This window comes from Dendropsophus ebraccatus, chromosome 3 (assembly GCF_027789765.1).
Source record: "Dendropsophus ebraccatus isolate aDenEbr1 chromosome 3, aDenEbr1.pat, whole genome shotgun sequence".
Classification (NCBI taxonomy): domain Eukaryota; kingdom Metazoa; phylum Chordata; class Amphibia; order Anura; family Hylidae; genus Dendropsophus; species Dendropsophus ebraccatus.
In genome coordinates this window covers 44422879-44494967 of record NC_091456.1, presented here as the reverse complement: position 1 = coordinate 44494967, position 72089 = coordinate 44422879, and the positions used below count along the sequence as shown (strand labels likewise).

The window sequence follows — 72089 nt, the reverse complement described above, 5'->3', positions numbered from 1 at the left end:
ATCCAGCTCCCAGAGTGAAACAGTTGTTATGCAGATAAATCTCTTTAACCCCTTAAGGACAGAGCCTGAAATGGCCTTAATGACAGAGACAAATTTTATGAATATGACCAGTGTCACTTTATTCATTAATAACTTCGGGATGCTTTTACCTATCCGGCTGATTCTGAGATTGTTTTCTCGTGACATATTGTACTTTACATTTCTGGTAAATTGGAGTCGATAATCATAACAAATCTTTATGAAAAAAACCCAAATAATGTGAAAAAATGTGAAAAACTGCATTTTTCCAACTTTGAAACTTTTTTGCGTATACAGAAAGTGGTTATACCACATAAATTATATATTAAATAGCATTAGCAACATGTCTACTTTATGTTGGCGGCATTTATTAAACGATCTTTAACTTTTTTTAGACAATAGGAAGCTTAAAACATTAGCAGCAAATTTCCAAATTTTCAGTAAAATTTCAAAATCAGATATTTTTAGGGACCTGTTCAGGTTCAAAGTGTATTTGAGGGGCCTGTATGTTAGAAAGCCCCACAAAGCACCCCATTTCAGAAACTGCACCCCCCACACTCTGCAAAAGCATATCCAGAAAGTGTTTTAACCCTTTAGGGGAGTCACAGAAATAAAAGCTAAGTGTGTAAGAAATTTGAAAATTTTAATTTTCTGTGCAGAGATTTTATTGTAATCCAATATTTTTCATAATTATAAACCTATTACCAGAGAAATGCACCCCAATAATTATTGCCCCGTTTCTGCAGTTTATAGAAATACCCCATATGTGGCCCTATTGCGCTATTTGACGCAACCACAAGCCTCAGATACAAAGGAGCGCCTAGTGAATTTCAACGCCTCCGTTATATTTGGTCATTTCTGACTGTACCACTTCAGGTTGGCAGAGGCTCTGGGGTGCCAAAACCTAAAAAACACCCCTAAAGGGACACCATTTAGAAAACTACACCCCTCAAGGAATGTAACAAGGGGTGCGGTGAGCATCTGGACCCCACAGGTGCTTCACAGATTTTCCGAACAATATGGCGTGAAAAAAGAAAAATGTATTTTTTACACTAAAACGTTGTTCTAGCCTTCAATTTTTCATTTTCTGAAAGGGATAAGAGGAAAAAAAAGACACAAAATGTGTAGCGCAGTTTCTCCCGAGTACGGAAATACCCCACATGTGGCGATAAAGTGCCAAGGGGGCACAGGACGAGCCTCCAAAGGGAAGGAGCGCCAATTGGCTTTTGGAAGCTGAATTTCACTGGAAAGGATTTCAAGGGCCATGTCACATTTACAGAGCCCTCGTGCTGCCAAGACACTGGAAACCCCCCACAAGTGACCCCATTCTGGAAACTACACCCCTCAAGGAATCTAACAAGGGGCACAGTGAGCATATGGACCCCACTGGTGACGGGCACAAATGTGGAACAATGTGACGTAAAAGTAAAAAATTTCATTTTTTCACTTTCATGGCACAAATGTGCCCGTCATCAAGGGGTCCATATCCTCACTGCACCCCTTGTTAGATTCCTTGAGGGGTGCAGTTTCCAGAATGGGGTCACTTGTGGGGGGTTTCCAGTGTTTTGGCAGCACGAGGGCTCTGTAAATGCGACATGGCGTTCATCATCCATTCTAGCCAAATCCAACCTCCAAAATCCAAATGGCGCTCCTTCCCTTCGGAGGCTTGCCCTGCGCCCACATGGCGCTTTATGTCCACATGTGGGGTATTTACGGACTCGGGGGAAATTGCTCTACACATATTGTGTGTTTTTTTCCCTTTTAACCCCTTGTGAAAATGATAAATTCAAGGCTAAACCAACATTATAGTGTAAAAAATGTAATATTTCATTTTCACGCCACATTGTTCCACATTTGTGCCCGTCACCAGTGGGGTCCATATGCTCACTACACCCCTTGTTACATTCCTTGAGGGGTGTAGTTTCCATAATGGGGTCATTTGTGGGGGGGTTCAACTGTCTTGGCAACACAGAGGCCTTTTGAATGCAACATGGCCCCTTAATATCCATTCCATCCAAATCCAGCCTTCAAAAACGAAATGGCGCTCCTTCCCTTCGGAGGCTTGCCCTGCACCCGCATGGCGCTTTATGTCCACATGTGGGGTATTTCCGTACTCAGGGGAAATTGCTCTACACATTTAGTGGTTTTTTTTATCTTTTAGCCCCTTGTGAAAATGAAAAAATCATGACAAGATTAATGATTTAGAGTAAAAATTTTACAAAAATTACACTAAATGTTGGTCTAGCCTTGATTTTTTCCATTTCCACAAGGGGTTAAAAAAGAAAATTAACACAAAACGTGTAGGGTACTTTCCCCTGATTACGAAAATACCCCATATGTGGGCATAATGTGCCATATGGGCACAGGGCAAGCCACCAAAGGGACAGAGCGCCATTTAGAGGCTGGAATGGAGGATGGAGGCCATGTCGCAATTACAAAGCTCCTGTGCTGCCAGGTCAGTAGATACCCCCGACAAGTGACCCCATTCTGGAAACTACACCCCATAAGGAATCTAACAAGGGGTGCAGTGAGCATATGGACCCCACTGGTGACAGGCACTTACGTAGAACATGTGCCGAGAAAATGAAAAATACAATTTTTTTCATTTTCACGTCCCAAATGTGGCCGTCACCAGGGGGCCATATCCCCGCTGCCCCCCTTGTTAGATTCCTTATGGGGTGTAGTTTCCAGAATGGGGTCACTTGTGGGGGGTTTCTACTGTCCTGGCCGCACAGAGGCTTTGTAATTGCATCATGGCATCCTCTAATGGGAATGGCGGCCATACCTATTTAGCTGGGGAAAAGGGACAATTCTAATTTATTTGGGGGTATTAGGCCAATTATTAGTTTATAAGGTTGAAAATGACAGGTGTCCATCAAACTCAACCTGTGTTGATCCAGAGGAAGGCAAAAAACACTCGTGAGGCAGACGACAGTAGCCTCATCACAGGGGAAAAATTCCTTCCCGACTCCATAATGGCGATCAGAATAATCCCTGGACTAACGTGACCCCTGAAATAGGAATAAGGGACAGAATTTAGATAATGTAGAACCCCAGTGACGTGTGGTGCGCCTTGGAGCGATTCAGTATGCAGAGGCCGGGGTGATCAGGACAGGTGTCACACTGGAAAATGGTGTCCTTCCTGATCCCCCTGTTACGCCACACTCTGCACTTCTTCTGGGGTCTCCCATTCTCCAGTGTGGGGGACGTCACCTGGAAAATGTTGTCCTGGTGCGATACGGGGTCCTTCATATCCAGAAGCGCTGGGTCCACTCCATGGCTGCTAAATATTAGGGCTTTATTAGGGCTCGGGCAGCGAGGGACTGGAAGAGGGGGGTGCTGGTATAAAAGTTATCCCCGTACAGGTGGTGGTAACCTTTATCCAGCAGTGGGAAGATCAGTTCCCAGACGATCTTTCCACTTGTTCCGAGGATGGGGGGGGGGAGGGGGCATCTGGGGGCTGCATTCGGGTGTCCCTTCCTTCATACACTCTAAGGGTACGTGCACACTGCGGAATCGCAACAGATAACCCTTCGTGCATTCCACAGTTGGCACCTGCCGGCGGAGTGATGCAGGCGCACGTCTCCGTCCGTGTCATAGACTCCATTCTATGCACGGGCGGATTCCGCTCTCCGTCCAACGTGTTCATTCTTTGGATGGACGACGGAATCCACCCGTGCATAGAATGGAGTCTATGACACGGATGGAGACATGCGCCCGCATCAGTCCGCCGGCGGGTGCCAGCTGTGGAATGCACAAAGGGTTATCCTTCGCCATTCCGCAGTGTGCACGTACCCTAAATCTGTAAGTGTACCCAGAGGTACGCTCACACAGTTTGTAGAATTTCACGCTATACCGTCATCTCTTATTGGGACGGTACTGGCGGAAAAGACGTGTCTGGGGGGCAGCGTACGCTACGCTACCCCCAGACACGTCACTGGATGATGAGGATGAATGGAGGAAAGAAGGATCCCCCCATTCATCCTTACTGGCTGTTTCGGTGTCAGAGGCAATAATAACGTATGCGTCCGACCCCGAAAACACCCTGGGGGCCATCTTTATATGGGGATTGGTATATGGGGTATGTAGTGGTGTAGTGTCAAACTTTATTCAATGTAGTGTGGTGTAATGTAGTGTTTTTTACGTGTTTTTTTTACAGTAAGTATAAAAAAAAACCTACGCCAACAAAGGAGTTGCTGATAAATGCCGCACTTATGTTCGGCACTTATAAGCAGACCGTGGCAGTAGAATATAGAAAAAAAACACCCTACGCCAAAAAGGAGGAGTTGCTGATTAGCAGCGCACTTTCGTGCGATGCTGATCAACACTCAGCGGCGATAGGGTGCGGAAAATAGAAAAAAAAAAATTTGGAAAAAAAAAAAAACTTTTTGTATATTCTGAATATCCCTGTAGCTGCTGATAAGTGTATTACACATATCAGCCGCTAGGGGGCAGCAGAGCGCAAAATCCGGAAAATGACGAGGCTGGAGCCGAAAATAGCCGAAAGAAGACGACGAGGACCGCCGGAAAGACCCGAAGACCGAACGGAATGACGGAGGACGCCGCGAACCCGGAAGACGCCGATCAGGAGCCCGGGACAGGTGAGTAATGTACAAATACCTGCTCTGGACCCCTCGGCTCTCTAGCTGAGGGGTCCAGGGCAGGTATTTACTATTTTGTGGGACTCTGATCGCCGTGCCACCGGCCCGATCGCCGTGAACGGCCAGCCGGCCGTTCACGGCGATCGGGCCGGTGGCACGGCGATCAACATTACTTTTTACAGTAATGGCGGTCGGTGCCGTCCTCGGACAGCACCGACCGCCATTTTTTTCCGTGTCATCGGGTCACCGATGACCCGGAAAGGTTCCGATCGCCGCTATTGGCTGATCTGAATTGATCAGCCTATAGCGGCGATCGTAAGCACGGGGGGTGTTAACCACCCCCCGTGCCGAGAAGCTATGATGGCCTGCTATGATTTATAGCAGGCCATCTTCCCCGACCGCTGTGTGTGAACACGCAGCGATCGGGGAAACATCGGGCGTAAATTTACGCCCTGATGCGCTAAGTACCAGGGCGCGAGGGCGTAAGTTTACGCCCGATGTCGTTAAGGGGTTAAGGGTACAAACCCACTTGACGTATTTGCTGCGTGAATCAGTCTTAAAAATAAGCAGGCAAAACGCAGGTTGGCTTTATACTATTGTTCTGCGTTAAAATACGCAATTGCGTATTTTTGAGGCATGAAGCTTGTTGTTAGCAAAGCATTAGTTGTTAACAACCTGTGCGAAAAACTCATGTAGCTTCACGCTTCAAAAATACGCAATTGCGTATTTTAACGCAGAACAATTGTATAAAGCCAACCTGCGTTTTGCCTGCTTATTTTTAAGACTGATTCACGCAGCAAATACGTCAAGTGGGTTTGTACCCTCAGGGTATAAACCCACACACCGTATACGCAGCAAATACGCAGCAGATGTGATGGTGAAGATTTGATGCTGTGTTCAGCTATTTAGATCTAATCTGCTGCGTATTTGCTGCGTATCGCAGTAGTAAAAACGCTGCATATACGGTGTGTGGGTTTATACCCTTATGATGAGGTGTCAGTCTCTATATCAGCACTGTGTGATGTACTTGGATGCAGCACAGATTTACTCACAAGTCCTTGGGGTCTTTCTTTCTTTCAGAATCCCCTCTTTCTGAACCTCAGGGGAAACATTACTTATTTCTGTCTTTTTTTTCCCCAATGGCAGCCTTAACATCAGCTCCAGGATTTCTTCCTCTCTCATCCACAGCATAGGCACCAACTGACTGGAGGCATCTCTATGACAACCACAGCCACTTCCTGCTAAAGTGATGATGCAATAACTTATCTTTCATATAAGATATCAAAACGGCAATTTCAGTATACTGATAGGCTTGTAGGAGTCCAAAACATCCCAGAAATTACATATATTCATACTTTGCAACTGAAAACAATATTTACATTCACATGCAGTACTACGTATATACAGTGTATGGGCAGTTTACTAGTTCGCTGCCACCTACTGACCAAAGTATTTACTGCAGAATGTATGACACATAGCAAATAACTGCACAATCTTACACATTGAACAAAACACGTTACCTTAGGGTGACAACAAGCCTCTGCTCAGGTGGAATACTTTTCTTCCATGTGGTGTCCTTGTAGGTGAGACGGTCCCTCATTAGCTGCAGCAGTTCATCAAATGTCCCAATCTTCATTCTAGTATAGTTCTGGAACTTCTGTGGAACTCTTTGCAATTCCCTGTATAAATGCTTGAAGACTCCACGGTCCTTCCGAGCATAATTAATGGGGTGAACCCAATAACGTCGCCTTCTACTGCCAAAGGACGTTTGCCTGGTTGGCTGTGAGTTTTGCAGACCCCACATTGCAAGATTAAAGTGCAGGGAGGGATTCATCTTCCCTGATGAAAGCATATGTGAAGTGATACTGCTTTTATAATGGATCAGATTTGATATAGGTCTAATCTCATTTGATATGTAAATTACAGTAGGTTGGCATTAGATTTTTCAAGACTATGATTTTTCCATCTGCCTAGTAACCAAGAAACACACACATTATTTTCGCACAAAACGGATGACAAACGGATGTTTGACTTCCATCCGTTTTTCAGGAGATAATAAAAAACCTATATGTTTTTCTAAATACATTTTGGCATCCGTTTTGTTTGAAAAACGCATACGTTTTTACGCTTAAAAACGTATCCGTTTAACGCACGCAAAAAATGCAGTGTGAACCTAGCCTAACTAACATACAGGCCCCACAAATCCACTTCAGAACTGAACTGGGACTAATAAAATCAGACTTTGAAATTTTTATGAAAATTTGAAAAATCGTTTCAAAATATTGAAGCCCTCTAACATCCTAACAAGTAAAAGGACGTTTACCCAAATGACGTCACGATAAAGTAAACATGTAGTAGATAATGCAGTAATAATTAGTTCATGTGGCATGACTATTTGTCTTGGAACAAGAGAATTTTGAATATAAGAATATAAGAAATGTTCCAGTTTTTGTGCGAATGTTGTGTTTTTTTTTTTTTTTACAAGATTTGAAAAATAGGCCCCGGGCACTAAGGCCAAAACATGCTGAAGAGGCAAGGGGTTAAAGACGTACTGTACAAACAATAAATAAGAAAACTGACACCATACTTAGTGTAGAAGTTATGAGGCCCATGTAGAGATCTCTATAATGTCTGGGCTCTTGCCATGGGATTTTAACCCCTTGCCACAAAATGATGTTACTGGAACGTTGTTCACTCTCCTGAAGTTAGCAGCATGTGCCGTTATGCCGCTAAACAGCCGGCATGGGCCCCACACCACCAAGAGCTACCTTAACCCTGTCCTGAAGATCAAGGTTAAAAATGTCCAAACCCACCTCAGACAAGTGTACCCAATCAGAAAAATAAAGGCCGGGCAGCCCCCCTCCAAGTCATGGTGTCAAAAAGATCCCCCCCTCCCCCACCTGAGGCATAAACTGCGCCAACACCCTATTAGCCCGGATACAGTCCATAAATTTAAGATGGCGAGAAGACAGCTAAATTAAAAGAGGGACCATCTCTGAAAAAAACAGACGAGTCACCAAAGTTTTTTTCATAAGAAAAATAAGCTCAATTGTGCCCACCTTACCAACATCGTTACCCCCGCAATGAAAAACGATCACAAACAAAAAATTGTTCCTAGGAAAAACTTCAATCCGGAAAGCATTAAAGATAATACAGCTAAAAGCCGCTGCAAACAGCAGCGCCTTATAATCAGTCAGACAAACAGAATAAGCAGCATCACACAACAAAGCAGGGGAGATAGGACAATGACCATCAGGCAAATGATTACCCTTCTTATACCCCTTCAACATTTGACGGATAAAGAAATAAGAGGAAAAAGGAACACAATTCAACAATTTAAGGAAAAAAGAAACACCCGCGAGAATCCTCATGACCGAGGCATATGCCAGGCGCTCAGAGAAAGTACAGAAGGCCACAGCGTGAAACTCCTCCATAGTGAAAAGGGATCAACAAAAAGCAGACTGAATATCCGCTTTGGACAAAACACAACCATAACCGAAACCTTTGACCAAACACACAGCATCATCAAACGAAGAATAAGAAACAGAACACAGGGACTTGTCAATCTCATCATTCAGTGAGAAGCCAACTGGATGCGACAAATGATGGATCAAACGATAGGAGTTAAGCTCCTTTTTGGGGACTACTCCCAACGGGGACAAACGAAAATCAGAAAAACGAGGAGCAGGAAAAGGCCAGAGATGTGGCCCAGGGACAATTCCTTCAACGGTTTATCAAAAACAACCTCAAGAAACTGAGAAACAGAATCCAAATTCTTAACCATCAGACAAGCAGAACCTTGGAAGACAGGAAGAGGAAAGCCATCCTTGAAAACACTAGTGAGCAGATCCGCTAGGCACTGATTGGGGAACCTGCTTAGCTAGGGAAGCATTGCCTCTAAATGTAGCGGCGTCAACACTTTTTAAAAGAAAGTCAGCTGAGGACGGCTGGCCCTTTTGAAACAGCGAGACAAAGGGTGAGCACCAGAACACAAAGAACTCGTGACAATATTTGCACAAAGCAGTCCACTTGCACTGCGACTCATTATATGCAAAACAGGGACCCTTCTTTAACATAGAGGACAAAGGGGACTGCGGGCAAGGCTGCGCTGACTTAACAGAATGTAGAGGTGGGCTCTGCGGCAGCAAAAGGTTCAACCACAAGCCCACGTCCTTACTGCCCCAACGCAAAGAAGGGAAGACAGACATTTTTGGACGGAAATTTTTGTTGTATTAAAAACAGCCTATCCCACCAAAGTATCCAACGCCTCCAGCATGATATCCACGTGTTGAAAAAGACCAGAGCATTTTAGCGGATATCGCAGGCTCCACTGAAAATGAAGGCCTCGGTCCACCAGAAGTCCCGGACCTGACCCCAGAAGTGTCCTCATCATGCCAACCGGATTGGGCGGAGTCCAACAACGGGCTGTATCGCTGCCACAGACGTTGACTCTGTTCTGAGACTCGCCGCTCGGGACGATCTGCAGATATGGGGGGGGGGGGGGGCAGGAAACTTCCAAATCGGCATCCGGGCCAGCCACAACAGGGAAGCAGCCCCATCAGCAGCAGTCATGCCCAGGTCCCGCAGGCAATATTCCAGACAACCAGTTGCAGCACCAGGAACAGCGCTCCTCTGCAGCTCAGCCACCAGCTTGTCCATCGCAGCAGCAGACATGATACAGAAGGCACAGCAGCAAACAGCCAGGAGCCAGCAAGGAATCAGGCGCTGAGGAGAAGAGAGTCAAGATCAACAGCACAGATGTGCGAACTCCAGATGTTGAGGTAAGAATGCACCTCACACCTGGCACCAGATGTTAAATTAACTTTAACCAGGAGGATCATGGAAAGAAACTTACCAATGATCCTCCTGTCACTGGGGCTCTGACCTACTCTGACACCCCAGCAATGACCTCCCATAGACCAAACAACTGACCTATGAGAAGCCGCCGCCTTACAGCTGTGACACATACACCACAACTGTAAAATCACCTCAGAAATTCCTGCCCTCTACCCTCATAGCTATACAGATGTCCCCAAATCCCATGTAGAGCCCTCCGGAATGTCTGGGCTATAGGTATACAGGTATACAGCTTCTACTGCAGCAGCGACCGGAGCTTTATACAACACTGCAGGGAACCATATCATCCCAATGGGGCTGATTGGTTTTCTTTAAATTTTTTCACATTGTGCAGGACTTGTCAAAAGTTTTGACCAGTCAGGGTCTCAATGCTGAGTACTCCTCCACTCATTAGTTATAGCCCGGTGAAGCGCTCAGTAGTGCCCTTCACTCCCCACCTAATTTCCCGCTGTCACGTGCTTTCTCAAGGCAACATGGGTAGTGGGGCGTTCTCTCCTTTACATATACACGTAATCACATACATTTGCATAATGAAAAACATCAAAACAGAAAACCTTTAGAGAAATACGCTTTAGTCATTCCTGTGGTTTAGACCGAGACTGCCCAATGCTTCCGTCTCAATTATGATGCGAGCCTCCGCTTGCAAAAGTCTTTTGTGAGTATTCACATTACCATCTGGTTTAATTTTTTTTCAAACCTGCGAATTTTAAAACATTTTTATCAGAGTTATGAAAATCTTTCATGTGGGCAATTAGTCTGGGACAGCCCTTACCCGTGGAGAATGAACGCATGTGTTCCTTAACCCGTATTTGTAATTTTCTAATTGTCTTTCCAATATAATAAAAATGACAGGGGCAAAATAAAACATAAACCACATTTTTGGTTTGACAAGTTATTAAATCAGTTATCATAAATTCCTTACCCCCCACCCGTATACAAGCCGCATCTATCATCTGGTCGAAAATATTGCAATTCCTGCCTTTATGATTACCTTGCGGTATCGCATCATCTAACCAGGTGCCTACAGAGTTTTTTTCTTTTATTACACCTTGTACCAGTTCATCTCTAAGATTACGGGACCTACGAAAAGATATTAAGGGGGGGTAGGTGTGTTCTTTCTTTTAATTGTTCATCTTCCCTCAATATGTACCAGTTTTGATGTATAATGTTTTTCATTTGTTCTGACATGGGATTCAACTCGAAGGAAAAAGCAAACCTATTTTGTTCTTTTTTATTTTTGTTCCGAAAAATTTGTTCATCTCTATCCATTCTGACTGCTTTTTCAAATGCACCTGCGATTACTTCTTCGGGATAGCACCTTTCCCTTATCTCTCTATTAATTCTTGGGATTGTAACAGGAAATCATTATAATTACTATTTATCCTACAAAGACAAATAAATTGACCATAGGGGACTGAATTTCTGACATAATGGGGGTGAAAACTCTCATAATGTAGCAGGGAATTTGTTGCTGTTTTTTTCCTGTAACCTTTTGTATGAATTTCATTATTTTTAATATATACTGTAACATCTAGGAAATTAATTGATTCACCTCCATATTCCACAGTAAATTGCATGTTCAGGGGGTTCTTATTCAAGTACTCAGTGAATTCCAAAAATTGTTGTTTAGAGCCCTCCCCCACTATCAGTGTGTCATCTAGGAATCTGCCCCAGTATTTAATGTGTTTAATAAACGGGTTATTAACCCATAGCTGCACCAGGACGTTATTGAACGTCCTCGTGCCGCTATGGGAGTTCAACTGCCGGGAGTTCAACTGTGAACTGCCGCGATCCCGGGTGCCGCATGTAGCCCGGGATCGCGGCTATTAGCGGGCACGGTCCGATCGCCGTGCCCGCTAATTAAGTACTTAGAAGCAGCTGTCAAAGTTGACAGCTGCTTCTAAATACTTGCTGATATGCATCCCTGGTGGTCTAGTGGGGGGATCGCCCCCCTGCGGCGCGACTGCGGGGGGGCGATCCCCGCATCCATCCCGGGCCGGGGTCTGCGCCGTAATGGCGCTGATCCCGGCTCGGCATTCTATTGCTTTTGGCTGCAGCAGCCAAAAGTAATAGAACACCGATCTCATGGATTCATGCAGTATAACTATACTGCATGGATCTCTATGAGAGATCAGAGTGCATATACTAGAAGTCCCCCAGGGGGGCTTCTAGTATATGTGTAAAGTAAAAGAAAAAAGTATTTTTAATAACACAAAATCCCCTCCCCTAATAAAAGTCTGAATCACCCCCCTTTCCCCATTTTATAAATAAAAATAAATAAATAAATTAATAAACAAACATGTTTGCTATCGCCGCGTGCGTAATCGCCCGAACTATTAATTAATCACATTACTGATCTCACACAGTAAACGGCGTCAGCGCAAAAAAATCCCAAAGTGCAAAATTGCGCATTTTTGGTCGCATCAAATCCAGAATAATTGTAATAAAAAGCGATCAAAAAGTCATATATGCGCAATCAAGGTACCGATAGAAAGATCACATCATGGCGCAAAAAATGACACCTCACACAGACCCATAGACCAAAGGATAAAAGCGCTATAAGCCTGGGAATGGAGCGATTTTAAGGAACATATATTTTCTTTAAAAGGTTTTAATTTTTTACAAGCCATCAAATCAAATAAAAGTTATACATGTTACATATCGTTGTAAACGTAACAACTTAAGGAACATATATAACGAGTCAGTTTTACCCCAGGGCGAACATAGTAAAAACAACCCCAAAAACAACATTTTTTTTTTCAATTTCACCACACATATAATTTTTTTCTGGTTTCCCGGCACATTTTAGGCAAAAATTACATCTGCCATAGCAAAGTACAATTAGTTGCGCAAAAAATAAGGGCTCATTTGGGTCTCTAGGTGGAAAAATGCAGGCGCTATGGCCTTATATACACGAGGAGGGAAAAACAAAAACGCAAAAATGAAAACTGGCTGTGTCCCCTAAGGGTTAATGGAGTATACATATTCTTCTTTCCATAGGGCTAGAAATAGGTAAGCTAAAGTTGGGGCTACAGGAGTCCCCATAGCCACTCCTGTACATTGTGCAAACCATTTATTGTTAAACATAAAAGCGTTGTTCTTCAAAATAAATTCAATGGCTTCACAAATGAAATCAGCACAATCTCTGTCCCTATCTGTACGGGCCATTATTTTCCTCATTGCGACAATGGCATCCTCATGTCTAATACGGGAGTACAAGTTGACCACATCGATAGATGCTAAAGTTACATTCTCATTAATATGGTGGGATCTTAACTCTTGAAGTAACATCTTAGTGTCCAGTAAATATGATGGGACACTGGATAGAAGGGGGCGCAAAAACCAATCTGTGAACTGGGGCAAATATTCCGATACTGATCCCCTGCCCGCCACAATGGGGCGTCCAGGGGGGTCCACTAAGGTCTTATGGACCTTTGGTAAAAAATACCAGTATGGTTTACTCGGATTTTCAGGTATCAACTTCTCAGCATCCTTTTTACCAATAGTACCCCTCTCCACAGCTCCCCTTAACATTGTTCTTAATTTATTTTTATATCCCTCTGTAGGATCACTTACTAGTGGTCTGTATGTCTCCCGATCTCTCAATTGGCGCATGGATTCTTTCAGGTAATATCCTTTGGACATTGCCACTATGTTCCCCCCCTTGTCGGCTGGCTTCACAATTAATTGTTTATTATTTTTTAACCATTTTATAGCTCTGCGCCCACGTTCAGAGAAATTCATCTCCATCATTGGATATTGCAGAGCCTTAATTTGTTTCTTAACATTCATAGAAAAATTATACAGTGAAGAGCCTGCCGACAAGGGGGGGAAAAAACCCGGATTTATTACCTCCTGTGAATGTGCTGTTGCATTGTGGTATTTTGCCTCCCAAATCTCCACCCATTAACCCCTTAACGACATCGGGCGTAAACTTACGCCCTGGCGCCCTGGTACTTAGCGCATCAGGGCGTAAATTTACGCCCGATGTTTCCCCGATCGCTGCGTGTTCACACACAGCGGTCGGGGAAGATGGCCTGCTATAAATCATAGCAGGCCATCATAGCTTCTCGGCACGGGGGGTGGTTAACACCCCCCGTGCTTACGATCGCTGCTATAGGCTGATCAATTCAGATCAGCCAATAGCGGCGATCGGAACCTTTCCGGGTCATCGGTGACCCGATGACCCGGAAAAAAATGGCGGTCGGTGCTGTCCGAGGACGGCACCGACCGCCATTACTGTAAAAAGTAATGTTGATCGCCGTGCCACCGGCCCGATCGCCGTGAACGGCCGGCCGTTCACGGCGATCGGGCCGGTGGCACGGCGATCAGAGTCCCACAAAATAGTAAATACCTGCCCTGGACCCCTCAGCTAGGTAGCGGAGGGGTCCAGAGCAGGTATTTGTACATTACTCACCTGTCCCGGGCTCCTGATCGGCGGCTTCCGGGTTCGCGGCGTCCTCCGTCATTCCGTTCGGTCTTCGGGTCTTTCCGGCGGTCCTCGTCGTCTTCTTTCGGCTATTTTCGGCTCCAGCCTCGTCATTTTCCGGATTTTGCGCTCTGCTGCCCCCTAGCGGCTGATAAGTGTAATACACTTATCAGCAGCTACAGGGATATTCAGAATATAAAAAAATCTTTTTTTTTTTTCCCAAATTTTTTTTTTTCTATTTTCCGCACCCTATCGCCGCTGAGTGTTGATCAGCATCGCACGAAAGTGCGCTGCTAATCAGCAACTCCTCCTTTTTGGCGTAGGGTGTTTTTTTTCTATATTCTACTGCCACGGTCTGCTTATAAGTGCCGCACATAAGTGCGGCATTTATCAGCAACTCCTTTGTTGGCGTAGGTTTTTTTTATACTTACTGTAAAAAAAACACGTAAAAAACACTACATTACACCACACTACATTGAATAAAGTTTGACACTACACCACTACATACCCCATATACTAGTCCCCATATAAAGATGGCCCCCAGGGTGTTTTCGGTGTCAGAGGGATACGTTATTATTGCCTCCGACACCGAAACAGCCAGTGAGGATGAATGGGGGGGATCGTTCTTTCCTCCATTCATCCTCATCATCCAGTGACGTGTCTGGGGGTAGCGTAGCGTACAATGCCCCCCAGACACGTCTTTTCCGCCAGTACCGTCCCAATAAGAGATGACGGTATGGTGTGAAATTCTACAAACTCTGTGAGCGTACCTCAGGGTTCACTTACAGATTTAGGGTACATGCACACTGCGGAATGGCGAAGGATAACCCTTTGTGCATTCCGCAGCTGGCACCCGCCGGCGGACTGATGAAGGCGCGCGTCTCCACCCGTGTCATAGACTCCATGTTATGCACGGGCGGATTCCGTCGTCCATCCAAAGAATGAACACGTTGGACGGAGAGCGGAATCCGCCTGTGCATAGAATGGAGTCTATGACACGGACGGAGACGTGCGCCTGCATCAGTCCGCCGGCGGGTGCCAACTGCGGAATGCACGAAGGGTTATCTGTCGCGATTCCGCAGTGTGCACGTACCCTTAGAGTGTATGTAGGAAGGAACACCCGAATCCAGCCCCCAGATGCCCCCTCCCCTCCCATCCTCGGAACAAGTGGGGACTTCGTCCGGGAACTGATCTTCCCACTGCTGGATAAAGGTCACCACCTGTACGGGGATAACTTTTATACCAGCACCCCCTCTTCCAGTCCCTCGCTGCCCTGTAGCTTGCGGCACGATCCGAACATATCAGAAGTAGTAATAGAGCCCTAATATTTAGCAGCCATGGAGCGGACCCAGCGCTTCTGGATATGAAGGACCCCGTATCGCACCAGGACAACATTTTCCAGGTGACGTCCCCCACACTGGAGAACGGGAGACCCCAGAAGAAGTGCAGAGTGTGGCGTAACAGGGGGATCAGGAAGGACACCATTTCCAGTGTGACGCCTGTCCTGATCACCCTGGCCTCTGCATACTGGATCGCTCCAAGGCGCACTACACGTCACTGGGGTTCTACATTATCTAAATTCTGTCCCTTATTCCTATTTCAGGGGTCACGTTGATCCGGGGATTATTCTGATCGCCATTATGGAGTCGGGAAGGAATTTTCCCCTGTGATGAGGCTACTGTCGTCTGCCTCACGAGGGTTTTTTGCCTTCCTCTGGATCAACACAGGTTGAATTTGATGGACACCTGTCATTTCCAACCTTATAAACTAATAATTGGCCTAATACCCCCAAATAAATTAGAATTGTCCCTTTTTCCCAGCTAAATAGGTATGGCCGCCATTCCCATTAGAGGATGCCATGATGCAATTACAAAGCCTCTGTGCGGCCAGGACAGTAGAAACCCCCCACAAGTGACCCCATTCTGGAAACTACACCCCATAAGGAATCTAACAAGGGGGGCAGCGGGGATATGGCCCCCTGGTGACGGCCACATTTGGGACGTGAAAATGAAAAAAATTGTATTTTTTATTTTCTCGGCACATGTTCTACGTAAGTGCCTGTCACCAGTGGGGTCCATATGCTCACTGCACCCCTTGTTAGATTCCTTATGGGGTGTAGTTTCCAGAATGGGGTCACTTGTCGGGGGTTTCTACTGACCTGGCAGCACAGGAGCTTTGTAATTGCGACATGGCCTCCATCCTCCATTCCAGCCTCTAAATGGCGCTCTATCCCTTTGGTGGCTTGCCCTGTGCCCATATGGCACATTATGCCCACATATGGGGTATTTTCGTAATCAGGGGAAACTACCCTACACGTTTTGTGTTAATTTTCTTTTTTAACCCCTTGTGGAAATGGAAAAAATCAAGGCTAGACCAACATTTAGTGTAATTTTTGTAAAATTTTTACTCTAAATCATTAATCTTGTCATGATTTTTTCATTTTCACAAGGGGCTAAAAGATAAAAAAAACCACTAAAAAAAACCACTAAATGTGTAGAGCAATTTCCCCTGAGTACGGAAATACCCCACTTGTGTACATAAAGCGCCATTCGGGTGCAGGGTAAGCCTTCGAAGGGAAGGAGCGCCATTTCGTTTTTGAAGGCTGGATTTGGATGGAATGGATTTTAAGGGGCCATGTTGCATTCAAAAGGCCTCTGTGTTGCCAAGACAGTTGAACCCCCCCACAAGTGACCCCATTATGGAAACTACACCCCTCAAGGAATGTAACAAGGGGTGTAGTGAGCATATGGACCCCACTGGTGACGGGCACAAATGTGGAACAATGTGGCGTGAAAATGAAATATTACATTTTTTACACTATAATGTTGGTTTAGCCTTGAATTTATCATTTTCACAAGGGGTTAAAAGAGAAAAAAACACACAATATGTGTAGAGCAATTTCCCCCGAGTCCGTAAATACCCCACATGTGGACATAAAGCGCCGTGCGGGTGCAGGGCAAGCCTCCAAAGGGAAGGAGCGCCATTTGGATTTTGGAGGTTGGATTTGGCTAGAATGGATGATGAACGCCATGTCGCATTTACAGAGCCCTCGTGCTGCCAAAACACTGGAAACCCCCCACAAGTGACCCCATTCTGGAAACTGCACCCCTCAAGGAATCTAACAAGGGGTGCAGTGAGGATATGGACCCCTTGATGACGGGCACATTTGTGCCATGAAAGTGAAAAAATGAAATTTTTTACTTTTACGTCACATTGTTCCACATTTGTGCCCGTCACCAGTGGGGTCCATATGCTCACTGTGCCCCTTGTTAGATTCCTTGAGGGGTTGTAGTTTCCAGAATGGGGTCACTTGTGGGGGGTTTCCAGTGTCTTGGCAGCACGAGGGCTCTGTAAATGCGACATGGCCCTTGAAATCCTTTCCAGTGAAATTCAGCTTCCAAAAGCCAATTGGCGCTCCTTCCCTTTGGAGGCTCGTCCTGCGCCCCCTTGGCACTTTATCGCCACATGTGGGGTATTTCCGTACTCGGGAGAAACTGCGCTACACATTTTGTGTCTTTTTTTTCCTCTTATCCCTTTAAGAAAATGAAAAATTGAAGGCTAGAACAACGTTTTAGTGTAAAAAATACATTTTTCTTTTTTCACGCCATATTGTTCGGAAAATCTGTGAAGCACCTGTGGGGTCCAAATGCTCACCGCACCCCTTGTTACATTCCTTGAGGGGTGTAGTTTTCTAAATGGTGTCCCTTTAGGGGTGTTTTTTAGGTTTTGGCACCCCAGAGCCTCTGCCAACCTGAAGTGGTACAGTCAGAAATGACCAAATATAACAGAGGCGTTGAAATTCACTAGGCGCTCCTTTGTATCTGAGGCTTGTGGTTGCGTCAAATAGCGCAATAGGGCCACATATGGGGTATTTCTATAAACTGCAGAAACGGGGCAATAATTATTGGGGTGCATTTCTCTGGTAATAGGTTTATAATTATGAAAAATATTGGATTACAATAAAATCTCTGCACAGAAAATTAAAATTTTCAAATTTCTTACACACTTAGCTTTTATTTCTGTGACTCCCCTAAAGGGTTAAAACACTTTATGGATATGCTTTTGCAGAGTGTGGGGGGTGCAGTTTCTGAAATGGGGTGCTTTGTGGGGCTTTCTAACATACAGGCCCCTCAAATACACTTTAAACCTGAACAGGTCCCTAAAAATATCTGATTTTGAAATTTTACTGAAAATTTGGAAATTTGCTGCTAATGTTTTAAGCTTCCTATTGTCTAAAAAAAATTAAAGATCGTTTAATAAATGCCGCCAACATAAAGTAGACATGTTGCTAATGCTATTTAATATATAATTTATGTGGTATAACCACTTTCTGTATACGCAAAAAAGTTTCAAAGTTGGAAAAATGCAGTTTTTCAAATTTTTTCATATTATTTGGGTTTTTTTCATAAAGATTTGTTATGATTATCGACTCCAATTTACCAGAAATGTAAAGTACAATATGTCACGAGAAAACCATCTCAGAATCAGCCGGATAGGTAAAAGCATCCCGAAGTTATTAATGAATAAAGTGACACAGGTCATATTCATAAAATTTGTCTCTGTCATTAAGGCCATTTCAGGCTCTGTCCTTAAGGGGTTAATTCACATAAATCTTTCAAAACATTTTGTTCTTTCATAGAAAACTGGTCATAAGTAGAAAAACCTAAGGGGCCTATGCACACTGGATTTTGGGTAGGTATTTCCTGAGAAGGTATCTTTTTTGGTTGGTCACTAAACACTTTATATAAGTTAATTTTACGCATGGCTTTTTCCAAATCAATATCAAATTGAGTTTCATTAAATCTATTAACCATACAGTAATTTAAACCCCTAGAGAGAACACTTATACAATCTTCAGACAATGGCGTGTCAGATAAATTAATTACCCAGTTACCTGTGGGATTCACGGAAGCCGCATCTGTTAGGCCTGCCAGGATACTTGCTTCCGCTTTATCCCACCCCTGATACTTGTGGGGTTTCTTTTTCCTTCCCCTCCGCGTCTTTGCTCTAAAGGGGGTAAGTGCTGGGAAGACCGCTCACCTCCCACACCATCCTCTCCAGAGAGTCCTTTTTTGTTTTTTTCTCTATCGTCCATGGTGCTAGAATCCAATCCCGAATCCGTTGTCCAATAATCCACATTTTTTTTTTGTCTTTGTTGTTTTCCTCCGATTCACTTAGGTTTCCCTTTTCCTGCAGAATTCAAATTCCAAGTAAACACACGATCTGTATCATAGTCTTGTTTATCTCATAAAAATGTATCACGTTTTCTGGCTTTTATGTCATTTTGTATAGGGATCAATTTTTTTCATTAATTGTCCATATTGTTCTCCATTTAGTCTTTGTTTCAGTTCATCTTTTACTCCATCTAGACTTTCCACAATCTCCTCATATTCTTTAATAGATTTTTTCAATACAATTCGCATTAAATTCATGGCATGTGTATTATGGGCTTTTCTCCATTCCAGCAGGAATTCCATATCTCCCAAATACTGTGATGGCTCTTTATAATGGCGTAAGCCACGAGGTCAGCCATTATTAACCAACGTGTGTTCTGGTGTATTAGCAAGGTGCAATCCAAATAGTTCACATAGAAAGACTCACTGGCACTACAGGTCACAGGCTAATCTGCACTAATAAATGTATTTCTGATACAGACCTCCAACCCCTGAATCAATAGTTGAAACCTAAAATGCTGGTTACCCACATCCTCCACTAGAGGGCATTCAGACGCTGCGTATTGTTATTCATTGAACATAAGGCAGTATATAGTAAGCTTATATGTTGCCTGACCCCTAGTGGTGGCTGCAGGCAGTGCATGGGTGCACTAATTTTTTCTTCTTCTTCTTCTTCTTCTTCTTCTTCTTCTTCTTCTTCTTCTTCTTATTATTATTATTATTATTATTATTATTATATATTTTGACAGCGCTGTACAAATGATTAACATATAGAATTGGCACAAAACATAAAATCAAGAAAAACAACATGAATAAAGTAAATGACAGACTGTTTTATGAGGAGAGAGGACCCTGCCTGTGAGGACTTACAGTCTACATGTCAATGGGACATTCACTTTAAGGCTATGTTCACATTACGTGAACACCCGGCCGTTCCGTGACCCCAGGCGCGTCACGGAGCAGCCGGTCTTAGCCCGGATCATCCCGGCCGGTACTTAAGTACCAGCCGGGTGACCTTTCCGGCCACAGAGCTCTGAGGCGGGCGCATCAGCGTGCGTCCGCATCAGAGCTTCCCATGTCAGTTTTATCCGGCGCTGCATGGGATCCCGGCCGGAGCGCATACGATGTGTGTACGCTCCGGCTGGGATGCCATTGAAAATGAGTCTATGTTACACACCGCAAAACTATGGCCGTAGTTCTGCGGCGACAACTACGGCCGTAGTTTTACGTAGTGTGAACATAGCCTAAGGGGTTATTCAGACTCTATAAATTGTTGGCCCTTTAAGGTTATAGTGATCCCTTCTGTCCGCAGGACCAGTACAGCTTCATATGGTGCACCTTTGGTATTTCTGCACAACTTGGATATCCTACTCTGAGCTGGAAAGTGTTCAGCTGTTGCTTGTGTGTATGACTCTGTTTTCTGGATTTAATTTTTTTGTTGTTATATCTGTCTTATGGGTATTATTGCGACAATTCTTTTACAGCAAAAAAAAAAAAAAAAGTACTGAAAACATGAATATTCTAAGAATATATTACCATTTTGCTTTTGTAATGCAACATTACAGTTTAATTAGGTGTTTCAAAAAAATACAGATGAGATTTGTAGGATTTGTTGAATATGGAGTTATTTAGTTTAGCAGGATATAGTCCATGGGGGAGATTTATCCAACATGGTGTAAAGTGAAACTGGCCCAGTTGCCCCTAGCAACCTATCAGATTCCACCTTTCATTCCTCACAGACTCTTTGGACAATGAAAGGTGGGACTATGTTTGATAACTCTCCCCCCATGTGTCTATTGTTCTGGGTCTAGAAAGGAATTTTATAGGTATTAATGCTAACTGTCATTTCCCATCCCCCACTCACTGCTTATATATACTAATTTGTCACTAGAGGGCAGCAAAACCTAAGCAATGAGATTTTATTTGCGAGCAAACCAGTGCCATCTAATGGTTTTATTGTGAACTGCAACACCATATAATAAATCCTTGTAAATTCTCCAGTTAAACTTTCAAGTGCTTTCTACTGTTATATAGAAAATAACTAGATTCAGGGTTTGTTTTATAGAACATAACACTTTGGTCATTTAGTCATTTCTATACATCCTAGTTGTCAAAAAAAAAAGTACGTCACCATTGGATGAGGTTAGGCACTTAGGGGTAAATTTATCAAGGATTTTACGCCTATTTTAGGTGAATAATTGGATTTCTCACCCATTTTTGGTCTAAGTTCTATTTATCAACCAGTATTTGACAGGCCAATATTTTTTAGATGCAATTTTTATTTATCTGCATGTTTTAAATATTCACCAAAAGGTTTGCATAATCCAAGATTAGCGCCCAATTTATCGTTTGTGCCTTTTTAAAAAGTCGCACAAACAGGTGCAGGCCTGTGTTTGGTCAGTACCAGGTAAATATGCTTGTGCAATTTTTTATTTGCAGCTTTTTCTATGACTTTTTACTTAGATACATTCACTATGGCAGTGCTACATGTTAATAAATCAGTCATAAGATATTGGAACAAAATATCCACCAATCCTCATTAGAAGAGTCACACACATTAGACTCCTTAGTGTGACCTTGTTACTGTTTGTGCCAATATTAATATTTATGGTAGCATAATCAAAGTACATTTACCATGAACATTATAATATATGTATATGTGCATGCATATGCACACATCAGGCTATAGCTATGTCAACAATCAAAAAAGGATGCTGTTTTTCCAGTTGTCCCATTGACTTAAAGGAGAATTTTTTAATATGTTATTACTTATGGAAAGTTAGACAAATTTCTAATGTACATTAATTATGGGAAATGCACATATAGGGCTTTTTCCCTTAATTTAGTAGATCAGGGAGACTTCAGATTCTCTAAAAAAACGTGACGTCACGAACCGGGGGTGTAATTCCAATGGAGTGTCCAGCAGGGGGCGCACTATATATAGAAGTCAATGAGTACCATCATCGCCGCCGCTCACCGCCGCTGCTCTTTGCGCCCACATACCGCTTCCAGGTCCGCACTGCATGCCGGCCAGGGACAGAAATCACCGTGAGCGCCGTGCTCCCTGCGGGGTTGGGGTGCTTCCTGTCCCCGGCCGGCATGCAGTGTGGACCGGAAAGTGGTATGTGGGCGCAGAGAGCAGCGGAGAGAGGCGGTAAGTGGTGGCGATGATCGGTGCGATAGTAAGAACTTGTTAGCTGGGAGGAGGGGGCATCCCGAAGCCCTTGGGACAAGCAACTGTGTTTGTTATGGGGATAGCACAGGTACTACTCCCCCATTATCTGCTCATAATATGAGCAGACAATGGGAGTAGTAGTACTGTGTATTTGTGGCAGCAGCAGCACCGAGCAGGGAGGGGGGAGGTAGATGCTCCCTCCCTGCTCAGTGCCCCCCAAATGTACTGATTGATTACATTTATGGAATACTTTGGGGAGCAAAATTGCAGCTCCGTGCCCTACAGGCGTATCTGTGCCCTAACTTTGCACCACCCCTCCGTCCCTCCTTCCCGTCCTCCTCATCATTAGGAATGCTCTAGGCAGATTGTCTCCTATTCACTACCTGTGTTACCACAACACATGGGCTGGATCATGAAAACACCTGTGCAATGTTCAAACAGGAGTAAATGTTCCAGTGGCATTCCTAATGATGAAGAGAGTGGGGAGGAGGGATGGAGGGGGTGGTGCAAAGTTAGGGCACAGGGCTGCAATTTTAAAATAATTTTTTTATGACAATAACTGCATCACCTGCCAAACAGACCCCAGTACAGATCTTGGATTACAAGCAGCTATCTGAAGGTACAAGTGGTTTGTGGGGGGTCAGATTGTGGGTACAGAGTCACTTTAAGCCCATCTTACACATAGGGTGAATCTGTGAAAGACTGTTTACATATAGCAATCTGGGAATTTATAGCAAAAGACGAACAACGATTTAAGAAAACGTTGAAAGAGCAAAATGAACGATTTCTCGCTCGTTGCTTGATCGTTTGCTGTATTTAGTGAGTGCTAAAACTTTCTTTTTTCCACCTGTTGGTTATCCTGCCAAGAACACTTTGGCCTATATGTAAGTGTCTCTATGTGGCAGGTTGCTGCGTATAGCTCGATCTGATGTGAATACAAAACCTCATTACTGGGTGGCATTCCCCACAGCTCATAAAGTGAAGGTTTATTAATACCATAACCATAAAGCTGTATTCACAAAAAAAAAAAAAAAACACCATATTCACCAGTATTTTGTATTCTATGTCTTATTTTGTTATTTATTTTGGTCAGTGTTTTTACCTATGGCAGAAAAATCCATCAATATATCTGAATAGGACTCTACAGCTTGTACATGTAAGCCCCACACAGATAAATCTGCCACATGCCTTACATGATCCTTCATTTTCTGGTTTTTAGTAAATAATACATGTTATGCAGTTGTTATTACGTGGCAGATTTTGTTTCATTCATTCCTACAAGAATATCTGTCACATTTATATCCGAAGTTTACACGGAACGATAATTCGCCCAAGCGAACGATTAATGATTCCGAAGTAACAATGTGTTTTTTATAACTATCAGCGTTTAGAGGGAACAATATATATTGTTTTAAAAAATTGTTTAAAGATCGCTCAAGGCCATCTCACACAGGGTGAATCGGTGAAAGACTGTTTAGACTAAGCTATCTGCGAACTTTTAGCGAACGACCAATGACGATTTGAGAACATGTTGAAAGATCCCAATGAACGATTTCTCGCTCGTCGCTTGATCGCTCGCTGTGTTTACACGAGCTGCTTATCACTCAAATGCGATCGTTGTTGTGAAAAATCGAACGATAATCATTCCATGTAAACGCACCATTATTGTTCTTTATTTTGGGGAATTAAAGGGAACCAATCAGCTCAATTGTACTGATATGGCTCCCAGCTGCAGCCTATAGATCTTTATTGCTGCTTCTCTACCATACAAGCCGTGTCTGCGGGTTATTTTTACATCGGAGGCCGGAAGAAGGGCGACAACTAGTCATCTGGGAGGAGATCCGCCCGTGACTAGTCACAGCTCTCTGCCTGTCAGCGTATAGTGTGGGAATAATTGACAAGCAGAGAGACCACTAACAGGCCTTTCTGCCTAACGCGTCTCTTTGCTTGTCTGTCATGTCCACAGAGCGTGCTGACAGGCAGAGAGCTGTCATGGTCAGTTCTCCTCCCAAATGACTAGTTGCCACCCTTCCCCCAGGCCTCGCCTGCTGCTTGTCCCCGATGTAAAGATAACCCAGCAGACGCGGCTCCTATAGTAAGGGAGCTGCAATAAAGATCTACAGGGTGCAGCTGGGAGCCATATCAGCACTAACTTGCTGATTGGTTCCCTTTAACAACAATGACATATGGATGATGAAATACCATTATAGAAAAAACATGCCTATTGGGATACATTGATTTGATAAAAATATGTGTTTGTTACTGAGCAGACAACTTATAAGAAGTATTATGGTCGTTTAGTTTTTTGTTTACTCTCATCACCTCTATCTGAAAAGAGATGAAATACTAATAAATCTACATATATAAAAATAAAAAAAAAATTACATGGAGTGTCCTTTTTCTGAATATATATATATATATATATATATATATATATATATATCTATATCATAAAAATCAAAGTCTGTCTGTCTGTCTGTCCTTCTGTCTGTCTGTCTGTCTGTCCTCTATAGACTTCCAAACGCCTGAATCGTTTGACCCCAAATTTGGCACACAGATACATTGGGTGCCCGGGAAGGTTATTGCGAAGGTCCCGTCCCCGCCAGATGTACAGGAGGGGAGGGGGAGGGGAAAGAGAGGCGCCCCATAGAGATGAATGGGAAAATCTCCTCACTGCAAACACAGGTGATATAATTAGCTGCAGCAGACACGGCAGTTGGAGCCTTAGCAACCAATAGGATTACTGCTTTCATTTTCACAGGGAGCAATGGTTGCTAGGGAAGCTGCCTCACAACATCCACAGTAATAACTGGTAGACCCCCTACTCCATCTATACAGTATATGTATATACAGGACCCCCTACTCCATCTATACAGTACATGTATACAGGGCCCCCTTCTCCATCTATACAGTACATGTATATACAGGGCCCCCTACTCCATCTATACAGTACATGTATATACAGGGCACTACAGGTATACCAAACTGTGACTGGGTAACACTGCCACACCAGACCTGACCAATACCGCCATACTGTGCTGGATAACACTGTCATACCAGACCTGACCAATACCGCCATGCTGTGAATGGATAACACCGCCACACCAGACCTGACCAATACCGCTATACTGTGCTGGATAACACTGTCATACCAGACCTGACCAATACCGCCATACTGTGACTGGATAACACTGCCATACCAGACCTGACCAATACCGGCAAACTGTGACTGGGTAACACCGCCACACCAGACCTGACCAATACCGCCATACTGTGACTGGATAACACCATCATATCAGGCCTGACCAATACTGCCATACTGTGACTGGATAACACCGCTATACCAGACCTGACCAATACCACCCTACCGTGACTGGATAACACCGCCATACCAGACCTGACCAATACCGCCATACTGTGACTGGATAACACCGCCATACCAGACATGACCAATACCGACACACTGTGACCGAATAACACTGCCACACGGGTAAATACAACCCTGCAGGTATACAGGACACTACAGGTATACAGGACCCCAAAACTATACACTACAGGTGCACGGGACCTCCACAAAACTATATACTACAGGTATACAGGACCCAAAACTTTACACTACAGGTATAAAGGACCCCAAAACTATACACTACAGGTATACAGGACCTCCACCAACTATATACTTCAGGTATACAGGACCTCCACCAACTATATACTACAGGTATAAAGGACCCAAAACTATACACTACAGGTATACAGGACCCTAAAACTATACACTACAGGTATGCAGGAACTCCACTAACTATATACTACAGGTATATAGGACCCCAATTTATACACTACAGGTATACAGGACCTCAAAACTATACCCTACAGGTATACAAGACCTACACCAACTCTATAATACAGGTATACAGGACTCCAAAGCTATATACTACAGGTATACAGGAACTCCACCAGCTATATACTACAGGTATATAGGACCCCAAACTATACACTACAGGTATACAGGACCTCCACCAACTCTATACTATAGTTATACAGGACCCTCAAACTATTCACTACAGGTATACAGGACCCCCGAACTATATACTACAGGTATACAAGACCTCCACCAATTATACACTACAGGTATCCAGGACCCTCAAACTATAAACTACAGGTATACAAGACCTCCACCAACTATACATTACAGGTATACAGCACCAACTATATAGTACAGGTATACAGGACCCCCGAACTATACAGTACAGATATACAGGACCTTCACCAACTGTACACTGCAGGTATACAGGACCTCCCTCAACTATACACTACAGGTATACAGGACCCCCCCAACTATGCAATATAGGTATACAGCCCCCCCAACTATGCACTACAGATATGCGAGACCCCTAAAAACTATACATTGTGGGTATACAGAACCCCTCCAACTATGCACTACAGGTATACACTAATTCCACTGATTAACTCAGATGAAACAATACCTTTAGCTTGGCCTCCTAGGCACCTTAGAACAAATCTAATTAACACACTGACACTTTATACCCGGGCAGCGCCGGGTACATTTTCTAGTATATATATATGTATATATATATATATATATATATATATAAACTATTCTTTTTTTCAGGAATAGCAAATACAGGGCTATGTGATGACTACCCAGTGACTTTATTATTCATTTTACGAGGTGATTAGCTGTTATTTCTCTCGTATCTCTGAGGTGACGCACCTGGCTTCATACTATGCAAATACATTGGTGGTTTCCTCTCTGATCTTTCGGATGCTTTAATGGCTATGTGTAGTTTTAGCTCTCAGTGTAAATGATAGGCAAGAGGGCTCTTATATTTTATAGTAATATCACCAATATGTAATAGTTGTTAATGATATCTAGTATAATAGCTGAAATACTGGTGTTTCTCGCCGCAGTCCCTGTGAGAACTGTCCACAGAATACATGTTGCTATAGTTTTCTATGTGAGCAGTGGAATCATATCCACTTATATGGAAAATGATCAAAAGTTATAATGACCCAGAATGCAATTCCCTATAACAATAGTCATTCTGGCTTCTTTTGTGGTCTGTTGGCATACAGCCCTGAGGGTATTTTGTGCCATGAGAAATCTGCTACCAATTTTGCTACCTATTGGGTCCTCAGATAATCGACAATAGTAGCAGGCTAGACAAGGCATTGAGATCAATGGGTGGCAAAATCCACAGATTATTTCCAGCAGTGTGAAATCTGCAGCATATGCAGTACGGTCTGAGAGATGTAGGTCTCACCTTGAGCGCCTGCTTCTATCTCAAGAACAGAGGGTCCCAACAGAGAGGCCCCCCCCCCCTCCCCTACACTGCTGGTGCACTGATAACCTCTGCACATTTTCCTCTCCTACTTGATTGCACAGCTGGAAAACAGAGGTCAGAGGTTATCAGTGCAGCAAAGCAGAGATCTCTGTCTTCTGCTTGTTAACCCTTTTTTGTGTTGCAGCATGTAGTAAGTAAACATTGGGTCACTTACACACTGCAGTACATAAGGGGTTAAGCAGAAGGACACAGGCTCTTACTTTCTCCCCCGAGCTCCCCTTCTGCACTGGCCCCATAGCAACTGCCTACCCCTCCTCTATGGTAGGTGCGCCACTGCCTATGGACAAGATTTACCTGGTACATGAATGTTGTAAGCAATGGTGTTATCATTCTAAGGCTATGTTCACACAACGTAAGAGACCGGCCGGTCTCTGCACGGATCATCCCGGCCGGTACTTAACTATTGGCTGGATGATATTTCCGGCTGCGGAGCTCTGATGCGGGCGCATCAGCGCGTGCCCGCATCAGAGCTTCCTATAGCACACAGTTAAGCGAGCGAACATGTCAGTTATTTGCGGCGCCGCATGGGATCCCGGCCGGAGCGCATACGATGTGTGTACGCTCCGGCCGGGATCCCATAAAGAAACAGGCATTGTTCCACTGCGCCAAAAGTACAGCCGTTGTTGCCTTTGTAGTGTGAACATAGCCTAAAGGTGGTGATGCTGTTTAAATAAATAGATAATTATACGCCTTGTGGCAATATTTTCACTTCATATTTCCAACTGTGATGGTTTTAATACGGTATATGCCGTATTCTTAGAATCAATAGTATAAAATCATATACCCAGAAGAAAACTCTACATAAATACAGTTTTGCTACTAGAGCCAAAGCAATACATTAGGTCACTTATACAACTTATGGTAAGTCAATATGACTATTGTCCATAAAAAGAATAAAAAGCAAGGACACTTGCTCCCCAAAGTATTCCATAAATGTATTGAATCAAAAACACTATATATTACATTTACATACACATCCATTGTAATTCCAATGGAGTGTCCAGCAGGGGCGCACTATATATAGAAGTCAATGGTACTCATTGACTTCTATATATAGTGCGCCCCTGCTGGACACGCCATTGTAATTACACCCCCGATTCGTGACATCACGGTTTTTTAGAGAATCTGAAGTCTCCCTGATCTACTAAATTAGGGGAAATAGCCTTATATATGCATTTCCCATAATTAATGTACATTAGAAATTTGTCTAACTTTCCATAAGTAATAACATATTAAAAAATAGTTTTGTCCGGACTTTTGGCCTCAAGGGAATTTATCAAAGTTGTCACCAATACACTCACAACAAAGTCTTTAAAGCACCTCACTTTTTCAGCTTTTAAGCTTTCATGCAAGATTTCTAAAATGCTAAAATATATTGAGTCTACGTTCACACAACCTATGGATAACATCTGTTGTTTGGCATTGTATTAAAATCAATGCACAATGGCCGGAAATAATTGTTATGTCAGTTATTTCCACAGCCATAGAGAACAATGGCCGTTGTTCAATACATTCTGTGAACAATGACCGTTGTTTGCATTCTTTACTGCAACACATTTCACTATGAAAACAATGGCTGTTCTTTTCATAAAATGTACGTTGTGTGAACATAGCCTCAAGGTGCAAGTTGACTCCAGCCCAGAGCAGACTTATCCTGTTACAGACAATGGGCACTAGGTTTAACCAGAGAAATGAATGGTAACATACTAACATCAGCTTTTTTTTTCAACAACAGCCGTTGTTTAGCTTTAAACAATTGCTTTTGTTAGTATGTAGTGGGAATATAGCCTAAAGGGGAAAAAATATATATATGCTGGGTATGGTTGCCCCATACAGTGTGTGTGTGTGTGTGTGTGGGGGGGGGGGGCTTTAAAAATGTCCCATCCCCACCATATGGGATGACCACTATAAAAAAAAAACATTTAACTCACCTAGGGCCCGTTCCCGGCCTCCGCGCGCCTCCCGTACCGTTCCCGGCGCAGGCAGTGTGACGTACACTACCTGCCCTGGAGACAGAGATTGCCGAACCTCTCCCGGGCAGCCGAGCGTCTCATTAGAGATGCTGGGAGAGCTTCAGGAGAATGAGGTGCCGGAAGTTCCCGAACCCCTGCTTAAAAGTCTTATATGCCCAGTTGCCTTATACTCCGGAATATATATTAAACATACAGTGTATATATATCTATAATATTGATAACATATCTATAGTCTTATTCTTATAGTGTTATTATAGTGTACTATAATATAGATGCCTGATGACTTGTCTAAAGTTACACATGACAGTGATGTTTTAGCTTATTATATTATTCTGTCACCTGTTATTAGATACAGGATTATTTTGTAATAAATGAACATTTATGTTATTATAATACATTAGTTATAAAATTCATATATACTGTATATATATATATATATATATATATATTTGACTGCTGAAACCCCATCAGTACACGTAATCTCTCTTTAGTTTCATGTATTGTTCTCATATTAACAGGTGTTCCTTTATTTCAGTTTCAAAAAAACATGACGATATTGTTCCTGAAACAAGATTGCAAATTAGAAGTCTCAGCAGATGTTCATCTATCTATCTATCTATCTATCTATCTATCTATCTCCTATCTATCTATCTCCTATCTATCTCCTATCTATCTATCTATCTATCTATCTATCTATCTATCTATCTATCTATCTATCTATCTCCTATCTATCTATCTATCTATCTATCTATCTATCTATCTCCTATTTATCTATCTATCTATCTATCTCCTATCTATCTATCTATCTATCTATCTATCTATCTATCTATCTATGATCTATCTATCTATCTATCTATCTATCTATTTATCTCCTATCTATCTATCTATCTATCTATCTATCTATCTCCTATCTATCTATCTATCTATATATCTATCTATCTATCTATCATCTATCTCCTATCTATCTATCTATCTATCTATCATCTATCTATCTATCTATCTATCATCTATCTCCTATCTATCTATCTATCTATCTATCTATCTATCTATCTATCTATGATCTATCTATCTTCTATCTATCTATCTATCTATCTATCTATCTATGATCTATCTATCTATCTATCTATCTATCTATCTATCTATCTATCTATCTATCATCTATCTATCTATCTATATCTATTTATGATCTATCTATCTATCTATCTATCTATCTATCTATCTCCTATCTATCTATCTATCTATCTATCTATCTATCTATCTATCTATCTCCTATCTATCTATCTATCTATCTATCTATCTATGATCTATCTATCTATCTCCTATCTATCTATCTATCTATCTATCTCCAGAGTATCTGTATATAGCTGACTCGTGATCCTTAGTCTGGGATTCGTCTACGGGCACCCTCCTCCGTACTTTGTAGTGCTGCTCGAATTGTTGATTATCTATCTATCTATCTATCTATCTATCTATCTATCTATCTAAGTGTGTCACACTTGAAAATGGCGTATGTGGACGCCGAAACGTCGTGTCACCTGTTACTTGGTTGCTGTGTTTCGTTTTTGTGATGCAATAAATTCACTTCACGTTTTTCAAACTTATCTGGAGTGCTGCGGAGTATCGATTTATATCTATCTATCTATTTATCTATCTATCAATCTAATATCTATCTGTCATCTATCAATCAATCAATCTACTATCTATCTATCTATCTATATGTAGAAATCCCCACAGCACTCCGGATTGGCAAAAACAAACGTGGTTTATTGCATGGTGAAACAGCACAAAATAGTCAGAAGCGACGTTTCGACGACCTCCGTCGTCTTTTTCAAGCGTGACTCTATACAAAACAGCAGATCCTTTATACAGGTGTGTAAATTAGTGCAACACAGTGATAGGTGCAAAAAGTGCACGTGACTCAGGTTTGACAAGCAAACAAATAAAGTTTTAAAATACAATATAAGTGAAAAAAAATACATAAGATTGTATACAAGTGCTCAAGTGTAATAAAAAACCGCTTGAACAAGGCGGTGAGGTATCACAAAAGCTAATAGTTAAAAATATTGTTCATATAGTATCTTTGTAGCGGCTTCGGCTATCTATCTATCTATCTATCTCCAGAGTATCTGTATATAGCTGACTCGTGATCCTTGGTCTGGGATTCGTCTACGGGCACCCTCCTCCGTACTTTGTAGTGCTGCTCGAATTGTTGATTATCTATCTATCTATCTATCTATCTATCTATCTATCTATCTATCTATCTATCTATCAATCTAATATCTATCTGTCATCTATCAATCAATCAATCTACCCTCTATCTATCTATCTATCTATCTATCTATCTATCTCCTATCTATCTATCTATCTATCTATCTATCTATCTATCTATCTATCTAGTATCTGTCATCTATCTATCTATTATCTGTCATCTATCTATCTATCTATCTATCTATCTTCCTATCTATCTATCTATCTCCTATCTATCTATCTATCTATCTATCTATCTATCTCCTATCTATCTATCTATCTATCTATCTATCTATCTATCTATCTATCTATCTATCTATCACACTGTTAATCTCTCATATGTGTAACATATGTCCCTAATATTGCAATATATATTTGCTAGAATTGATGGTTACTTTAAAAAGTGAATATTGACATAAAGACTGCAGGCACCATAAAACGGATAGACATGTTAGGGTGGGGAGAAGCTGCTGGTGACTGCCCTTGTGTCCCGTTTCTGGCCAGTTTTATAATTTCTTTATGCCCCCTTGTGAGTAAATTATGCAGTACTTAAAATTTCAAAAGTTTTGATCGGTCTGGGTGTGAGTGTTCAGACCGACATCAACGATTTCTCGTTTGGTTTTTAATCATCAACTGCTATTCAACCGAATGATTATCGCTTAGATTTGAACGACTTAACGATAATCTGAACGATAATTGTCCCGTGGAACAGGGCCCTAAGTCTATGGAGCCCAACCCTTTCAGTGACACACTTGTTCTCATGATTAGTATGGGTCTGAACACTCAGACTTTTGACATGTCTTTAAGTATTAAGCATGTCTGTCCTTGTTTCATGCTGTCTGTAGTTCGGGAAGCATGATAATGATGACTGGTTCCCTCTAAGTAAGCATTTAATACATATATTTAAAGGCTTGTGCAGGCAATGAGAGACGTGGCTGTATACTTGATGGTCAGGTTTCCGGGAACATCCAATTCCTAGTCAGTATAGAACATGGGTCCTGTTCTTAGTATTGAAATTCATACACAATACTTGCTTGGCATTAGGTGGCTGTCTTTGACCCAACCTGCCCAGAGAGCAATGTCCATGTCTGATGTCAGATTGTCCCAAAGAGAAAAGCCTGTATAGTTACCATATGAACAATAAAAATACCTACCAGATATGACCTATTAGACCCACTAAGTTTATGCACCTAAATATATATAAACTAAAAAAATATGGAACACCTTTTGTATGTGGTAATTATATTTATTACACAGTATCATATTAGAAAGTGTACAGGGGTGTGTGTGCATTGGTAATAATAGGTATATATATATATATATATATATATATATATATATATATATATATATATATATATATATATATATTCTCTGGAATATAAACAGAACCTAAAAGTTTGACTTCATTGGGCCAAGTTATTATTTCAATAATATCATCTCCTTGTCTTGTCCACGTTTTCTTTAACTGTAATGTACATTACAGTGGGATGTTAAAGTGTTAAAGGGAAACTAACAGCAGGTTAAAAGACTCTTACCTGCTATTATGTTTTGTAGAATACTATGCCTTGATCCACTGGGCTGTTTGTGTAAAATTCATTTTTTATAGATCTGCTAATGAGGGTATTTGGTGCAGCGGGGATGGTTTGTTACCGGCACTGAGGGACCGATCCACCAGCCTTCCTGCATATATATATATATATATATATGTCACCACAAATGTTGGTGTTATGAATGACAAAGGCTTACAAATATGCGGACAAAAAGAGAGAAAGGAGCTGCTGCACATCACACCTATGGCTGACACTAATGCCTCTTGGCTACATTTAAAAACCAACGCCAGGATGTTGGTATATAATTTGATCAAACCATATTGCCTCATGTACCATGTGCAGGTCCCCAGGTTCACATGAGTCCCTACACTAACTTTTGTTTGGTCCTGTGACATTGGGGTTGCAGGACCATTCTATGGCCTCTCTTCCCTCCATAAGGCCATTTTTCACTAAGAATCCAAACAGACTCATTAACACAATAATAAAATGCTGATTTTATAAATAGTGCATTGGAGTGCAAAATTAAAGGCACTATATGGGACATTTATCAAGGGCTTTGCACCTATTTTTAGGTGAATAATTGGATTTTTTGCCCATTTTGGTCTAAGTTCTATTCATGAACTAATATTCAACAGTGAATATTTTTTAGATGCAACTTTAAATTCTTTTTTTTTTAAATCAGCCTGTTTAGAGTATTTACCCAAAAATTGGCATAATCCGGGATAAGCAACCAGTTTATCATTTGTGACTTTTTAAAAACTCACACAAAGTGGTGAATGCCTCCGTCTGGCCAGTACCGGATGAATATACTTGCACAATTTTTGTAAATATTCTGCCTAGCTGTCCAGACATGATGGGAATTGTAGTTTTGCAACAGCCGGAGGGCCTGAGTTTGACACCCCCAATTAATAAGGATTTAAAGGCAGGTTAGGATGCCTTTACTTGCTGATAGATTCTCTTTAATTATTGTATTAAACTTTCTCTCAAAAAGCACACTATAATAATTAATATTGATTTATTATGATACATTTTCTATTCTATACAGTGGGTATTCCTTCTTCTCAGCATTAAGGGTGTGTGCAGATTTCATTATTACTAGTCCTAAACCACAGTTCTAGTTCCTCTTTTATGTTGTTGATTTCTTCTTTTATTGTTCTGAATAGGGAACTACTGTATTATTAGATTGTAGATTTCAGTAACAGAATTGGATTAAACACATCTAATCTCTAATACTTGCTGCTCATATCATTCCTAAATTCACATTGAAATGTTATACAGTTTGTGTTACAGTCGTTGGAGGCGACAATAAGTGTATATATTCTGTAGCAAATTATATTTGATGAATGTATTTATAGTTTATAATTTACCCCTGTTAATATGCTTTATTAGAGGGAAGCTGAGTGTTCTTTTAGAGGGAAGCTAAGTGCTTTTTTAGAGGGTACCTGAGTGGAAAGCTTCTCCAGCTCCATTGAATGTGGCCATGACTCTTTAGTGGTCACAGCAACAATAGGAGAGGACACTATATGGCCAAACAGACAACTTTTCCCCAAGTATACCAGCTGACTGTCTGGGGTTCCTGAAGCAGGACTATGCTTCATTATGAAAAATGTTGTCTCTGTGAGAAAAAGCTTTTAATCATTTAGTGTTATACATAGGGATCTTGAATTGTATGTCGGCATTTTAATTATGTCAAACCACGCATGGATATTTTATTACAGTTCTTGATCACACCACAACTGTGCAACTCAATGCACTTTTATATGACAACTTGAGTCATAGTTTGAGACAATGAAGTCTGCTCTACATACATTTACTTGTATGTAGACACCTTACAGTACAATATGTATTTTGTATATTGTGTATAATCTGAGCAGAGACTGGTTACAAGTGGTGTGCCACAAGGGTCTGTTATCTTTAATATGTTTGTAAGTGACATAGGAGAAGGTTTGGTAGGTAAGGTTAGTGACATAGGAGAAGGTTTGGTAGGTAAGGTTAGTGACAGAGGAGAAGGTTTGGTAGGTAAGGATAGTGATATAGGAGAAGGTTTGGTAGGTAAGGATAGTGACATAGGAGAAGGTTTGGTAGGTAAGGTTAGTGACATAGGAGAAGGTTTGGTAGGTAAGGTTAGTGACAGAGGAGAAGGTTTGGTAGGTAAGGATAGTGATATAGGAGAAGGTTTGGTAGGTAAGGATAGTGACATAGGAGAAGGTTTGGTAGGTAAGGTTAGTGACATAGGAGAAGGTTTGGTAGGTAAGGTTAGTGACAGAGGAGAAGGTTTGGTAGGTAAGGATAGTGACATAGGAGAAGGTTTGGTCGGTAAGGATAGTGACATAGGAGAAGGTTTGATAGGTAAGGATAGTGATATAGGAGAAGGTTTGGTAGGTAAGGTTAGTGACAGAGGAGAAGGTTTGGTAGGTAAGGATAGTGACATAGAAGAAGGTTTGGTCGGTAAGGATAGTGACATAGGAGAAGGTTTGGTCGGTAAGGATAGTGACATAGGAGAAGGTTTGGTCGGTAAGGATAGTGATATAGGAGAAGGTTTGGTAGGTAAGGATAGTGACATAGGAGAAGGTTTGGTAGGTAAGGTTAGTGACATAGGAGAAGGTTTGGTAGGTAAGGTTAATGACAGAGGAGAAGGTTTGGTAGGTAAGGATAGTGACATAGGAGAAGGTTTGGTCGGTAAGGATAGTGACATAGGAGAAGGTTTGGTCGGTAAGGATAGTGATATAGGAGAAGGTTTGGTCGGTAAGGATAGTGATATAGGAGAAGGTTTGGTAGAAAAGGTTTGTCTGGTTGTTGATGACACAAAAGTGTGCAATAGTAACATAGTAACATAGTAAATAAGGTTGAAAGAAGACAGGAGTCCATCAGGTTCAACCTAGGGAAACCCTACTGTGTTGATCCAGGGAAGGCAAAAACCCCCACTAGGGAGACGACAACCACCCCACCACAGGGAGAAAACTCCCCCGCCGAATCCAATGGCAACCAGAACAATCCCTGGATCAACGTATCACCGGAAATCTAATGCCCATAACTTGTAATATTATATTGTTCAAGAAAAGCATCCAGGCCTCCCTTGAACTTATTTAATGAATCGGCCATGACAACATCATGTGGCAGAGAGTCCCACAGTCTTACCGTTCGTACAGTAAAGAACCCGCGTCGATGTTGATGATAAAATCTTTCCTCTAGACGTAGAGGATGCCCCCTTGTCATTGTTACAGACCTAGAAGTAAAAAGACCACTACAAAGACCTCTGTACTGTCCATTCATATATTTGTACATTGTGATCAGATCGCCCCTAAGACGTCTTTTTTCTAGCGTAAATAACCCCAAGCGTGATAACCTGTCCTGGTACTGTAACCCACCCATTCCCTTAATGACCTTTGTTGCCCTCCTCTGCACCCGCTCTAGTTCAGCTGTGTCCTTCTTATATACCGGTGCCCAAAACTGTACACAGTATTCCATATGTGGGCTGACTAGTGATTTATAAAGAGGCAAAACTATGTTCTCATCTTTAGCATCTATACCTCTTTTGATGCATCCCATTATTTTATTAGCCTTGGCAGCTACTGCCTGGCACTGATCACTAAAGTTGAGTTTACTGTCCACCAATACCCCCAGGTCCTTTTCGAAGTAGTTTTACCCAGTGTTTTATTATTTAGCACATAACTGTATTTATTATTTCTATGGCCCAAGTGCATAACCTTACATTTATCCACATTAAACTTCATTTGCCATTTCACCGCCCAAGCCTCTAGCTTCTCCAAATCCCTCTGTAATATGATATTATCATCCTCTGTGGTGATTACTTTACCCAGTTTAGTATCATCTGCAAAAATGGAGATTCTGCTCTGTAGCCCCTCATAAAGATCATTAATAAAAATATTAAAAAGAAGTGGACCCAACACTGACCCCTGTGGTACCCCACTAGTAACTAAAACCCAATCTGAATATGTTCCATCAATGACCACCCTCTGTTTTCTATCACACAACCAGTTACTTACCCATTTGCATACGTTTTCCCCGAGTCCCAGCATCCTCATTTTGTAGACCAACCTTTCATGCGGCACAGTATCAAATGCCTTTGAAAAGTCCAGATACACAACATCCACAGCCTCCCCCAGGTCCAGTCTATAACTTACCTCTTCATAGAAGCCGATCAGATTAGTCTGACAGGATCGATCCCTCATAAATCCATGCTGATGCTGCGTCACAAGATTGTTTTCATTAAGATACTCCAGTATATTATCTCTTACAAACCCCTCAAATACTTTACCTACTATAGATGTTAGACTTATGGGCCTATAGTTTCCAGGATCGCTCTTTGACCCCTTCTTGAATATTGGTACAACATTAGCTATGCGCCAGTCCTGTGGAACAATCCCTGTCGTTATAGAATCTTTACATATTAGGAATATCGGTCTGTCTAACACAGTATTTAATTCTTGCAAAACTCTAGGATGGATACCTTCTGGGCCCGGTGACTTATGGATTTTAATGTTTTTAAGGCTTTTCCCCACTTCTTGTTGTGTTAGGCAGGTGAGATTTATGGGAGGATTTATATTATCCCTAGTCATGTCGTCTGTTATGGGATTCTCCTCTGTGAATACAGTAGAGAAGAATGTATTTAGTAGATTGGCCTTTTCCTCTTCCCCCTTCACCATTACACCCAGATTATTTTTGAGGGGACCAACATTTTCAGTTTTAAGTCTTTTGTTGTTTATATAAGTGAAGAACATTTTGGGATTTGTTTTACTTTCTGTGGCTATCCTTCTTTCTGTTGCTATTTTTGCTTCTTTTATTTGCTTTTTACACATTCTATTCTTCTGTCTATAGTTGCTCAATGCTTCCCCACTACCTTCTTGTTTTAGTTGTCTGAATGCTTGTTTCTTATCATTTATTGCACCCCTTCCAGCTGAAGTTAACCACATTGGATTTCTCTTATTTCTACTACGTTTATTCCCATATGGTATGTGTCGTTCACATGATTTACCCAGGATGCTCTTAAATATGTCCCATTTCTCTTGTGTACTTTTATTTCTGAAGGCATTGTCCCAGTCTATGTTCCCAAGGTCCTCTCTTATGGCCCTATTCCACGGAACGTTTGTTGTTCATAAATTCGCTAAAACGACCGCTCGTTAACGATAATCGTTCCGTGGAATAGATGTAAACGATCGAACGACTACAGCAAAATCGTCGTTCAGTCGTTATAAAATGTTTTTCAACATGTCGAAAAAAAATCGTTAGTCTGTCAACGATAATTCGCTAATCGTTTTGTTGAATTAGAAATCGTGAAATCGTTCACCCAATGTGTTGAAAAACTAGGTGTGTTGTATTCAAATTATTACCCCGGCGAACGTTTTAAACGAGCATGTAACGACCGCAAAGTAATCGGTATCGTTCACGTGTTATATGTTGTCGTTCGCAAAATATAGTCGTGAATTAATCGTTAACGAGCGGTCGTTTTAGCGAATTTATGAACGACAAACGTTCCGTGGAATAAGGCCATTAGTTTTTGGAAATTAACCTTCCTGAAATTTAATGTTTTTGTAGCCCCTCTGCTAATTATTTTATTGAAGGATAATTGAAAACTTACTATATTATGGTCACTATTACCTAGGTGACCCCCCACCTCTATTTTTGATATTCTGTCTATTGGTTAAGATCAGGTCCAGAAGGCCCCCCCCCTCTTGTTGGTTCCTGTACTTGTTGGGAAAGGTAATTATCTTTTACTATTTCCAAAAACACGCTTCCCTTCCTGGAGCTACAGGTTTCTGCTTTCCAGTTTATATTTGGGTAGTTAAAGTCCCCCCATAATAATGACTTCCCCCTGCTTCGCTGCCGCATCTATTTGTCTTATAAGAAGATTTTCTGACTCTTCCACTATACTTGGAGGTTTATAACTCACTCCTAAAAGAATTTTATTATTCTTCGTCCCTCCCCTTATTTCTACCCAAAGAGACTCCACATTATCATCACATATATCCTCCCGCAGAATAGGCTTAAGGCAGGATTTAACATATAGACAGACCCCCTCCCCCTTTCTTATTTTTACGGTCATTTCTGAATACACTATAACCCTGGATATTAACAGCCCAGTCATAGGTCTCGTCCAGCCATGTCTCGCTTATCCCCACTATATCATAATTCTCTTCAACCATTATGAGTTCTAATTCCTCAGCTTTATTAGTGAGGCTTCGAGCATTAGTATACATACATTTAATATGTTTGTCCATATTCCCTTTCCTCTTGTCACTAGTGACTGTTCTAACCCCTCCCGCCGCTCCACCCCCAGTTCCATAATCTAGGCCCAGCTCTCCATCTACTCTGTCTTCACTTACTATATTGTAGTTGCCCTCCCCCCCGGTCCTTAGTTTAAACACTCCTCCAACCTCTTAGCCATCTTCTCCCCCAGCACGGCTGCACCCTCCCCATTGAGATGCAGCCCGTCCCTACCGTAGAGCCTGTAACCGACCGAGAAGTCGGCCCAGTTCTCCATGAACCCAAACCCCTCTATCCTACACCAGCTCTTGAGCCACTTATTTACCTCCCTAATCTCCCGCTGTCTCTCAGGTGTGGCTCGTGGTACAGGTAATATTTCGGAGAATATCACCTTGGAGGTCCTAGTTTTAAGCTTCCTGCCTAAGTACCTGAAATCGTTTTTAAGGACCCTCCACCTACCTCTAACTTTATCATTGGTGCCAATGTGCACCATGACTGCTGGGTCATCGCCAGCCCCTCCCAGTAATCTGTCAGCCCGATCCGCGATGTGACGAACTCTAGCGCCAGGAAGGCAACACACCGTTCGACGATTCCGGTCTTTGTGACAGATTGCCCTGTCTGTCCCCCTAATAATTGAGTCCCCCACTACCAGTACCTGCCTGGCCTGCCCTGAACTCCTGTTTCCCACCTTACTGGAGCAGACACCCCGCTGGCTTTCAGAGGCAGTGTCCTGCTGCAGCAATGCCACCCCTGAATCAACATCCCCCTCATCCGCCAATTTGGCAAACTTGTTGGGGTGTGCCAGATCAGGACTGGCCTCCCTCACACTCTTCCCTCTACCCCGTTTTCTAACTGTGACCCAACTACTTGCCTCTTCCTCCTGTACCTCCATGCTATCACTCTCTCCCCCATCTACCCCTTGGAGTGCTTGCTCAGTGAGCAGCAGACCCCTTTCCAGTTTGCCAATGTATCTCAAACGTCGCAGCTGCTCATTTAGATCCAGGATCTGGGCTTCCAAACCAGCAACATGCACACATCTCCCACAATGTTATGCACCCTCGATCGGTTGATCAAGGATTGCATACATCGCACAAGATGTACATTGGGCCGCATTGTCAAACATGGCGCTCATTTTTATGGGGATATTATGTATTACTAAACAAAACAAAAGCAACAAAAGCAAACAATGTATTCAAAAGCAAGTAAATAATTTGTTTTCCTCTAAAACTCCCTGAATCTAAAGTCCCAGAATATTAAAGTCCCACACTTGAGACAAAAACACACTTCAGATCTAAAACTCGCACGCTCCAAAACTCGCTCACAATACAATATAAAAGCACTTAGCTTGCAGAGATTGCTGTTACTGGCTCCAGTGTTGGAAGAGGTTGAATAGGGTTGATATTCCTGGTGGTGTCAGTAATATGGAAAATGATTTAGCTTTTCTAGATCAGTGGTCAAAACAATGGAAACTGCAGTTTAAAGTTCCCAAATGAAAAATAATGCACTCAGAGAGGAGGAATCCTACAAAGACTTAAATAGAGATAAGCAAACTTCCAGCAGATGTGGTAGGTAAATCTACAGTAAGTGAATTAATATCTCCCAGGGATAAACGTATATCTATCCTGACATAGTTATAAAGGTATAAAGCAGGGGTCTCAAACTTGCGGCCCGCGGGCCAACTGCGGCCCTCGGGACACTAGTTTGCGGCCCCCACCTCAATGGTAACTTTACTGTAAGTGCGGCCCTGTGTCACTGACACTGTGCTCTCTGTGCTCTATGTCAGTGTTTCTCAACCTGCGGTACGCGTACCCCAGGGGGTACGGGCCGCAGGTTGAGGGGGTACACGGCCGGAGGGGGGAAAAATAAATATATAAAGCTTTGGTGCCTGGACATTGCTATCATTCAGCAATGTCCCGGCACCGGTCACCGCTGCAGCTCTCTCCTTCTTTCCCCCAGCAGCAGCTCAGCAGCGTTCTGTGGGGGACAGGGCTTGGAGATGCTGCCGGGGGAAAGATGGAGAGAGTCAGGCTGATCACAGGGGAAGCAGGGTACAGCAGCGTCTGCTGCTCGCTGTCCCCCTGCGGCTGCCGCATCAAGATAGTGATCGGGGCAGAGAGGAGATGATGGGAGTGGATTTAGCATCAGGGGTACAATCGGCGCCGGAGGGTCCTATTACGACCTCAGAGGTGTCTGGCCAGCTGCCAGAGAACCGGGCCGGCGAGGAGTCGTGGTGCGCCGGGCTCCCCACGCCTCGGGCTGTGACGGGAGTGGAATGTGTACCAGAAGATGGGGCAGCCCCGGCGTCCATGGCCGCCGCTGCTTCTACCTGGTGGCCCTGGACGCCGGGCATGCCCCATGTTCCGGTCCACATTCCACACACACCACGACTCCTCGCCGACTCGGTTCTCTGGCAGCTGGCCAGACACCTCTGAGGTCCGAATAGGACCCTCCGGCGCCGATTGTACCCCTGATGCTAAATCCACTCCCATCATCCCCTCACCTCCTGTGTCACCCCCATCATCACCTCACCTCCTGTGTCACCCCCATCATCACCTCCTGTGTCACCCTCATCATCACCTCCTGTGTCACCCCCATCATCCCCTCACCTCCTGTGTCACCCCCATCATCACCTCCTGTGTCACCCCCATCATCCCCTCATGTGTCACCCCCATCATCACCTCATGTGTCACCCCCATTATCACCTCCTATGTCACCCCCATCATCACCTCCTGTGTCACCCCCATTATCCCCTAACCTCCTGTGTCACCCCCATTATCCCCTAACCTCCTGTGTCACCCCCATCATCCCCTCATGTGTCACCCCCATCATCACCTCATGTGTCACCCCCATTATCACCTCCTATGTCACCCCCATCATCACCTCCTGTGTCACCCCCATTATCCCCTAACCTCCTGTGTCACCCCCATCATCCCCTCACCTCCTATGTCACCCCCATCATCACCTCCTGTGTCACCCCCATTATCCCCTAACCTCCTGTGTCACCCCCATCATCCCCTCACCTCCTATGTCACCCCCATCATCACCTCCTGTGTCACCCCCATTATCCCCTAACCTCCTGTGTCACCCCCATCATCCCCTCACCTCCTATGTCACCCCCATCATCACCTCCTGTGTCACCCCCATTATCCCCTAACCTCCTGTGTCACCCCCATCATCCCCTCACCTCCTGTGTCACCCCCATCATCACCTCCTGTGTCACCCCCATCAGCCCCTCACCTTCTGTGTATCTTGTGGAAACCCTGATGCGGCCCAGCCTCACCCAGACTCTACCTCCAGCGGCCCCCGGGTAAATTGAGTTTGAGACCCCTGGTATAAAGGGTCGGGCCCTAGGTGGATCAGGTCGTCTTTTTCTGCTGACAATCTTCTATGTTTTCATTCTAGACCAGTGTTTCCAGGCCTTTTGAGTTTGTTGATAACACGTTTAGGAGACAGTGATATAGAATATAGTATGGTAATGGGAAAGTATATATAAAGCTAGCCTAAATATAAGGGCTATTCCAGTTTCGTCAAATGTTTCTCTTAGTGTAATGGATATATATGCAATATTGTTGTTTCCAATCTCTCTGCTTACAGTTGCATTATAAGAATTATTTTTTTTTTACTGTAGAAAACAATCTTTCTTGGCCAAGTAGTAGACACAGGTACTTGCCTCATTAGAATATGGCACTGTAATAACTGTGAGAAGGGTGCTGGTTTTTTTTTGAAATACTGTAAAACTTGCAATGGAATTTTCTTTAATTAATATACACATATAGTCATATGCACATAAAATAGAGAAATAGATGTTTATTAACAAAACATTAACCACATTCATAACATCATAATTTACATAAAAACAGGTACTTCCTTTATTTTCAGATATGAAGACTTATTGTTTATTTCGAGAGATGACAGATACTTGGACTCACTTTACCTGGAAAGAAACCAGAATGTTTACATCAATATGTTACCAATATATGTATTGTACTGGTTATACTAAGTGTCCATTTATACAGAAAGATTATCTGCCAAAGATTTGAAGTCAGAAACAGATTATAAACAGAGATCAGGTCATAAAGGAAAGCCTGAGATTTTTCCTCTTTTTAAATCCATTCCATCCAAATCCAAATCTTCGGCAGATAATCTGTCAGATAATCTTTCTGTGTAAATGGACCCTTAGAGTACGGTAATAACAAAGCAAATAGCTTCATTATCTCTGCAATCCGCTCATTTTCCTGCTGCCTTTTAACTCACTGCCACTCCTCCCCGGAGAAAAGCTGGATCCAGTCCTGGAAAACTTATGTACCCATTTAACTATATTAAAAAGTTGTTTCATAACTAATATCAATATATTGCTTATTAAAGCAGACTTAAAGGGGTATTCCGGGAAAAATCAATAAATTAGCTATGGAAAGGGTTAACCAAGGTTAACCTTTTCCTAATATACTTACCAGTCTTTTATTGGCCCCCCAAGGAGATCTCCGGTCTGGTCACGTGAGCTGCAACTCGCGGATCCTCTTCTTCCGGTTCGGTGACGTCACCATACTCGGCCGGCGTCTGGCTTTCCTCCTTCTTAGCAGCAGAGCACTGAACCCTGACTGGCTGGCTAGCGTGCAGCCAATCAGGGTTTAGTGCTCTGCATCCCACCACGCTCCAGGTCCCCTGAGCCTGCTGTACCAGGGGTTGTGGGGGCTCAGTGACATGGGCTGGGCCGGCGGCAGCACTATGAGGGGTCCCTGCATCCAACATCACCCCCCCCCCCCCCGTGTGTCAGCGATGCCGACCGTGTCCCGGGAGGGGATGCAGCGGGTGGCATTACTTCATTCATAACTACCAGACACATGGAGCGGAGCTATGAATGAAGTAATGCCGCCCGCCGCATCCCTTCCCCTCCCGGGTCAGTATCGCTGACACCCGGGAGGGAAGTCCTGCAGAGTGGTGCTGATCCCTCCCCCGGCCCCCCCTCCCTGCCTGTGTGCCTGTGTGCCTGTGTGATCTCAAAGATCTCTCCCCCCACCCCCCGGAGCGTGCTGCCGCGCTGCTCCGGTCTTAGCACCTTTTTCAAGCAGCCGGCCATATTCAGCTGACAGGCGCTGTGTGTGCAGGAGAGATGTGCTCCGTACACAGCGCCTGTCAATCACTCTGATAAAACTCAGCTGACAGGCGCTGTGTACGGAGCACATCTCTCCTGCACACACAGCGCCTGTCAGCTGAGTACGGCCGGCTGCTTGAAAAAGGCGCTGAGACCGAAGCAGCGCGGCAGCACGCTCCGGGGGGTGGGGGGAGAGATCTTTGAGATCACACAGGCACACAGGCAGGGAGGGGGGGCCGGGGGAGGGATCAGCACTACTCTGCAGGACTGACCCTGAGTCCCGGGAGGGGAAGGGATGCGGCAGGTGGCATTACTTCATCATAGCTCCGCTCCTCTCTGGGTGTCTGGTAGTTATGAATGAAGTAATGCCGCCCGCTGCATCCCCTCCCGGGACACGGTCGGCATCGCTGACATACAGGGAGGGGGGGGGATGTTGGATGCAGGGACCCCTCAAATAGTGCTGCCGCCCCCTCACATAGTGCTGCTGCCCCCTCACATAGTGCTGCCGCCGGCCCAGCCCATGTCACTGAGCCCCCACAACCCCTGGTACAGCAGGCTCAGGGGACCTGGAGTGTGGTGGGATGCAGAGCACTAAACCCTGATTGGCTGCACGCTAGCCAGCCAGTCAGGGTTCAGTGCTCTGCTGCTAAGAAGGAGGAAAGCCAGACGCCGGCCGGGTATGATGACGTCACCGAACCGGAAGAAGAGGATCCGCGAGTTGCAGCTCACGTGACCAGACCGGAGATCTCTTTGGGGGGCCAATAAAGGACTGGTAAGTATATTAGGAAAAGGTTAACCTTGGTTAACCCTTTCCATAGCTAATTTATTGATTTTTCCTGGAATACCCCTTTAATATCAAGTAGGGAATACCATAGCGTCCTTTGTTTGTTAGGCTTTATGAAGAATAAGGCTCTACTGAAATAAATGACATATCCAACAAAGCTAGGACCCTCTATAGTATTTGTGGAAAGTGAGAGTTTATACTAATTCTTGATAAAATGAAGATATAGTATGGTTATATATGTATATATCATACAGCTTTATAGAGAGTTATAAAAAGTGTCAGGTGTCTGAACACTTGTACCCTTGTGCTGGGCATTGGTTTCATACCTTGAATAAAGTTACAGTGACGCTATAGACCAGACTCAGAACAAACAGGGACATGAATGTTGTTGAGATCTCCCATGGATTTTCTATGTTCTCTTCTTCATTGTCTTCATCATCTATGCTAATTGTATGTTCACAAAGTCCTAAATAAAGAAAAAACAGGTGAACTAATGGCCAAATATTTATAGAACATATTTATTGAATCTATAGTAACCCACCCACCGTGTGTGACCTGACATGGTAAATTATACATTTTGGGGGGGTATTTAACAAGACCGCCATCATATATGGTGGTTCTAAATAAATCCCTCGGCATAGATCCTGGTGCATCTAAGCTGCCCATGTGCCCTCACTGAAATCTATGCCAGCCCAAAATTACATTGCAGCAACAATTTAGACCTATGCCCAGTGGCATGAGCGGAGGCCACAGCCCTGAAAGTAAGCCATGTCCACCATTCTGCTTTCTTCCCACCTGCTTGGTGTGAATTGTGCAGACAGCAAAAAGTTGTTACATTTTTATGCAAACAATTTTACGACTTTGTTTTGCCATTTGCGCCACTAGTTTAGCTTGATAAATCCTCCACACTTTGTCCGTGTGTTTTTTTTTTTTTTTTTTTAGTATTTATATTCAATATTTATATTTATTCTATATTATGTTATTCCTCCTGTAAATCAGCCAATGTGCAATATCCTATAGTGTCTCACAATACAGAATTTTCTATAAAGCGTAAAATATTTTATTTTATGAGAATTTCACTTCCCCAAAAACAGAACAGTTTCAAGATTATGAAAGAACCGCACCTAAGCCCACAAACATGTGACATGCACCTGCAGATCGGTGTTATTCATAGTATCTGCATGGAAAGACCTGACTCTGAATAGGAGCATCTCCATATCATAATCTAATATAATAAAAACCATGGTCTTATTAGAATGAGAGATAAATGGGAGATCCTTGGATTTCTTTATTTTTATGTGGTTTAAAATAAATTCTGCTTGCCGATAAGGGCCATTTTGGAAATAGCGGTCCTAAATTAAGAATACATGTATTTCTGTTTAATGAAAGGAGTCCTGTCCTGGGGCATTCAAGTACAAGTCTCCATGGTGGCAGTGACTGCTTTCCTTAGAGGGAGAAACATGCTCAGGCTATGTTCCCACTTTGAGAACATATCGAGTTAAGGCCGCCATCTTGTTAAATAGACTGCCACCTTCCCCGATATTTTCCCGAAGTGGGAACATGGCCTTAGGGTAGATTGTAGATTGTAACAGAGCTTGCAAGCGAAAATGGCATGTTTTTATGTGGTGTTTTTATTGGCCAAGATTTGCCACTGGTATTATGTTTCATGGTGTTTCATGGATCACATTCAAACAGAAATATTCAATACTGTGCATAATACGGTTCTATCCTGTGTCCTGTGCTATGGGCCAATGGGAGGCTTGAGGCTATGTTCACACAAAGGGGGGGATTTATTAAACATGGTGTAAACTAAAAATGGCAGATTCCACCTTTCATTTTCCAAAGAGTCTGTGAGAAATGAAAAGTGGAATCTGATTGGTTGCTAGGGGCAACTGAGCCAGTCTCACTTTACACCATGTTTGATAAATCTCCCCCACAGTATTTACTTCTATGGGAAAGTTTTCTGGGCATGTCCAGGGCTCTGAGTATTGAATGGTCTTATGCTGTATTATCTTTACACTGGTGTCACCTTTTATTGTAATCCTATCTTTGATGATGGGCAGGACATTGCTGAAAAGTGATCTTTACAGAACAGGAAGTGTCAGCTTTTTTTTAAACCTATTGGCCAGAATGAAAACTGCTGGATTATTTTATAATCTAAATAGTAGGATGAAAAAACACCACAGATTGAATTGATTTAAATGATTACCTAATATGCTACGTTTACACAGTGTGGGGGAGATTTATCAAACACTCCTTGTTTTGGTTGCTATACAGCCTCAAACATACAGCCTCAAATATACATAGTGTGAACATAGCCTTAGGGTATATTCACACGAACGGGCTCGCAGCGAGATTCTCGCTGTGAGCCCGGCAGGTCCTGGCAGTTCCCATACACTACATACTTGCTGCGGTCTAAACGACCGCAGCGAGTATGTGATTCTGCCGCCCTTAACCCCTTCTGCTCCCTCCCGGCTCCATACATTACCTGTCCTTGCTGCACGGGTCCGGCGTCCTGCTCTCCCGTCCGGCCAATCAGTGTGTTGCCCAGCTGCAGCCACTGATTGGCTGGACGGGAGAGCAGGACGCCGGACCCGTGCAGCAAGGACAGGTAAAGTATGCTTACAGCGGGGGAGCTAGGCGGGAGTAGAAGGGGTTAAGGGCGGTAGAATTACATACTCGCTGTGGTCGTTTAGACCGCAGCAAGTATGTAGTGTATGGGAACTGCCAGGACCTGCCGGGCTCGCAGCGAGAATCTCGCTGCGAGCCCGTTCGTGTGAATATACCCTTAGGCTGGGTTCACACTACGTATATTTCAGTCATATTGCAACCAAAACCAGGAGTGGATTAAAAACACAGAAAGGATCTGTTCACACAATGTTGAAATTGAGTGGATGGCCGCCATTTAATGGCAAATATTTGCTGTTATTTTAAAACAACGGCTGTTATATTGAAATAATGGCCGTTATTTACTGTTATATGGCGGCCATCCACTCAATTTCACCATTGTGTGAACAGATCCTTTCTGTGTTTTTAATCCACTCCTGGTTTTGGTTGCAATATGAGGACCACAATACTGACTGAAATATACGTAGTGTGAACCCAGCCTAAGTGTCTGTTTACACACGATTAAAATGATGGCTGTCATATAGCGACAAATAATTATTCGTATTACAACAGCTGTTATTTGCCATTAAACATAAAATGGACGGCATTTCAGCAGTGTGTGTACATAGCCTTAGGTGACATTCACAAGTACCATCTTTGCTGTAATGTCATTTGGCAGATTTTATGCTCTTTAAGTCAAAGTAACTAAATAACTGAACGAAACGTAAAATCGATAACATGAAATCCACTGCGTGAAAACCTCAGAAAACACAGTGCCTGTGAACATGCCCTTGCAACATGGCAGTGTTGCTTGCCTTTTTAAACAGGACCTGTCACCCCCGGTGACGGGGTGACAGGCTCCTGATCCCCCCTTAGAGCCCCCTATACTCACGTGATCCCGCCGGGTCCCGCTTCTGGAGATGGTCGGGTCACGGAGATATCAGCCGCTGCAGCCCGGCGCGCGCGCTCCTCAGATGAGTCCAACACTCATAGAGAATGACAGGAGAGTCCAGCGCTCCGTCATTCTCTATGAGCGTTGGACTCATCTCTCAGCGCGCGCGCCGGGCTGCAGCGGCTGAGATCTTCGTGACCCGACCATCTCCAGAAGCGGGACCCGGCGGGATTAGGTGAGTATAGGGGGCTCTAACGGGGGGTCGGGAACCTGTCACCCCGGCACGGGGGGTGACAGGTTCCCTTTAAGTCTAGCAATTTTTATTTAAGTTCTGTAATTTATTGAGAAATCTTGATAAATGTTTTTTCATTCATTATTGACTTCTTTTCTGTGCGCCCATTGTTGTGGGGGCTACTTACAGTAAAACAGATCAGAGCCCAGTCCATGAAGCATGTATATTCATACCTGTTCTTATGCTTTACTATAGGAGGATTCTGATAGAAATACAGTAGTAACTATCTTGCTTTTCTAGGTATCCAAATGTATTCAAATAGTATGTGATACAATTCTTAGGGGGTCTTGATGATTTGTTCCCCCCCCCCCCCCCACATAGCCCTCCGCCAGCCATAGTGGTAGTCTATTTCACCTGTTCACACATTGTTTTATTTTCACTCAAAAATGTGTGTGTCTTTTAATGTTGCAGTCAGGGCTGGTCTTAGGGATGTGCGACCTGTGTATCACCCCATGTGAATTAGTAGGTTGCACCAGCACTGACCTCTTCACTATAAGCATGTCTAATGAGATGTTTGATGACATGCTTATAGTTAAATAGGGCAGCTTCACAAATTGTAAGGAGCAAGGTCCCTGTCTGTGCAGATATTGGCACACATAACCATAATCTCCTAGGTCCTTTACCAAGGGGGCAGTATAACTAAAGAAGGGGAATATGTAAAGTGCAGGGGAGCTGCTGAGGACCAAAATAGACTCCCTGTATCGTGGTAATGTGTTACCATGGAGACAACCCTGTCCTGGGGCCATGAGGAGGGAAACTGGTGTGGAGGGACAGTCGAAATGGGGTAAAAGGGGAAAGGAGAGCTGTCACTGGAAGGGAAGGTGATAGGAGTCAGTGTTGCTGAGAGTTAGAGGTTAAACTACCAGATGGGTAGAGTGGTGGCGATGGGAACATGACTGCAGCACTGTTGTGTTGGTTTACTACAGGTGGAGCAGTAGTGCTGCACTGTGGGGCTGGCTTATCACTGGTGTAGAAGTATTTATTGCTGCACTGAGATTCTAACAGTGCTACGTCGGGAAGGGGGGAGGGGGGGTTATGTGTTACCAAACCCTTCTATTCCCTGACGTATGTTAGAAGAGAGTCAGGAGGCCACCATACATATTGTGCTGAGGTGTATGGGCACCTTTACAAAATCTGTTCCTCCCCTCACAGAGAAGACAAAAATCTCACCAGATTTTGATCCTTCTTAACTAATATGAAAATTCCTGATTCCCCATAATACTAAAGGAAATCCTTGGATTTGACAACGATGTGTAATGGACAAAAGTCTTATAATATCAATTACTGTCACTGTGTTTTTCTCAACAGCAATAGGTTCTTAACCAATGCCATGTTCTACAATGTTACAACTTTGTAGCAATCAGAGTCCCCTTCTGTGGAATTTGTCTTTATAGAATTTATTGCAACAACAATTATTTTACAAACTATCCCCTACTTTTCCACCATCACAAAAACACAAATGCAAAGAGGTTTCACAAGTAAGCGAGACAAAAGGCTGAGGGAAGACATCCATCCATTGAATTATACAGTAAGACAGGAGAGGTTTAGTTCATCTCAGATGTTTTTGTGAGAATGTGTTTGAATTGTATAGAATAAAAAGAGTTCAGAAAAAGAAGGCATAAGGAGGCACTCACCGTATAAAAATCTTTCTTTATTAAATCATCTTCATAAAATCTCAGGTCAGAGTGTGTAGCAGACTGCTACACACTCTGCTACACACTCTGACCTGAGATTTTATGAAGATGATTTAATAAAGAAAGATTTTTATACGGTGAGTGCCTCCTTATGCCTTCTTTTTCTGAACATTAATATTGATGCTTGCACTGCACTCATTTAGGAAGAGCACCCCGTCTTTTGCCGTATTGCCCGTTATATCATTAAGGCTTGCAGAGTTGGTTGTGCCGGTTCGCTTTCTCTCCACCCAGAATAAAAAGAGGGTGAGGAACGTATGGTGAGAAAGACAGTGGGGAATGGGACATTTTAATAACAAGACAGGGTGGTGTCAGACATCACAACGGACACATTGACCACTGTTGGTTTACCAGAGTTTTAGTCAACTAATCTTCTGATAAATTTCATTGGGATGGTTTCATGGCCCACCGTACAGCCATATTTTTTTCCTGAATCCCAGTCACTAGCTTGAATGGTAAGTTTGCTCATAATGAAGTAGGTGTTACTGCTGGTCTCAAGGTTTGGTTCACTGGTCACATAAAGATCTTTAGATATTTCCAGATCATTTTCCGTCCAACCGATGTAAGTATCTTTGGAGCTAAGTTTGTGGCAGAAGCAAAGTAACGTGCATTCCTCCTTCTGAGCAAGCTCCTCTTCAGAGGGTGGAAAGAGCAAAACCACGGGTGGGGACGTCTTTGTTACTGTGTATAGAATATAGAGAATATTTAGCAATATCATTGTAAGTATTTGCATATATTGTAAATATCAGTTTCTTTGTCTTTAGGATAAAATCTGATGGATTAAAAATCTATTTTGGTAATCATATATGTTTGCTTGTGTTAAGACCAGCGACAACCTAACAATTTTGTGTTCATTGCACACTCGCTTATCCCTATTAAACGTAACGCTAGCGATCGATAATTTTGGCGGGTTTTTGCATGGTAATCGCTCAGGGTCTCAGCCTGCCATTGGTTAGTTTGGCTCAGCTCCTTCTTCTGCAGCTTTGCTTCCTCTCTGTTTGAGATGTGGAGGGACAGGGACAGGGACATGTCCTCTTGAAGCCAAGGACATGACTAAGAAAACGTTTACCCGTCTACACTTTGTAGCTGGTCAATGGGGCATTGATGTAACCATCTATCTGACTAGTAGCGATAACCTATAAATGACATAAAAGGACAGCAGTATCGGCCGGATGAACATCATTTTCTTTAATTTGGATAGTGGGCAGTCTGAGGCAGTGGCTAGTTAAACGTGGGTACTGAAAGGTCATGGGAAGCAGTTAAACATACAGGGGAACATTTATTAAAGGGGTTATCCAGTGCTACAAAAACATGGCCACTTTCTTCCAGAGACAATACGACTCTTGTTTCCAGGTCAGGTGTGGTTTGCAATTAAGCTCCATTCACTTCAATGGAAATGAGTTACAAAACCCCACCCAAACTGGAGACAAGAGAGGGGCTGTCTCTGGAAGAAAGTGGCCATTTTTGTGTAGCGTTGGACAACCCCTCTAAGTCCGGGCTTAAAAGCGTCCCCACAGTGTCGAGGCTGTTAGGATTTATGTAGAAGCGCAGTGCCCCTACATAAAACCTGTGTACATCAGAGCTCCTCCGTGCGCACAAAGTGAAACCTACACCAGCTCTGCTTTCCCCCCACACCTCGGTGCAAGCGGCGCAGATGGGCACGATTCATATAAAATATTTGCAGAAACAGCGTTTACGAATATTTTTATGCGCATCGGACCTATCTGCGCCATAAAAAGGCATTTTAGCTTTATAATAAATGTCAGTTTTTTCCCTTCCTTGATTCACCCACTGTTGCTAAAAATCAATACAGAATGGGCTCCCTTCTGAGTTTAGCTATGGAGGACTATGGATACCTGTTACACCTTTTTATATAAGTAGAATCAACAGTCTCTCACCCTTTTCCTTTCTAATTCTAGTAATAATTGGTGTTTCCAGTCCACTTTGGCGGAAAACACAGGTAAATTCGGTCTGTTGCAGCCAGCCATCTGGGGAGACAGTGAGGACACTGCTAACGCTGTACGTTCCATTCTCTTGCAGCTGTGGGTCTTCGGTTTGAACATTTATATTAGATGCTCCAGGAAAGCTCCATTCAAATGATTCGCTTTCATTGGTAGTGTTAAGGTTGGAGGCCACACATGCAATACGAGCAGTATTGTGGACATAGAGATCTTCAATAGAGGGCGGCACCATAAACACATTAATTCCTAAACAGTTTAAGTTATCTGTCAGACAAAAGGCAAGAAATATTTGTGTGAGAATTGCATAATTTATGAAAATAGCTAATTGTTTTTTTTCCCAGTAACACTGTCTGGGTAAATTCACATCACACAGAAACATCTCCACTAACCATATGGACAGTCTTTTGTGCACAGTATTTCGTATGTCTGCCAAAGATTACTTAAAATAACATATATATATATATATATATATATATATATATATATATATATATATATATATCATTGTATTAAATGGGACAATTGACTGCAGTGTTCAGTACACTTGGGATGTTATGTGATCTAGACATATTCCTGCCAAACATATACAGATGTACTGTAGCTACCACCAACATTAATGTACAGTTGGGAGCATGGACTCCTGTCAAAGACTGGACTCCCTGCTCCTGTACACTGATTACAAAATTCCAGCTACCAGAGGGCAGGCACTAAATGGGCTTAAAACATAACTTTTAATTTGATCAGAATAAAATATGATGACAAAAAAACATAACCCACGTGAATGACCAATACCGGCACTTAGAACAGTAAGAATATCAAAGAGCAGGGAACACAGGCTAATAATCCATCAGATAATTACGGGTGTTCATAGAGGAACATAGTGCATTCTGTTCACTCCTATCCAAGCCTTTTGGGGGTACCCACCTCCTTAATAGGGTGGCCCCAACCACGATGACGTTCCCTGTTCTATTCTAAGTGCAGGACAAAAGACAAACAAACAAATAAAGAAGTGAGCCCCAAATAGATAAACTACCACACCAAAATCAATACCAACAGCCAACGCGTTTCACCTGTGCTGTAACCACAGGATCATCAGGGATACACTGGTGCAAACAAACACGATAAAACTCCAAAGTAGTGAGACAAATACAAAAAGCAGCACCACTAACACTACCCCTGGATAGATACAGGTATTGGGGAGCAGACCAATGAAGCAATAAAGTCCTTAGAGATACAAAATATTGGGACTATAAATCAAATAGGAAATGGGGTATACACAGGGATCTCATTACTAGGTTCCCAGGAAAACACTGTGATATGTGTGAGCATGGTAATAATACATCCAAATAAATGGTCCAGAGTATTTGGTGTAGATCACCCACAACAGGTAAATCAGCAAAAAGGATCCATAAGAGAAGAAAACCAATACTCATCCACGACTGTCACAGGTATCCACAGAGAATGTTGTCAGGTCAGCTCCTGGGATGAGTCAGCTCCTGCCATGATGGAATGTCCCTGATTTTGTAATCTGTGCATGGTAGCACAGGGCTATGCCCATCTGGATGGAGGTTTTTTGACCACCTCTTTCATAAGTTTGGTCAACTGTGGAATTTTTTCCTGTACACTGAGCAGTGATGCATACACTATTATATGCTTTACTGCTCAGATAACATTGACTGGGATGGTTAAAAGAGCACCTGGTCCCATAAATATAGACTACACTTTGTGACTAGTAATGAATACATCACCGCTCACCTCACAGACACCATACACATTCAGTGGGCCAGGTGTGAGAGAGAGCTGGGCCCTTCAAATGTAATGGGGAGAATGCACACAGTTCATGTAGACTTGCCTGAATCGCACCCAGGGTGTGAAAGCTACAGCCCACTATCAGACTGCGGGACCATGATGTTGCATTCATGTTGTTGTTGGCTACATCTATACTAAGGTGATAGCTTTCTGCTACGTTGGAGGCTGTAGGCGTATCGGTGTATGCTGTGTAACCTGTGCATACATATCATCAGTACTTAGCATACAAATTCACAAATAGATCTATTAATAAAATGGTTCAAACTTTTCCTTTTTTACGTTTGTATAATTATATAACTATATGTGTAATATAACTAAATTTAACTAAATGTCTTCCTGGATTTAGCCTTTAATTTAATGTGTGATATTGGAGTATGTAGCATGTCTTTTTGTGTCTTAAAGGGGTATTCCAGGAAAAAACAACCAGCTTCTGTGTAGTGAATAGAGACGTGAGTACGGCATGTGACTCGCAGCTTTATTTATTTCTATGGAGCAATGGAAAGAGCTGAGTAAGCTGGAAGAGCGATGTACTCGACTAGAGATGAGCGAACCTGGAGCATGCTCGAGTCGATCCAAACCCGAACTTTCGGCATTTGATTAGCGGTGGCTGCTGAACTTGGATAAAGCCCTAAGGCTATGTTCCCGGTTCGCTCATCTCTATACTCGACTCTTTCCGTGGACTCCATAGGAATGAATAAAGCCGGCTCTATTCGGCTCTAAGCGGCTCTATTCACTACACAGAAGCCAGGGGCCGATAGGGAGATCGCCAGGGGGTACAGAGGTCGATCCCCCGCAATCTCCTACTTTTTCTTGGAATACCTCTTTAAGACATTGAACTGATTTTAACTTGTCCAAGAGCAGAGGAAAAATGTAATGCGTTTAATTTTACATATATCCGCTGATGTGTATGCTATCACATCTAATGCATAAAGGTTTAGGATAGACTTCAGTTCTTTTCGTACTTTACCTGAGCATTTCCGGATTGTGTCCTCGGCTGTTTTCCCTGTTTTGGGATCTGTCACATGACATTTCACACGAACCCCATTGTTCCACTCAGACTGACTAATGGTCACTGTGCTGTGCAAAGCAAAAACGTGCTTCTGGGATTCTCCCAGTTCCAGTTTATCTTCTGGGAACTCCCTTGCCTTATCATTGATATACCATTTCACTGCTGCATCCGCGGAGGTTAAGTTATACACTTGGCAAGTGAGCTCTACTTTGCCGTAATTGCTTTCAGGGCAGGTTCCTTGTAATAGGCGGACACTTGGTGCTTCTGGTCCAGCACAACCTGAGGGATAGATGAAATTAATTCAGTGTTTTTGAAGAAAAGTCTAATGAGTATTAATAATAATAATAATAATGATTATAATTTTTATTTATATAGCAGCAGCAAATGCCACAGCACTTTACAATTAGAAGAACATTGTCAGCAAAACAAGACCACTGGGTCCATCTAGTCTGCCCTTTTAGTATTTCCCTTCTTATTAGCTTAGGATAGATATATGTTTATCCCAGGCAGGTTTACATTCTGTTATTGTGGATTTACCAACCACATCTGCTGGAAGTTTGTTCCAAGCATCTACTACTCTTTCAGTAAAGTAATATTTTCTCACGCTGTTTCTGATCTTTTCCCCCAAGTAACCTCAGACTGTGTCCTCTTGTTCTTGTGTTAATTAAAAAAAAAAAAAACACTTCCCTCTTGAACCTTATTTAGTCCTTAACGATATTTAAAGGTTTCAGTCATGCCCCCCCCCTTTCCCTTCTTTCCTCCAGACTATACAGATTCAAATCCTTAAAGGACAAGTGCCATGAAAAACTTTTTCCCAGTAATTGAAGCACATTACAAAGTTATATAACTCTGTAATATGCTTCAATCGCCTATCTGCCCCCTACCAGGAAGTGCCCTAACTCACAAAAACCTAATTACTGTTGTCACCGTCACCAGGCAGCTCCTTCTTGTGAGGATCATCAGCAGGAGGGCTGCTCTAGGTCCTGTTAAAGCAGCCCCCCCTCCCCAGTCCAAGTGATGGCTTGCAGTTGTTCAGCCAATCGGAGCTGAGCAAGCTGAGTCACTTGACAAGGCGGGGGGGGGGGGGGCTGCTGTAACAGGAGAAGGAGCTGAGAGAAGAGCTTGGTGACAGTGACGACACTAATTAGGTCTGTGTGAGCTGGGACACTTCCTGGTGGGGGGTGGAGGGGGGAAAAGACAGGGAAGGGAGGCAGATAGGTGATTGAAGCATATTATGCTGCGTTTACACAGACAGATTTATCTGACAGATTTTGGAAGCCAAAGCCAGGAATGGATTTGAAAAGAGAATCGATCCCAGTCTTTCCTTTATGACCTGATCCCTGTTTATAGTCTGTTCCTGGTTTGGGCTTCAAAGATCTGTCAGATAAATCTGTCTGTGTAAACGCTCCATTACAGAGTTATATAACTTTGTAATGTGCTTCAATTACTGGGAAAAAGGTTTTCATGGCACTTGTCCTTTAAAGAGAACCAATCACATTTTTTTTCTTTCATTTAACTACTACTTATTTAAAAAAAAAATAATAATAATTTTTAAATTTCTTTATATTTTTCTTTGTGGGCTCATGCTGTCTCTTTTCAAAAGAGGCGTTGCGAGCCTGGAACTTCCTGGCATGCAGAGCGGCAGGATGGGATCCCATGATCCGTTGCTTCCGGCTCCGTCAGTAGACCATCCAACATGAGATTGCTGTGTATTACTAAGTGTCCCTATTATGTCAGTTACTGACATAATAGGAACATAGGTGATAGGTTCTCTTAAAGTCTTTCCTGGTTTCCTGTCTTTGGACCCACTCTGTCTGACCCCAACAGTACCAGTTTGGATGCAGTAGGAGTCAGACATGTGTGCTTCTGTCCCATTTAACTCATGGGATATAGATTTATTTTTCCATCGGGCCCATAGAATTGGGATAGGTGATGTAGTTTATGATATAACTAGTTAAATCAAACATTTTAGAATATTTTTATTCCATTCGATAATCTAATTTAATATGTGACCTTTAACTCACCTTTAGGAATAATTTTGCTAATCTGAGTGGAGTAATGGCTGACGTTGCACTGGTAAGTCTTACTGTTCCGGTCTCCAGTACTGACGGTGACTTGACTAAGATGGGTATACGTTGGAGGGTCTCCATTTGGAAGGGTAGTGAAGCCTTTTGCGCCAGGCACTATCTCCCCACTAGATGTGCTCCATGTGACAGACACAGGCTCGGGGGAGTAACCCCGTGCCACACATCCAAAAGTACTAAGTGTTTCCAGTCCATAGGAAATCACTGGGAAGACATGTGGGGCAAGTGTCCCTGCAAGAGAAGAAAAAAATTACCTCAGAATTTGGTTTTGAAATGGTCATCTGCAGCCATAACTGGAAGGAGCACGACTCAATATGCAGTAATCTTCTACACTCCCTCTGGTGACAGCTGCAGGTAGCCATCATGTTATACTGTAAAATATATATGTCTAGGGGGAGGATTTGGGCCTCTGTATCAGAATAAACAAGGCCCTGATCACTATATACTGTAGAAATTTAGTAAGAGAATAGGATTTTTAACCTTTTTAGATTATGAACAATAACGTTTTTAATTTGAGGTGGAAATTCCCTTTAAGGTTTGTCTACAGGTCAGAGAGTGTCTAAAGGTAAAACGTCTTTATTAAACTGCTCACAATTGTTTTAATGGAAATATCAGTATACGATGATCAGCCATAACCATACATCCAGCATTTTTATTTTGGCCTAAAAAAACACCTGAAAAAAGGCCAATGCATTTCATGCATTTGCGTTTTTTCTGTTATTTTTTCATCCATTTTTGACCTTAGGCCCCGTTCCCACATGTTCATTCTTCAGCGCGTACAGAGCAGCAGCGCGCGCCTCCCATAGACTCCCATTATGAGCGTGAGGCTAACGGTATTCCGCGGCGGACAATTCCGTCGCGGAATTCCGCTAGCTTTGCTCAGTGGGAACGGGGCCTTATGTGTGAATGATCTTTTTGTGGTTTGGGTGTTTTTGTGTGCTGAAATTTTCTTCCCTCTGCCATTACATGACCAAGCTGCTGGACCACAAAGGGTGACTAAAGCTCAATGGCATTTTTAAGACAACCAGAATAAGTCTATGGGAGAAAAAACGCCACAGTTTGCTGAAAAACGCCACACCCTCAGCATGCTACTTTTTGTGAAAACTGGCACAGAGCCTCAAAAACACCAGAGAGGAGAGAAAAACGCCACCCCAAAAAAACACTATGTATGTAAGTCAGATCATGATCTTCCATTGACTTCCAGCTAACATCTGGCCACCGGTGTTTTTGCAAGAAGAAACACCATGGCATTTTTATTGGGGGTTTTCCAGGATTGTAAGGCAGTGTGAAGCCAGCCAAAAAGCTAAGTAAGTGGCATTCATTTAAATAGGCAACATGTAATTAATATTTCTGCAGAGGAAATTGCGACCAAGATGTGCCTTCCCCTTGCAACAACACTCACAATCTGCCCCTCTTCAGATCATACAGTCGCGTTCAATGACTTTGGGGCCATGTTCATGCTTCTGATACCACAAGTTTCACTACATAAACTACAATAACTGCTAGGGATGTGTAAAATTGAAAGATCTCTATAGCCAGATATCAGGTTATCATTGTTTTACCAGCTATGTTTTAAACCACCACCAGGCCCCCTATAGGGATGCCCCTCCTATTTCAAAGGGGTTGTCTAGGCAGGGGTCTTTTTTGATATATGGCCTGGGATGCTTGAAAATTATGAAGAACTCTTTTCTCTCTGGCTCCTGAAACCACTGCCGCTATCTGACTGGTCTATTACTGCTGTGTGGGACACCGTTCCATCTGCTAACTGGCTGGGCGGGCCTGCAATGTCAAGGCCTTAAAACTAGAAAACGGCTGCTCTACAAGAGCCGAGGAGGTAAGTGGACTTTATTATTTTCAAGCACCCCCTCCCCAGGCATGTATAAAAAAAGACCCCTGCCCAACCCTTTTGAAATGATATTGTCACCCCCTTTCGATATGTGCAGTTCTCAGCACCATTTAGAAGTTTACATGCTGCACAGTCCATATTTACCTGTATAAAACATGTCTTTGTTGTCTTTCCATATAGTGGCTTAAAAGAAATTAGCCACAGGGTGAAATCTGGGAGACAAAGGTGAACAGGTACTTTTCTATATACGCTCACCTTGTGATGTACTAAGAGCACAATATCTACATGCGCTATCAGTGAAGAATGAAGAGCCGGAGCTGCCGGGAGTGCGTGTTGTTGGAGGGGTCCAGAGCCACTGGGTTCCAACAGGGATATTCAGGATAACGGTGTCCAATCACCGTGGCAGGGTGAAAGAAAGGAGTTACCCCCTCTTGGCGCTGAGCGGCGGTTACAGATGGAAGCAGATGTTGGTACTTCTGTTACATTTAATATCTCAAATAAAACAACGCGTTTTGGGGTACAGGGACCCCTTTATCAAGTTAAAAGAGACGTGTAGAGAACCTGGGGTACATGTGGCTTCTTAAACGTTTGCTACATTCTCTGTATGTAGCAAACGTTTAAGAAGCCGCATGTACCCCAGGTTCTCTACACGTCTCTTTTAACTTTATAAAGGGGCCCCTGTACCCCGAAACGCGTTGTTTTATTTGAGATAATAAATGTAACAGAAGTACCAACATCTGCTTCCATCTGTAACCGCCGCTCAGCGCCAAGAGGGGGTAAATCCTTTCTTTCACCCTGCCACGGTGATTGGACACCTTTATCCTTGTTGTCTTTCCAGTCAAAGATGCTTTTTAACATTGATGAACAGTGTCAACTGGGTGGGGCTTCACAGCTATTTCACAGAGGGAAACAAGATTTTGTAAAACATAATGTCTGTGGTCAGAAGGATAGTCAGGAGAGAGAGAGCCAAGGTCTAATAACAAGGAATCAGACACAGTAAATAACAAGAGATAGCTAGCTTAGTCTCTCCAAATGAGGGCTATAGCAGGCAACTAGAACATGGTGGGGGTAGTAGTTACATAGGGGCTTAAGGGTGCCTTCACACGTACTGTATCGCTGCGTTTTTCACTGCGTTTTTATCGCTCCGTTTTTAACGCTGCATTTTTTATTGCGTTTTTTACGTGCGCGTTTTGATTTTCACATGATTTTCATGTGAAAATCAAAACTTGCATGTAAAAATTGCACCAAAAACGCAGCGTTAAAAACACAGCGATACTGTAGGTGTGAAGCTACCCTAAAAGGGTTGTCCAGTGCTATAAATACCTGGCCACTTTTCCCCCTCTCATGTCTCCAGGTTGGGTGGGGTTTCAAACTCAGTTCCATTGAAATAAATAGAGCTTAATTGCAAACCACACCTGAACTGGAGACAAGAGAGGGGGAAAAGTGGCCATGTTTTTGTAGCACTGGATAACCCCTTTAACCCCCTAAGATTGTAGCAGGGACTCCATCCTCTCTTCTAGAACCAAATCTGATGGTATATGTGGTTATGGTGTGGAGTGATTATTGGACCCTCTATAAAGCTGTTAGTAAGTGCAGACTACAGGATGTTACCTTTTTAACATTTACTGGAACATTGCCCAGCTATCTAATCACTATGCTTTGCAGCGACCCAACCTTACATAGAATTTACCATCTCATACACCTCTAGTACAGCTGGAAAAAATGGAGGAAATGTTATGGATCCTGTACTGTCCATAGCATCTGTGAGTAGAGATGAGCAACTTTACAGTATGAACGAAGCAAATCACTTTGTTACCTCGCCAATCTGCTTATTTTGCCTTTGCTTCTCCGTAGAGGTTTCCCAGGACTGGATCTAGCTTTTCCAGCCACCCGGAGTGGAGTGGCACAGAGTGATATGGACTTTAAAAGCAGCAGGCTGATAAGCAGATTGCCGAGCTAACAAAGCGATTTGCTTTGTTTATTCTGTAAATTTGCTCATCTCTAGCTGTGAGATCTGTACAAAACAGTTGTCCGTATGGCATGAGTGCAGAAGGCTTTGATGCAGTCCTTCAGGATTGTGTTGCAGAAAGTGTTATCCATGGCACTGATCCTATTCTACCCAATACTGTTATTGCAGCTGTTCAGGGCAGGAAGCAGGGTATTTGGTTCCTCTAGACTCATATTGTTTTCTTGGGAAAATAATGATTTGTACTTATTACTATTCCCACACTATGCTAGGATTTCCACTGTGATCAGAAAAGAATTTCCCATGTAAGCAATGAAAGATTTGAACAATAATGCCCCTATTACACGAGTCGTTTGGAGGAGCAAACGAGCGCTATTAGCGCTCGTTTGCTCCTCGTTCCCCGCTCGCTGCCGCCGCTATTCAACGCGGCGTCAGCGAGCGGGTGAGTGCGGGAGGGGCGGCGGGGAGCTGCTGGGGGGGCTGCCCGGGGGATCGCTGATCATCCTGGCAGCCCATAGGATATAGCAGCGTCTGCTGCCGATGCTCCTATTCAACGGAGCGACGGCAGCAGATCGCTGCTATATCAGTCGCTTGCTTTTCAACATGTTGAAAAACAAGCGACTGCAACGATCAGCCGACATGAACGATGTCGGCTGATCGTTGCACTCTATTCCACGGGACGAATATCGTTCGTATCGGCCGATATCGGCCGAATACGAACTATATTGCTCCTCTAAACGACCCGTGGAATAGGGCCTTAAGGCTGAGTTCACATGTAGTCGTCCTGCAGCAGATTACAGTAATATGCATGTCAATGTCTGCCAGGAGGAATCCTAAATCAGATTCTATTGTTAAGGATTTTGCATTGAATTACCTACAGTAAATCTGCGTGAGGACAGAAAAGTGCCAAGGAGAAATGACACTATATCTACCTAACCAGTCCCCTGGGATCCCTGTGGCAATGGTTCCCTAGTCCCAATGCCAGCTGTCAGTCAGTCTCAGGCTGCTGACACCTTATCACTGGAAGTAAACCAGGAAAGCACTGCCAGGGGACTAGTCGGTGACTATACTTCTTCCATTTTATTGGGGTATTGGAGGGAAAACTTACTAGGTGAAATGTCTTTTTCCCAGTAATCTAATATGCATATTCATGTCTTGCTGTAACTGTAGAAAATACCTACAATATAATGTACATACCGCTCCCCAGTTCATCAGTCCATTATTCATGGAGTCTTACTGGCCAGACCAATAACCCCAGCCCAGCAGCCTACTAATGTATGCATTCTAGCTACTAGGTAACTGCTAGCATACAGATCTCATACAGACCTGTGCTAACCACTTATATTCAGTACCTCAATTTCCCTAGTTTACCAGTCAGCCACTGTACAATTACTTGCATAGGTTCTATGGATACTAGGAAGAGATGGTGCTACTCCTTCCTGCTACATCTATAGACAAAGATCTGGCTTGTGCTAACTTGATCAAATACCTATGCTTATCAATGCTAGCTACTATATAACCGCTACTATAACTCCAATGCTTCTAATTGTCACCACTAGAGATGAGCGAAGCGCTTTGTTTATCAGTGATATGCTCATCTAACCGACTGCCTGTCATCGCTGCTCTGCTCCCTGCCGCTCCTCGCCCAGTGCTGAGAAAAAGCTGGACCCAATCCTGGGAAACTGGGAGCTTTACCCGGCATCCTGAAAGGAACGTCAGAGAGCGGAGCAGTTCTGACAGCCAGCCAACTGGATGAGCAGAGCGCTGACCAAACGAAGCACTTCGATTGATTTAGATGAGTGCTTTGCTTATCTGTACTCACCACTAAAGCTAAAACCATTGGCACGGGTCTCGCTCTTGCTAATATTTCATGTTCTGTGAATGAAATATACCCTCTAACCCTCTAAACCCTTTAGCTTTGGCTGTCCAGGCATGATGGAAGTTGAAGTTATGCAACAGCTGGACAGCCAAGGTTTCCTACCTTTGCTCTAACCTGTAAATTGCTACCTGCTAGATACTATATAATTTCTCACCTAGGTCCAGTATATACTAGAAAGATATGGACCTAATCGTAACAACTATAGCTAGTGCTAAACATTTCCATTCCATAGATCAATTCCCCCAGCTTACCAGCTAGGTATTGCATACTAGCTAGCTATTATACACTTGGTAACACCATTCTCCAGTGAATGCTATAAAGGATATCAAATACCTAAGCCCAGCAGCTTTACAATTATCAGATAGCCATTGTATGATTACTACTAGAAGTCCAATGCACACAAGGACAAGGATAGAAGTCTTTGAAGACAAAGGCACTGCACTTCCAAGTCTATGATGCTTATGAAAGAATTTTATTTACACAAGAATGGTTTGTCACAATCCAACCAGATCAGGAATCAGGATACAAAAAATAATAATGAATGCAGGTAAGTAGTGCTACTGGCAACGTTTCGGTCGTGCTTCCGACCTTCCTCAGGCCAATGTAGCCAAACTATAAAGAAAGAGCACAATAAGTGGATCAACAACAGAGTGTGAACAGGACTATGCAAAAAGGACTAGTGAGAAGATATCTAGAATTGTTGTATGCATATGTTCTATAACATCAGCCCTCTAATAGGTATGGGTTGTGATATAACCATAAATATGGATAAATGTTGGAAATCATACATGAGTGAAAAAACCAAAATTGATATGCTAAATAATGGAGAAACTAAAACTAAAACTAAATACCTCTGAAGCATGTCTTCAGACTCTAGCAGTAAAAACGGTGCGCACTTATATACACCATAGTACAATTATAAGTGGGATGATGGAGGGTAAGACCATGCACAAGACATGCAAATTTACACATGAATATACACAAAGAACATAAGGCAACTCGGTCCGGAGCAATAAGAGGTAGAGTTGAGAAAAATGCTGTGAATAGGATGTAATATACTACCTGTACGCAAGGAGAGATGAGAATAGATCTGGTGGTGCGGCATACCAGCGTCTGCCCTGTTTAAATAGGTCCCGTGTGCGTCTAGCTGCGGTGACGTAGCGGCGACGCCGGCGCATCGCGTCACGTGATCACGTGACAGCGACGCGTCAGCGTCACCGCGACGCCGGCACGCCGCGCCGCGTCATGACATGACGGAGATCTCTAGTGGATGTGCCAACCAGGTGGGAGGGCGTAGGTGTAGAAGGGCCTGCTGCTACAAATAATGCCGTGACGTAGGTGTCACATGATCGGCTGCATGTCAGGTGACCATATTAGCGTCCTGGTATCCAGAGTTACCAGGGGGAAGGGGAAGATAGTTATGTTAACAACAAAGGTTAGAGGTATATAGGTAATGAATGTTAATGTATAGATGGAGAAATAAAGCAATGAAATAAAGTAAAAGAACAGATGGGAACCGGGCCATAGTTACCACATGTGCTTAATCCTTGCTGCATGCCAAAACCTAAAATATAGAAAGAAAGAAAAATACTATGTTACAAGAGAGTATATTCACAAACTGAAACTTCTATCGTACTCTCGATTCAAACCTTTGGGTTCAATCGTCTGGAGTACATGTATCCAGTACGACTCACGTTTTTTTAATAAGGCAATGCGATTACCACCCCTTCTAGGAGGGGGAATGTGTTCAATGATCTGAAATCTTAGTTGTGCTATGGAATGTCCTCGATCCGAAAAATGCCTGGGGATAGGGAGAAGGAGATTACCACATCTAATAGTAGATTACACAAATCTACTATTAGATGTGGTAATCTCCTTCTCCCTATCCCCAGGCATTTTTCGGATCGAGGACATTCCATAGCACAACTAAGATTTCAGATCATTGAACACATTCCCCCTCCTAGAAGGGGTGGTAATCGCATTGCCTTATTAAAAAAACGTGAGTCGTACTGGATACATGTACTCCAGACGATTGAACCCAAAGGTTTGAATCGAGAGTACGATAGAAGTTTCAGTTTGTGAATATACTCTCTTGTAACATAGTATTTTTCTTTCTTTCTATATTTTAGGTTTTGGCATGCAGCAAGGATTAAGCACATGTGGTAACTATGGCCCGGTTCCCATCTGTTCTTTTACTTTATTTCATTGCTTTATTTCTCCATCTATACATTAACATTCATTACCTATATACCTCTAACCTTTGTTGTTAACATAACTATCTTCCCCTTCCCCCTGGTAACTCTGGATACCAGGACGCTAATATGGTCACCTGACATGCAGCCGATCATGTGACACCTACGTCACGGCATTATTTGTAGCAGCCGGCCCTTCTACACCTACGCCCTCCCACCTGGTTGGCACATCCACTAGAGATCTCCGTCATGTCATGACGCGGCGCGGCGCGCCGGCGTCGCGGTGACGCTGACGCGTCGCTGTCACGTGAACACGTGACGCGATGCGCCGGCGTCGCCGCTACGTCACCGCAGCTAGACGCACACGGGACCTATTTAAACAGGGCAGACGCTGGTATGCCGCACCACCAGATCTATTCTCATCTCTCCTTGCGTACAGGTAGTATATTACATCCTATTCACAGCATTTTTCTCAACTCTACTTCTTATTGCTCCGGACCGAGTTGCCTTATGTTCTTTGTGTATATTCATGTGTAAATTTGCATGTCTTGTGCATGGTCTTACCCTCCATCATCCCACTTATAATTGTACTATGGTGTATATAAGTGCGCACCGTTTTTACTGCTAGAGTCTGAAGACATGCTTCAGAGGTATTTAGTTTTAGTTTTAGTTTCTCCATTATTTAGCATATCAATTTTGGTTTTTTCACTCATGTATGATTTCCAACATTTATCCATATTTATGGTTATATCACAACCCATACCTATTAGAGGGCTGATGTTATAGAACATATGCATACAACAATTCTAGATATCTTCTCACTAGTCCTTTTTGCATAGTCCTGTTCACACTCTGTTGTTGATCCACTTATTGTGCTCTTTCTTTATAGTTTGGCTACATTGGCCTGAGGAAGGTCGGAAGCACGACCGAAACGTTGCCAGTAGCACTACTTACCTGCATTCATTATTATTTTTTGTATCCTGATTCCTGATCTGGTTGGATTGTGACAAACCATTCTTGTGTAAATAAAATTCTTTCATAAGCATCATAGACTTGGAAGTGCAGTGCCTTTGTCTTCAAATATATATTGGGATTGAGGAATCCTTTTGCACTAGCACCCAACATCTCTGCGGGAGTGCGGTTTTGTTGCTGTCATTGGAAGGATAGAAGTCTGTCCCATGCTAGCCATTTATTTTCAGCCGGTCGATTCCCCCATCTCACCAGCTAGCTATTGTCTACCAGTTAGCTACTATGTAATTACTAGCACAGATCCATTCTATTCTAGGAAATGTGCTAATCCTCATAACCAAAGCTAAAGCCAGATGTGACCTGTGCTAAACATATACATTCAGTACATCAATTTCTTTATATCACTGGCTAGGTACTATATAATTACTAACTTTAATGAAGGAGATGGTTCTAATTCTCACTACCAAATCCATTCGCAATCTAACTTATGGAAATGCATAAGTTACATACATTTACATTCAGTAGTTTCCCCATCTTGCAGCTAGCTATTGTATACTGGCTAGTTACTATATCATTACTAGCATGGGGCCACTATATACTTGGAAGAAGTCCTAATTCTTACTAGTAAAGCTAAAACCAGGGGCAGGGGTCTGTCGTGTGCGAGCTGCTTACAGTCAGTGGACCGAATACCTAATCTGACCCGTTAGCTTTTGAATTTAACCACAGAATAATTACTACAATAAGGTCAAAGCGTGCTAGTAAGCAATGGTCCTAATTCTTACCACTAAGGCTAAAACCAATGGTACAGATCAGGCCCGTGCTAACCATTTCTCTTCAGCAGATCCGAGCTCACCAGCATAGCTATTGTTTACCAGCTAACTAGTATTTGAATATAACTAGAGTGTAAGTAGATGATAATGTTAGCATACAATAAAGCAATGGTCCTAATCCTCACAACCAAAGCTAAAACCATGTGCTGAGATCTGGTCTATGCTAAACATTTACATTGAGTAGGTCCATTTCTTCGGCTCACCCAGCTAGCTATTGCATACCAGCTAGCTACCATATAATTGCAGCCCGGTAGATATTGCATACCAGCTACAGTAGCTACCTTATAATTGCAGCCCAGTATATACTAGTTATTGCATACCAGCTAGCTACCATATAATTGTAGCTCAGTATATACAAGCTATTGCATACCAGCTAGCTACCATATAATTGCAGCCCGGTAGATATTACATACCAGCTAGCTACCATATAATTGCAGCCCAGTATATACTAGCTATTGCTTACCAGCTAGCTAACATATAATTGCAGCCCAGTATATACTAGCTATTGCATACCAGCTAGCTACCATATAATTGCAGCCCGGTAGATATTGCATACCAGCTACAGTAGCTACCTTATAATTGCAGCCCAGTATATACTAGCTATTGCATACCAGCTAGCTACCATATAATTGCAGCCTGGTAGATACTAGCTATTGCATACCAGCTAGCTACCATATAATTGCAGCCCGGTAGATATTGCATACCAGCTAGCTACTATATAATTGCAGCCTAGTATATACTAGCTATTGCATACCAGCTAGCTACCATATAATTGCAGCCCAGTATATACTAGCTATTGCATACCAGCTAGCTACCATATAATTGCAGCCCGGTAGATATTGCATACCAGCTACAGTAGCTACCTTATAATTGCAGCCCAGTATATACTAGTTATTGCATACCAGCTAGCTACCATATAATTGTAGCTCAGTATATACAAGCTATTACATACCAGCTAGCTACCATATAATTGCAGCCTGGTAGATACTAGCTATTGCATACCAGCTAGCTACCATATAATTGCAGCCCGGTAGATATTACATACCAGCTAGCTACCATATAATTGCAGCCCAGTATATACTAGCTATTGCTTACCAGCTAGCTACCATATAATTGCAGCCCGGTAGATATTGCATACCAGCTACCATATAATTGCAGCCCAGTATGTACTAGCTATTGCATACCAGCTAGCTACTATATAATTGCAGCCCAATATATAATAGCCATTGCTTACCAGCTAGCTACCATATAACTGCAGCCCAGTATGTACTAGCTATTGCATACCAGCTAGCTACCATATAATTGCAGCCCAGTATATACAAGCTATTGCATACCAGCTAGCTACCATATAATTGCAGCCCAGTATATACTAGCTATTGCATACCAGCTAGCTACCATATAATTGCAGCCCAGTATATACTAGCTATTGCATACCAGCTAGCTACCATATAATTGCAGCCCAGTATGTACTAGCTATTGCATACCAGCTAGCTACTATATAATTGCAGCCCAATATATAATAGCCATTGCTTACCAGCTAGCTACCATATAACTGCAGCCCAGTATGTACTAGCTATTGCATACCAGCTAGCTACCATATAATTGCAGCCCAGTATATACTAGCTATTGCATACCAGCTAGCTACCATATAACTGCAGCCCAGTATATACTAGCTATTGCTTACCAGCTAGCTACCATATAACTGCAGCCCAGTATATACTAGCTATTGCATACCAGCTAGCTACCATATAATTGCAGCCCAGTATATACTAGCTATTACATACCAGCTAGCTACCATATAATTGCAGCCCAGTATATACTAGCTATTACATACCAGCTAGCTACCATATAATTGCAGCTCAGTAGATACTAGTAAGAAATCATCTTAATCCTTAATAAAAGGTTGAAAAGAGATATGGCCTGAACTAACCATTTACATTGAGAAGATCAATTTCTGAAGCTCACCAAGCAGGTCTAGTGAATACTAGTAAGAAATGATCTTAGTGCTCACTGCTAAAACTAAAAGCGTGGGCAGAAATCTAACCTGTACTAACCATTTACATTCAATAGATCAATTCCCCAGAACGCCAGCTTAGCTAGTGTTTACCAGCTAGCTACTATACTGGCTAGCTACTATATAGTTATTAGCACTGGTCTAATGTATACTAGCAAGAGATTAACCTAATCTTTAAAAACCATTGGCAGAGGTGCAATCCGAGCTAACCATTTACATTCTGTAGATGAGATCCCCATCTCCCCAGCTAGCTATTACATAGTGGCTAGTTACTATATAATTACTAGCATCGGTGTAAAAGATACTACGAAATCTATAGCTATTAGAGATGAGCGAACCTTGAGCATGCTCGAGTCCATCCATACCTGAACTTTCGGCATTTGATTAGCGGTGGCTGCTGAAGTTGGATAAAGCCCTAAGGCTATGTGGAAATCATGGATATAGTCATTGGCTGTATCCATGTTTTCCAGACAACCTTAGAGCTTTATCCAAGTTCAGCAGCCCCAGCTAATCAAATATCGAACGTTTGGGTTCGTATCGACCCGAACCCTGTTCGCTCATCACTAATAGCTTTGTACACCCATTAATGGGTTCAGTTTTTCCATCTCCTCCCTCACAAATAATTCACATTCTCTGTTGCTGAACAGCTACATAATTCTCTGCAATTCTAACCAGAAGTATTATTCCATCTAAAGTTATGGTAGCCACCTATCTATAATCCCGGCCAGTGCTGTCCTGCAAAGCAAATAAACAATACATGTCACCAGTTACATAATCATTCCTACAGCACCTTTCCCTCATATAATTTATATGGTTTGGTTTATATGGTTTCTCCGGCCACATATTCATATTCACATCAACCACTCACTGTTTTTTGGAAAAGATACCATTGTCATTTCTGATGCCGTTTTTGAGCCAAATCCAGAAATGGACCCAACAAAAAGACGACGTATAAAATCTTCCCTTATGTTTCTGTTTCCTTTAAATCTACTTGTACCGGTAACACAGATACTGACTGCATCAATAATTTTAGTCAGGAACTTACAAAAACCTATTACTATTAAACTGCCTATGCTGACTTATCAGCCCCGTTACGTCGGTTATAAACAGCATTTTAATGGAAATTCCATAAAGGATTAATAATCTGTAAAGGTCTTGTGAAGCTCCACATGGTTATATCTAAAGCTTTTTATTTTCTATTGGATTCATGAGCAACTATAGTCTTTACATTTTTCCATCGGCAGCCATATGATCAAATTATACTTCAAATCCCCCATACTGTTAGATACATATTGATGGCTACCATCATGCCAGACCTAAGCTTTAGCTTCATGAAAGCTTTTATATGGTAATCTTTGGATCTGACTCTGGCCAATAAAATTATTTTTACCCATGGCATCCTCAGGCTTCATCGTCTGGAAATCTCACAGTTGTTCCTAAGATACAGAGCTCTATTGATAAAGAGCAATCAGAACTTCAACTTGTATCACAATGCTTATACTGTTGTTATTGGAACTTTCCCAAAAAATCATAATAATCTATAGAATTACCTATACCTATCAGATCGAAATACAATTTTGTTTACCAGACACACCCAATATATACTGTAATCTTAATAAATGTGCAAATGTACTTACGTAAAAAAAATAAATGACACTTTCACATGACGTAACCAATAGCAAAGTTCCTTCACTAGTTTTGCCAACATATGGAAATCTGTTGGAGAAATACATTTTCTATTAAATTATTGTGGACCTTAATATTTTTTGAGCAATTCTCACCTCTGGTTTGTAGATTGTGGATCATTTATAAAAGCATGATGGTTTCAGTAATGCTGTTATCATGCCTCTTAATGGCTGAGGTGTGATTAATAGAAGAAATCAAGCAGATAATATCCTACGTTATAGAATGAAGCCTCTTCTTAAGATCTTCTTTTGGAGAGCCTACGAGTTGTGTATGTGCTTGGCATAGAGATCTCAGTCTATTTTTGGGAATGCTGGTGGGAGGAGAGGGGATGTTGTATAGCATCTGTGTTGTTCATCTTACTATTTTGTAGGCCTGTGGTTTATGTGGTGCTCCACATGTCTAGCCTTGGTATCCAGACATGTACCCACCAAAATAAGACATGCTCACTTCCTTCTTTCTCATCTGATCAGCAACACCATAACTTATCTGTGCCAGAAATCTTACTAACCTAACCTTTTACTTTCTGAAAAAAAAATCTGCTGAACTTGCATCCAAGGGATTTTGTGTCTATTGCATACTTTAATTTTGAAAAACTAAGTAATTATGATAATAATTATATATATTTTTTTAAACTGGTTCTTGGGATAAGCTAAATGTTTACATGGAATGCAAAGTCATATATTTTTCTTATATGGAAGAAGTGCTAAACTACCAGGAGTCATTATAGAGGTGGCTGCATGGCCTTACTGGGCAATTAAAGGGGGGCTTTGTTGGATAGGTGACCATGATGGACACTTTGACAAAGCTCCAGAATAGGATATAGGGTCCTGGAAAGGGAATAGGGGACAAACAAAAACCCCATGCTTTACCT

The 72089-nt window shown here is 42.7% G+C and overlaps 1 gene segment (V, D, J or C); it reads right to left on the bottom strand.

Annotated features, from left to right (window-relative positions):
• Positions 1–51085: 51085 nt before the first annotated feature.
• On the bottom strand, positions 51086–71450 carry LOC138785544 (immunoglobulin heavy constant mu-like). The segment is given in 5 exon segments: positions 51086–51654; positions 52872–53198; positions 55711–56031; positions 57777–58067; positions 71314–71450. Coding segments are annotated over 5 exon segments (1287 nt in total).
• Positions 71451–72089: the final 639 nt, after the last annotated feature.